At 32.4% G+C, this 56,969-nt stretch overlaps 1 protein-coding gene across 1 annotated transcript; it reads left to right on the top strand.

Moving 5' to 3' along the window:
* The first annotated feature begins 11,183 nt into the window (after positions 1–11,183).
* Positions 11,184–56,433, top strand: LOC124362411 (phosphatidylinositol 3,4,5-trisphosphate 3-phosphatase and dual-specificity protein phosphatase PTEN). The gene is given in 11 exon segments (XM_046816882.1): positions 11,184–11,338; positions 15,325–15,537; positions 17,305–17,345; positions 17,347–17,435; positions 19,222–19,504; positions 24,301–24,445; positions 27,317–27,492; positions 28,254–28,420; positions 30,561–30,681; positions 33,857–34,016; positions 55,576–56,433. Coding segments are annotated over 10 exon segments (1,377 nt in total). The 5' UTR covers positions 11,184–11,338; positions 15,325–15,431; the 3' UTR covers positions 55,665–56,433.
* Positions 56,434–56,969: the final 536 nt, after the last annotated feature.

Below are 56,969 nucleotides of genomic sequence, written 5' to 3'. Positions count from 1 at the left end.
AACAAACTGTTAAAAGTATAGAACGGTTTAAAAAATGCACAAGTGGGTCAACCTTAGTTCCTGTCTTTGAAATTTCTACAAAACTTGGCAGTAAAAAAGTAGTTTCAAAACTTAAGCAAACAAAATTGTTCAACTATTCAGGTTTATTTTTTAATGTTTTAAATCATATCTAAGTCACTAAACCAAAAATAATATGTACTAATGTGCAATCCCTACATTATATGTGTAGTATTATACAGTATACATGCAGTACTAGTGTACTACATTGTAATTAAAAAGCATTGTAGTATGTATTTCTAGTCCAAATGTGTTTCATCTGCGTCACACACATCTCACTACCTTCCACAAAAACTAGACTTTTTCATAAATATTCATTTATCTGACACTCCCTGCACCAAATGTTTCGATTAATCGGCGCTCTAAGGTATTAAAGATGATAAAATTATTCCTGTAACAAGTGCGCTACCTCATGTGTTGGATTATAATTCTCTTGTAAACAGCTACAATATCACTTTAATGGCAGAGTGTTAACATTATATTCTACAATTATTTAAATAATGAAATTAACACATTTACTACCAAATGTTACCACAATTTACATCGTCAGATTACTTTCACCATATGACCACCACGCCCATGCCCTGCATGATATTTACTCCACTTAGGAAAAATGGTGACTATTACTTTAGTATTGTACCACAGTAAGTTAATTAGTAATTATTTTTTTAATATGACTAATATTAGTTGTTATTAGATTTATTGTGATCTGTCTTAATTTAAATTTTATTACTAATGTTGTTCAGAACATCATGATGTTAATATACAAAGGTAAATAATCAAGGAAATTTATTTCACAGTTTATACAAGTTAATACTTGACTTTATTTTGGTTGGTTTTGACATTGTAATTACATTCTTAAATCAGAAAATTAAAAAAAATTGTAGTTGAGAAATAATTTAAATGTTTAAGAGTAAAATATATTTTATTTCTCATGATGCTACATCAAGTTTATTTATTCAACCCTCACACTTCCAGCAGCACAATTCATTGGATATAGGGATATACCTCATATAAGTGTTTCCAGTTGTACTATTCACTCTAAGTAGCAATAATAGTCTTAAAACTACTGGACCTTACTGGTACAGTCTTCTTTGTTTTTTATTCAACCATTCCACTTCCAGTGGCACAATTCTCTTCATGCAACAGTAATAGTGATGAGTCCGTATAGAGAGAAGACGGCTGTGCTCGAGTTTTAAAGTTGCACACATATACCTAAAATTCAATCTACATGCCATTTTTACGGAGTTTTGATTTGAAAGCATATTTGCTTTTCTTTACATTTTTATTATCTTTTGTGCTAATGGGGAGTTGAGATGCATTTGTGAAGCTTATTAGGGTGAATATAGTGAGATTATCATGTGTTGTGTATCACGTAGATTGTCGATCAACTGAACTGTGTTTCATGGTACCCCAGAGGATCAGCATGAGGACGCTGTCAATGTTGTGAAGGAGGTTGGGAGGTCATTGAATATGAACTTCTCAGATTCCATGGTTAATGCCTGTTATTGACTTGGTGGGGGAATTGCATACAAAAATCAAACAGCAGGAATTTTTTAATCTATTTATAATAACCCTGACTCAAGATCTAGGTTATACCGGTTTATTATTTTTTAAATTTCATAATTCAGATTGATTATTTAGAAAATGGCTATATAATTTGAAGAAAAATGTTCAGCCAATTGAAAGTGTTCAATTTTGAAGCTATTTACTGAGTCTGGGTTGAAACCATGTTCTGAGACAACCAATACATCAGTTTCCAGATCTTCAAACATGACTGTTAGCTCATTCACCTTAATGGCAATTGAGCATTCTGATGAACTAGTTTCAGTACTTTTTTTTTAAAGTAGATTTGATTATTTTTGAATTTTGCAAATTTTGATTCATTGCTCTCAGAGCTGGGTTTGATGTTTTCCCTGGTTAGCATTTATAATATCTTGTAAAGTGCAGTTTTTTTGTAAGAGCAAAACGTCTATTTGTAAACTGTGCTGGACATATCTTCAGAACCTCCTCATAGTTCTCACTGCAATACTCGACAAGATAGAGGTACAGGTGAGAGCGAGGGTTGCGACTATTGTGGAGGGTGTCTTGGAACAGCCACGGTCTCGCCTACTTCTGATTTTCATTATAAGGTCAGCAAGTAATTGTTTGCAGGGCATATGCTGGTGCATTCAGTGTCTGCCAAATGATCGCGTTCTGATTTCATTTAAATCAAGTAGGAATTTATTCCCTTATGCCTGACGTGTTAAGCTCTTCTACATAGATGTTAACCGCTGTGGTCTGTTGATTTACAGGATAATCTGCTGGGGTAGAGTGGCAATGATGATCTTAGGCGAATAACAATTTTGTGGTCTAGATAGTAGATATTTTGCTGTTCACCGGCTGCGATGACACAGATTATTAGGTCACAGCTTCCATCAAAAGGTAACTTGTCTCCTGTAGCCAAGTCGAGTAGCTTGCCGACATACACACCTGTTTGACGAGTCCGGCTTTATGGTGTGCATGACTGTCGCTTTTACTGTAAGTTAACTGAATTTAAGATTATCAGTTCCCGGGTCTTGCAATCCCCCAGCAGTGTAAGACGTCATTTTTTCGTAATGTTCTCTGAAGCAAATTTTTGTTTTCTTATTTCTTCTCCTGGAATTTCTATTCATGTTGATCTAGGTTTTACTCAGGTTTTCATTGCTTTTAATGTCTTTACTGCATTCAAATTAAATTACTTAGGTTTAAATATTTCAAGTTAACGATTTTTTGGATGACATCAATAATACCTAATAAACCTTCTGTCCGTCTCATAATGAAAGAGGAAGTCCAGAATATTAGAGATTTATTAGGATATGGATATATACTACAATATAGCAATGTCCTTATTACTAAAGTTTTTCGTAAAAAACACACACACATAAAAATATTAAACCATCAGAAATCTGTTAAAGAAAGAGGTGTTGGCTGGTCATTTTATAAAGCTAAGATTTTATGCTCAGGTAAAAATGAATGAAAATAGGAAATTAATAAATCAATCATAATCAAGTGTGTAAACAAAACAAAATAAAATTCTTCCCCTAAGTCATGAAATAATAATAGAAATAATTATGCCTTAAAATCAATATCAGGGATTATTGAAAAAGCAGGTAAAAATTCACAACTGGTATTCTATTTTGATCTGGTTCTGAGATTGTTCATACAAGTCTTATATCATGTACTTAATATAAGAAAAAACAAATTGTTCACATATTCAAAGTCTCATAAAATAAAACAAAAATGGCACATAGGATCCCAAAAACTGTGTTTACAGTATAAAATATACCTGTAATATACAGGGTGATTCATGAAGTTCTCCCCCCACTTCTACAGCACATTGTACTAGTAAAAATAATGAAAAAATGTTATATAAACATAGGTTCGAAAACGCTTCGTTAGCGAGTTACAGCAAGCGAAAGATTTCGCCTGAATTCCTGGGTAAAGAGTAAAATAAAGCCATACTGAACTTTTGGAAAGGTTAATTAAGTAAGAAATATCGTGGATTCTTATGTATTTTTACCTGATAAAGCTAATAAAATAGGTTTCAGAACTGTACCTGTAGTAGTTTTTGAGGGATTCAGGGTTAAATGCAAAAAATTGGGGCACGAAACAATGTTTTTTTAAGTTTGATGTACAATAACTTTGTTAAATTGGTAATAAATACATAAAATCAACAAACATTAATTGTAGAGAATTTAATTCTGAGAAAATTGATATAATCAAAGACTAAAATAAAACAGAAATAAGTACCAAAAAATCGATTTTATTCAGTATAATACATTACTAGCTGTAAAGAAATACCGTACGGTATTTAGTTAAAATAAAACAAAAACAAAATGTTTGTTACTTAATGATGAGATAAATTGAGAAAACAAGATTAACTGTTAAATAAATTTGTTTGTAAATAAAAATATCATGTTTTATTACATTGTATTTTTTTTTAATAAAAATTTATATCAAATGTTCGAAAATAAATGAAGCAAACATTTTCCCATTATTGTTTACTAATCATCGAAATGCAGTTTTTTCTTTTATTAATTTCTAAGTTGGTAACGCACGAATAACAGCTGATCAACAATGGTATTCTGTACTGTTACGTTAGAACTGTGTATTAGTGGTGTTTTGCAAGCTACAGCAGGAGATCGGGTTCTGTGAATCGTGTTATTAAATGCAATTTTTCTGTGACTTATAATTCGATTGTTTATTCAGCGAAAAAATGCCTTACTTATTTACATCAGAGGAATACGCTAATATGGTTTTTATTTTGGGTTACTGTAATGGTAATGCTAGAGCTGCTGTAGAAGAATATGAACTACGTTACCCTAATAGGAGGATTCCAGATACCAAAACAATTTCAGGAACTTTTCGTACTCTTCGGGAAACAGGATCACTACCAGGTACTAGAACCAATTATGAACGGGCTGTCCAACTTGATGATGATATTGTTATTAATGCTGTTCATCGCAGTCCAGGTGTAAGTACACGACGTATTTCTAGGCGGATAGGAGTTTCGCAGTCAACGGTGTGGAGGTCACTTAATCGAAACAAATTTTATCTGTTTCATAAATAAAAGGTTCAACATCTACAGCTAGGGGATGGTCCGCTTCGCTTGGAGTTTTGCAACTTTTTGAATATTAATAATCAACTCTACAAGCGTATTTTGTTTACGGATGAGGCACAATTCACTCGGGATGGTGTCAATAACTTGCACAATGAACACTCATGGGCAGAAGAAAATCCACATGAGGTAGTGGAACAGAACTTTCAACACCGATTTAGCGTCAATGTCTGGTGTGGCCTTTTGCACAATCGGCTGATTGGACCTTTCATATTACCTGGATGCCTAAATGCTGACTTCTATTTGCATTTCCTTCAAGAAGAGTTGCCGCAGCTGTTAGAGAATGTTCCTTTACATCTCAGACAAAATTTGTACTTCCAGCATGACGGAGCACCTCCCCACTTTTCACGTGCCGTTTCTGCTTACTTAAATCATCAATTTCCTGGACACTGGATTGGTCGTGGAGGGCCTCACCCTTGGCCACCAAGATCACCAGATCTATCTCCATTGGATTATTGCATCTGGGGATGGATGAAAGACATTGTATACAAGACAAAAGTGAATTCTCGTGATGAATTAATTGCCCGTATTATGGATTCGGCTGTGTAGATACAGGGAAGTCCTGAAAAATTAAGAAACGCAACAAAAGCAATACACAAACGTGCTGCAAAATGTATTGATAATGATGGCCTCATTTTCGAACATCTATTATAAAAAGGTGCGTACGGTTGGCCCAACCTGATTAATTTTGCTTAAAACTAGTAATGTATTATACTGAATAAAATCGATTTTTTGGTACTTATTTCTGTTTTATTTTAGACTTTGATTATATCAATTTTCTCAGAATTAAATTCTCTACAATTAATGTTTGTTGATTTTATGTATTTATTACCAATTTAACAAAGTTATTGTACATCAAACTTAAAAAAACATTGATTCGTGCCCTAATTTTTTGCATTTAACCCTGAATCCCTCAAAAACTACTACAGGTACAGTTCTGAAACCTATTTTATTAGCTTTATCAGGTAAAAATACATAAGAATCCACGATATTTCTTACTTAATTAACCTTTCCAAAAGTTCAGTATGGCTTTATTTTACTCTTTACCCAGGAATTCAGGCGAAATCTTTCGCTAGCTGTAACTCGCTAACGAAGCGTTTTCGGACCTATGTTTATATAACATTTTTTTCATTATTTTTACTAGTACAATGTGCTGTAGAAGTGGGGGGAGAACTTCATGAATCACCCTCCTATGACAAGGCAGGGCGAGTACTCCTTGAACATTCATGAAAAATAAATTTAAAATAATTAATTACAAAATGTATTGGAAGTTTTGTGCTCAGATTACAAAATGGAATATTTTAATTCATTACTTTTAGCTGTGGCTACTAAGTAGTACGATTAGTACCCAAGGGAAAAATTAAAATGTTTAAGCAAAAACCTGATGTTCTTTTAAAAGTACAAATATTTCTACTTCGGTAAGACCCAGGGATTTTTAGACATTTTTCAAGTTAAAACCTAATGTCCTTTTAGAAGGACAGAGTTTTAGGGATTTGTTTTACCAAGAAGGAAATATTTGTATGTTACGGTTGGCAACTTTGCTGACGTTGTTTTTTTAGGATGTCAGTCATCACATGTGTGTTCAGTTAGCTGGCTAGTTTAGCCATAAACATAACCTCCAGAAAGATGGCTTCACCAAGGAAGCGGAGGCTTGATTTTCAACATCATTGTAAGTATTTAAAAATATTGATTGTTAATACTTTCTCATTAGAAACTTGCAGTATAATATATATAGCTAGTATATACAAGTTGAAACCCATTGAAAATCTACTGTAAAAGACTGGTTTTTATCATTAAAAAGAAGTGTCCTTATAAAAGTACATTGGGTTTTAAACTCTTTTTTTATCTCAAAAATGGATTGTCCTAATATATGGACACCAGGCTTAAGTGACTACACATTTCATAAAGATGTGTTTCCTGTAATTCTTGACACTTTTTAGGAAAATAGACAATTTTTAATAAATTTACCTGTTTTACACATTAATTTAACTTCAAAAAAGGATGAACATTTAGGCCTATGAAGTTTTTGCTCTTATTTAAAGTTACAAAAAACTGTTTTACAGCCATGGATAACATAATTTAATTGTTCCAGTAAATGCAGAAATTATGAACACCATCAACCAGCTTGATGACTCCGACATGGATGTTTCGGAAGATGATGACCAAGATACTGATTTGGTGAGGGACATTCTAAACCAACCAGTAATAGATCTTGGAAATGTCAGTGACGACACAGATGAAGATCCCGATTATGTCCCTGATTCACACAATATTGACGACAGTGATGACAACATGGACCAACCATCGACTTCCAATCATGACAATACCAAGGTAATAACTGAGAGGGGGTTTAAAAACACTAATTGCTAAGCTATGAATAACAGTAGCCTAGTTTTGTTCCAAAATAAACTTCAAACTAAAATTAATATAACTGTTTTCCAAGAAAAGAATTATTTATATACAGTGTAAATTTTAGTCTATCATAAAATATATAAACAGTCTAGAACAATTTGTGGTTTTATTGTTCCAGATGAGCCAAAAATCTTGCGGTGCGAGGAAGACGAAAAGGACCTCAGACCAACCGCCACCTAGAAAGAAGTCGAAAATTGCGACTTTTAATTGGAAAGAAGATCATTTTCTTCCAGAACCTCTGAATTTGTTGTCACCAAATTATGTTCCAGTAGAGTCTATTGGATGAGATGCTTGCAAGTATATCGAACAGTATTTGGATGATGAAATTCTTCAATTAATGGTTGATAAAACAAATCAAACTTTTGTAAAACATTCAGGTAAATCTCTGTCAACATTACAAGACTTTAAGAAATGGCTTGGGATGTCTTTTGTTATGGCTGCAGTGCAATATCCATAACTAATAATGTACTGGATGAAAAAATGGAAAGTTCCTCTTGTGGCTAATGCTATGCCAAGGGAGAAATATTTGATAATTAGAAGGTCTTTAAAAGTTGTATACGATGATGATATTTCAGAGGAAACTAAAAAAGCAGACCGTTTGTGGAAAATACAGCCTTTGGTAGATCAAATTCAGAAAGGATGTTTAAAACAGGAACGTGCGGAACACATCTGCATTAATGAAATGATGATGCCATTCAGTGGCGTTACCCCAAATTTAAAACAGTATGTTCCTAATAAACCAAATCCTGTAGGTTTAAAAGCGTTTGTGCTTGCTAACCCAAATGGTGTGGTTTGCGACTTTGGAATTTGGTAAACTTCAAACTCTTTTCAAGAGGAAAAGGCTGCAGGGTTTTCTAGTATGGAGGGTGCTGTTCTATGTTTGACACGCTCATTAGTTCCTGGACGCTCATAAAATTTACTTTGACAGGCTTTTCAGCACAGTCAAGTTGGCTGATGAACTTTTGGCTCATGGTTTAAGATCCACAGGAACTCTAGACAAAAGATACTTGCCTAACAATTCCTTAAAGTCTGATAAAGAAATGAAAAAAGAGGGCAGAGGTGATGGATGTTAGAGTGAGAGAAGATAAGAAGTTATGTGTAGTAAAGTGGCAGGATAATAAGTCAGTTATGATGCTATCTAGCAATGAAGGAAAAGAACCAGTCAATATGGTTCGTAGGTGGTCAAAGACAGAAAAAAGTACATTACAGTGCCTCAGCCTCAAGTGATAAAGGCGTACAATACACATATGGGAGGTGTTGATATGGCAGACCGTATGCTATCATATTGTTCTTCCAGACAATGGACAAGGAAGTGGACCACTAGAACAATAATGCACCTGTTTGATTTAGCCATATCCAATTCCTGGCTTTGCTACCGAGAAGACAAGATCAAGTCAAACATACCATTAAAAAAAGTGGCACAACTAAGAAAGTACAAGATGGATTACGGAGATTATTTAATTGAATCAAACTCTATTCTTAGTGACAGTGAAGATTCAGAGTACCTCACAGATGAAGAGGTTACACCTGGAAGAAATCCCAAGGAACTTCCAAGTGTGAGATTTAGGACACATGGGAACCACTTACCTGAAATTACGCCAGGAGTACAGCAGAGATACAAAAACTCCAAATATTCAAAGAAAACATTGATAATGTGTACCAAATGTAAGGTCCATTTATGTTTAGTAGCACAAAGGAACTGTTTTTTTTTTTTAACTTTCATCAATGTTAAGCCCTTTTTAACTTATAAACAACTAGTGTAACTATGTGTTTAAAGAAAACATCAGAGAATTGTACAAGTGTAAGGTCCATTATTTTTAATAGCACAAAGAAACAGGGACCATATTTTAATTTAAAAAATATTAAGCCTTTTTTTAACTAAATTGAATTTTTAACTGTTTCATTAAACTAAAATGAAATAAAGGTAAGTTTAAAAAAATAATGTCTCTTGATTTCACTACCCTGTATTTTACCCAATGAAAACCTGGTGTACTTTTAAAAGGACTATACAAAAATGTATAAATATATCAAATATACTGTTAAATTTTGTTTTTATAGTGTCTAAGTAGGTTATTGAATAAGAAATTATTAAAAAAAAACTTATTCCAAAGTGCAAAATTTCCCTGGGTTTTACTTGAGTACAAAATGTTGTCCTTCTTGCAGGACATTGGGTCTTAGTGACTTAAAGGTGTACATTAAACTTGGGTTTTACTTAAGTACAAATTAATGTCCTTTTAAAAGTACGCCAGGCCTTCAAATCTCAAATTGTAATCCAAGTAAAATAGAAGTACATAAAGAAATCATGAGAAATGGACAAACAATAAAGTCAAATTTGCTTGTATAATCATGATCATATAATGATCATCGTATGGATTGGAATGAAGGTAAAATCCGGAAACCGTATTTCTCAAAGAAAATTAATCGAGGCTTCTACATTAAATGAATGGATCAAATTTAAGAGGGTGCTTACTTAATCCGACAAAGCTCATGCAATATCAGTCTGTCGGTTGGGCAACACCGAGGCTGTATTACCTTCTAAATGCCTTGGTTTTTCAGCACTCCGTCTACATATTATACAGAGACACTGTTTCAAGCCTGTATGTCAGAGGCAACTTCCCGAATCGAACAATAGTGTTCAGAGGCGTGGCTTATGGTAGTTTTGAGCCCCATTTTTACGTTTTCCAACCGTTTGCAAAAGAAGAAACTGAGTTGGTGTCGTCGTGCTCCACGTCTCTTTAGGGACTCCGAGCTTTCAAACTTGTCTATCATGAACGGGAACGTTCAACGAACGAGAAACTTGGTTATATAGAAATTTTCCTCACCGTGTTTCCGTTAACCGTTAGTCTCCGATTAGCCTGGCCGTCCACCGTTCCTACAAGTCCTTCATGATACTTACTCGTCTTGTCTCGGTCCTTGTTATCGCTCCATTTCCCTCGTATACCCGCTTCCTTTCTAAAGCGAGCAGGTCAAATGGAATAGCCTCAATGATCACTAGGATATTGTTATAAGTTATAATGTACTTACTATTAAACGAATTTCCTCATAGAGTGCAAATCTTATACCATTGAAAATGTTCGATAGTTTCAGAACCCTGATATATTGTAATTTTTATTATCACCATAGGCATAGGCATGGCAACTGCTAAGTTTTAAGGACAGGACTAAAGTCCTCTTAGTTATAGTTCGCAAAAATATATCCGACACAAGTCATATTGTCGTCGGCGGATTTGTGAAAAATTAAAATAATTTCAATCTATTCTATATTGAAATTTACTCACCCCTAGATTAAAAACTATAGCATCCAAAGAAAATGAAGATTGATCCCCTTCTAAAACCTGAGTATCATGCTACACATCTGTAAAGCTAAGGATGTAAAGATCATGTGTTACTGTTCAGTATAGAATTTTCTAAGCATGTTTTATTGCCGCTCAACAAGTAGTTTTGACATAGCTTACCAATAGCTAAGTTATTAAATAATCTTTTCTCTTGAATGTTTGATACTGTTGGAAGAATTGAATCCCGATAGTAGCTCATTATAGTTTTATTTTCTCTATTACAAGATGAAAATTTATTGTTCTTTTTGAAGCGGCAGGTAGAAAGGCAGACAAGCTTAATCATCAGTGAAAATATAACGTGCAGTAAATTTAATATAGAAAAACATTAGATGTATAATTGATATCTTGTTGACATATGTTTTTTGAGTTTTGTTCTTGAAAAAGGTTTTTGATTTCCCGTTTGAAATCAGGGATAAAATTATTAATAGTTTGTAAGATGACAGAAAATAAGGAAAATATTTTCTAGTTGTTATGGATCATTTGTGCAAACAAATAAACAAGTATTACTAGTCTGCTTGGAAGATTCTATTTTGTCCAATTTCATATTTCATATTATAATATACTAACATGAATCTATATTTATTCTTTTGAATGAAATTGTATTCCTAACAAAGAACAGATTATTATACTATATCAGGGGATCGTGGTTACACGTAGGTTATATTATCTAAGTGGTGTTGGTGAAGTATACACAAACACACACGCGCCGACGCGCGCACGCACACAAACACATCCCGTACTACTTTACTGAGTGTGTAGGGTCTGTATGGTAGGTAGGCATTCAATATGGCTGACAGAAGCTAGCTGAGAGAGGACAAAGAAGATGGTTATTGTCTGTAAATTGTGGGTGAAAACATAATCTAAGTGGTTCAGTGTTTCAAATAATGTTACCTGAGGTAAGCTCCAAGGCTTACACATAAATAAAATACGGGTAAAGAGTGAAACTGGTGCAGTTTTTAAACATTCAAAATTGTTACTTCTCTTTCAAAAAGAGTTTCCCTTGTTTCAGGTCTAAGTTTTACTGCATTATTCTGTATGTCATTAATTTATAAATCATAAGATACTTAGTTATTTATTACAAATAAATATGGCTTTACTTGCACTTAGTTTCTAAGTATTCCAAAGGTATAAAATATTGGAAATTAGGCCTAACTGGGCAAATAGGGCTCAGAAGGATTTACCTAGGTTAGAAGTTAATTTGTAACTAGGCCTACTGATGGTCAAACTCAAGATTTATGACCATAATCATGTTATAGGTAATTTATTTGAAATATTGCACCCATTTTGATACTAGGATGGAGAGACTTCATATCAGACTTTTTAAGTATTAACAGCACTAAATTCATTTTCTGAAATTACATCAATAAGACTATATATAGCTTATGGCTCTATAAATGTACCCATTATCACTGATTACTCAGTAGTTAGAGGAAATTTATCTGAATTGAGAATCAATTTCATTGTATTAGAATCATATTCATGATTTACTTTATGGATCAACCAAACTAGAACCAGTTTTGTTTGTTTCTGGTAAAATTATATCTAAGTTAGCCCCAGTTGACTTTCAAAACGCCCAACTCTATGTGGTTTTACAAAACCCACTCTATCAAAACTTACAATATTTTAGAAGTTGCTAGTTAGCCTAATGAGTATGGTAAACTACTGATATATTACAGTAGGTGGTTTATATTTATTTTAAAACATATTTTTAGAATAATATTTATTTTAGACACGTTAGATACCAGAAACAATATAAAACAACTATCATTTCTTAAAATGGTATAGGTTTTTCAGAAAGAATTATTAGGCGCTGACAAACCATACATATATTTATTAATGTCAGTGCCACCCCGCACACCTAACGAAGAGAGTGAAACTTTGCTTGAGGCAGTACCTAAATTCAACCTCAGATCATGTGAGCGCCCGTTAACTTTTTATATTTATAATACATATTTGTTTATTTATATAGCCTAATAAAATGTAGCAAGGTACACAGTACCCTTCTTCTCGCCGACATCTCTTCCTTTTGGGAGGCAGAAGACAAGAACAGATCTAAAACTATGTCATTTTCACAGTAGGCCTAAGTCAAATAAAGTATATCTCTGGTAAGAAAAACTCTTCAAAAAAAAGTTAGAATACAACCTCCGGATAATACCAAAGTACCATATTATCCTATTTAAAAATACTTAAACCATCATTCCTTATGGATGATATATTTATTTAAAACTACACAAATAAAAGTATAAACAAAATTTAGTAATCATTTGTTAACTGCTGAGTAGTGATGTCTGCACGTACAAAAAAAACGTGGCAATGCACATAGAAAATACAAAATTAGAATAATGAAATATTATTTACAAACCCAATATATATTCCTTCTATATTTTATTGTTTTTGTTATATATATAGTTTTTCATACAAAGTATGGAAAATACAATTTGTTTGTGTACTGGCAATTAGCTGTCATCCACACATAGATGTATGGTATGTTTGAATATAGACATAGAGGGTACAGACTTCAGTAAATATTTACTTTAATTTTTTGACAAAAATATTTGTTTTCAAAAGGAAAATGGTTAAAGAGTACTGTAATTGAAAAAAGCAGCAAAAAACAAATTATATTTTATTTACAACCTTTCTATCTTCTCCTCTCGTAGATATTAATGGACTATATGAGACAACCTAAATTTCAAATATGTTACATATGTTTTATACATATGTATGGTTTTTCAACACCTAAAAATTCTTTCTGAAAATGATAGACTACCTATACCATTTTAAGGAATTGTTAAAGTGGTTTCACATAGTTTCTCTTAACATGGCTAAAGTAAATAATATCCTAAAAGTACAAGATGTGGCTATTAAATAATGAAATAGGCTGATGTCAACTGCCTTTAATGTTTAGTGTGATGTCAGCTGTTTAGTGTACGAACTTTTCTCTTCAGTATGCAACTAGTCTTGCCTCTGTAAACAATATAGTTTTTTCAGGGCCTAAATTTGCATATTGTTGTTTTTTTGTTTTGCGAGATAAAATGGTTAGTATAATAGTAGAGCATTGTATTATTTCACTTTAACCCTGCAACTGGCTTTAAGCTATTATCGATGCATTAACATTTTCAAATGGCACTAAGCTATTTTCTACGCATTAAATATGTTGTAATATGGTCTTTCACAGTGTCTATTTTTACTTTTTTTTAACTAAAACATTCATAAATTTATATATAAAGATCCAGGGTTTCATATCATACCATAATACATTCTATAATTACATTAAAGTTCCCAGTGACTACCCTGCGGTTTTGCAACTGGAGAAGCATCTAGAAGAACAATTATGACAATAATAGTGTCAAAATGATAATTAGGTGACAAACCTCTATAATAACTGCATACTAAAGATTTTTGTTCAACATGATAAATTACTTATATTTAGTGGAAATTATATGCACAAGTAGATTAAAATCTTGTATATTTGATGTAGTAATGTGTTTTGTAAATCATTAAGGTCTGCAATTTCCCCTTGCCAGTTTATTTTTTACATTAACTTGACTGATACTTCAAAATTGGCTTGGGATGGCTTTTTAAGTGCATTCAAGAACGGATTGATACTGATTGAAGACATCGAAACGCCCTTTAATGAGTGGTTTCAGGAAACATGTGGTCAAAATAAAAATGTTCTGGATTCCAACAGTTTACAGTAATAGGTGAACATTTTAATATGTGTAGGAATTACAAAATTAATCCTAAAAATTTCAACATGAAAGTTTATGCTAAAAGTATTAAGTTATGAAAAAATATGAGTTAACGTTTCTTATGAGCTGTTTGAGCAGGTAGAAAGTGAACCAGCATTTTTGTGTAATACAATAAGAACGATCTCTTAGTATAACCCAGGAACAAAGTGCCAAACTGACAATGTCAATTGTCTTTTTTTTACAAACAGCAATAGGTCCACAAACAATTTGTATGTCTGGAATGCCACTTTTGACAAACAAGTCTTGATTCCTATATAAGCAGAGCTATTATACGTAAGTAACTGGAGATTGCTAATCACTGAGAGCTTAACTATGACAATGGTTCAGGCCACACCTTTTTTTGAACACCTCTCTAACCTGGATAGAGATTGCAAAATTAATCATAACCACTGTAGAGCCTTTTTGTGATGAGCCCGATAGGTTTTTTCCTGTTCCCAAAGTTTAAGAGAAGCCAGAAAAACTACCATTTTAAAGAAGTTCTTGCCAGTAGACTGTAACAGGCTCTTAAAGTGTGACAAGTGACTTCCAGGGGATCTGCAGTGTGAGAAGTTGTATATCCAATATCCATGGGGACTGAACAAAATATATCGATGGGATCAATTAATTCTTTTTTACCTTTAATCATTACTTTACAGAATAAATCCTTCAGACTGTCTTGTAAAAATACTGTACTATGAAAACACTTCAAAACGTTTTCCTTAAAACTCTTTAATACTAAAGCATAGGTAAAGTTAAAAAAAAACAATGAGTAGAGCTATTAGTACAGAGTTATCTATAAACTAATTTCTGTTATCATTCACATACTTTCATCTTAAAAATTATAAGGCTCTTGAATATTTGCATTAAAAGAAAGTATTTGAAATATAGAATCACTATTATAAATATAGTAATAAAGATGGAGTTTAAGTGGGTAAAAAATCATGGGAGTTTCAACAATTAAGTCAATTACGTTACAGTTTAAGTAATACTCTTCACAAGAAAATAATGAAGAAGGAACAGAACTTATTTCTAACACTTAAAAATACTACATATATGAATGTTTGTAAAATAAATCAAGTTTATACCTATTATTTTCAATTCAGATTGTTAAGAAAGTCTTAGAATTAATCAGTTAATGGTTTTTCTTTGTCCAGGAAGGTACAGAGTAAATACAAACAGTTCACTCCATGTTCGTGTGGAAGAATTGGGAAAACCAGAACTGGCTGAGGAAAGAAGCCAGTGCCTCCAAAAGTACAGAAAAATGGCAAATACCATTTCTAATATGAAGATGACTAACCCTCTAAAGGGGTTGGTGAGCAAGAGGCGAAAGCGTTATACGCAAGATGGGTTCAATTTGGACCTATCCTGTATCCTTTTACCAAACACAAATTACATTTAGTGTAGTTCAATGTGGATAGTGTTTATTATTGCCTCTGGAATTCTTCCATAAACTTACAACAATAACTGGACTGTTACGGGTAAAGTTATTTTATGTGATAATGATAGGTGCAGGATAATTTGACATATCTCTTTGCCTATTCCTGATACATACATTAAGGGCAGTCACAGTATTCATATTAAATAAAAATAATTAACAGTTGTTACTTCATATAATTTAGGTATCTTCAAGTTTAGAAAATTTTGGTTACACATTGTAACACTAACAGTGGTCCATGGGGACGGACAGAATGGGGTTTAAAATGGGATCAGCCTCACCTTTTAGGAAATATTAAACATGAAGCCTTGGCACCAGCTATTGGAACAAAGAATTCTGCCACCTGACTAACCAAGTTAAGAACATTTTCCTATAGCTTGTCATCATTTTCATCAAATTACTTTCCATAAAAAAATTTGTTAATATGTTTGCTAGTAACTCATTTTGGGAGATATACGTGCTGATTACGTACTGAGTGGTCCCGGACTGAATGCCGAGCTAAAGGCTGGTTACGTAGTCTATGTTTAGCCACACTATTTATGGGCCTTCCTAGTTCAGAAAATATCTGACAGATATCATTGTCATGGTCTTTTACTGGTTCCTTTAGTAATTTAGTAAAGGAACATTTCGTTTCATTACTGGCAGCCCTGAATTTACCACGTGTGCTGGAACGTTTCGTCATGATTATGAGTGCAATTATGATATCAGTGATAGTGATGGAAGTGTATGATAATTATTTCTCATGCTCAAAAACCGTTAACCGTTTCACGGTTTGTAGGAGGATGAATAACTTGAAAGTCAAGATGAAGGTTATTTGGATTATTTTACAGTTGCACAGTATGTTTTTATTATTTGTAAATAATTTTGTGAACAGTTAATAATAAAAAAAGGAAACAAGAAGTTTTAAGTATATGTCTGGCAAAATTTTAAAAATACGTTACTCATAATATTTTCCTTTATTTTGTTTGTCAGCTGATTATTTTAGATATATGCATAAACATTTTTATTTAGGTTAAACATTTGTCATATTTTAGGTAAAGTTAGTAAGTACCTAAAAAATTATAAAGATGTTTGTTTTCAAGAATTAAAAAATGTATATAAAAATATTTACCAAACTATTAAATTTTTTAAATTATTAACTTTATTTAAAAACTTATTAATATATAGTAAGTAAAATCTTCATTTAATATACTACTATTTAGTATATTAAATAAAGATTTTACTGTAAAGACAAAGGTAAAACATTATTGCTTTAGTTTATGGATTTTGTTTATAAAAGCTTTAATTAAAGTCTTACATTTTTGCCCAATTTAATTGCTGCTACTGGTCGTGTAGAGGCCTCAAGAAATACCTTCTCAATGGATTAAAGATGAATGATGTTGGAACTACATCATTTGGTAACCAAAGTGTTAACATTGTGTACTATAGCTAGAAAAATCTTAACGTTACCTTTGCTTGAAGGCGCAGTGAGATTAGTAGTATGTGACATGTCAACAATAAATAATATATTAATCTGTAGACAAACTCTTAAGTTTTGGAAAAAGATGAAAGAAAGCTCGATGGACCCATGTAAGGGATGTATTGTTGTCAGTGGCCCAGTAATTTCCTATCTGAATTGAATGACTTCTACATTGTTTACATATGCAGATTACTAAGTTTTATTCATTTGCACCTGTATTCCCTTAACATAAAGCTATAGATATCCAGGAAAACCTGATAGCGATGGGATTTCCTGCGGAAAAAGCTGGAAGGAGTTTACCGTAACCACATAGATGATGTTGTAAAGTTCCTGGAGTCCAAACACAAGGACCATTACAAGATTTACAATCTGTAAGTAACACTTGGTTAGGTAGATAAGAGGATGAGCTAATTAGCAGTATATACCAGCCACAGAGACATGGGAATGGTGGCCTGCATGTCTAACATGAGCATTCCTGTATGTACTCTGTATACTCATAGGTCCCCCAGGTTCACTTCTGGCTGGTTTATACCCTCTAGTTGAACCCACACTGGGTACAGCAAAAACCGATATGTCACCTAAATCTAAGCAACCTTATGGATGTCCAGGAGTGGCACATCACTAACCGCATATGTCGAGATTCTGGGGCACAAGCGTAATTCGATAGGTCTAGTCTACTGCTGGAGATGACTGTTGGAGTTGATAGGGTTTGTTCCCTAAGAATCAAAGGTTCTTGCAAGCCTAGAGATAAGGGTGTCCCACCCTGTGCTTGCTTTAACCGAAGAGGCTGGTTCAGAGCTGCCTTCTTCTTCTTCTTCTAAGGGACATGACTTTAGAGTAGTGCCCTAAACTTCTCCCATGAATCTCGACAGGAGGTTTGACAGACTTCCAACCTTTCCATCCAAAATATCTTGTCACTCCGGAAGCAGCACAAAGGTCCTTATAGGACTAGGTGCAATTTTTTAAGCTTCTTTTCCTAAGATAGCAAGAAAAGTGTCAAGGTCTGTCACATTTACTAAATCCACAGAGACTGGTGGGGGCATATTGAAAATATCAATTATTGTGCTTGAGGGTTCTCAACACCAAATAAGTAAGACCCATTTTTAAAGAATCAATTTTATTGTGACACATCTTTTTATAGATATTTATAGTTTTTAAATTATAAATACACCTCAATTATAACACCATCATCTAAGTTTTCTGGATCGTACTGCATTAAAATATTGCTTACAAAATTAAATTCTGAAAATATGTTGGCCTTTGTACCAACATCTGATGACTGAAGATGACTATCCACTGCGAGGTTGAAATATGTCAAGAATTTAATTTTGTAAGTGATGTTTTGATGACGTGTGAACAGGAAAACTTAGAGGATAGGACACCAGTGGCAGCATAGCCCTAAGAACTAAAAATAAAGGGGGTGTGTCTCAATCCCCTTCTAAATACTGTGCCCAACACTGACATCAATTTTATGTGAACGTCTCCCTAGAGCAGCCCGCACAAAAATATTCTGATGGTGGCTGGTCTGTCTGAATCCCCCCTCAAATACTGTGCCCAACACTGTTACCTGTTTTATTTGAACGTCTCCCTAGAGCAGCCCGCACAACAATATTTTGATGGTGGCTGGTCTGTCTGAATCCCCCCTCAAATGCTGTGCCCAACACTGTCACCAATTTTATGTGAACGTCTCCCTAGAGCAGCCCACACAAAAATATTCTGATGATGGCTGGTCTGTCTGAATCCCCCCTTCAAATACTGTGCCCAACGCTGTTACCTGTTTTATGTACCTCACTAGAGCAGCCTGCATGAAAATATTCCGATAGTGGCTGGTGTGTCTGAATCTCCCTTCTAAATACTGTGCTTAACACTTAACAGTGTTATGTGTATGGAAAATTACTGATCTGTCTCAATATCTGTTAAGAGTAAAACAACATCATCAACTGTTACCGTAAACAAATATATATACGCCTGTTTTCATTCATCTGTTTTGTCAACATCACGTACATACAGTAGCAGACACATATAGTATGTGAGCATTTTAATGTTAACCTCAAATTATCTACAATGTTTATCTAAATCCAAATTCAATTATGATGAAATTCAAGTACCCCATTTTGTAATATTCTACTAATAATCGTTTTCATTACATTCTTATAGATGCTCAGAGCGTTCGTATGATGTGAACAAATTTCAGCAAAGAGTTGCGAATTATCCTTTCGATGACCACAACCCACCACGTATAGAAGTGATCCGTCCGTTTTGTGATGATGTGCACAAGTGGCTGACCAAGGATAAGCGGAATGTTGCCGCAGTCCACTGCAAGGCAGGCAAGGGCCGGACTGGAGTTATGGTCTGTTGTTACATGCTGCACAGTCGTCAGTTCCAATCAGCTAATGAGGCTCTCAGCTTCTACGGCCAAAAGCGAACCACAGACAGAAAGGTAATATGTTCAATATTTCAACACTGAACATATTTTTTTAAAGAATATTTTAATAAATAAGTGGTTTTTAACTCTTGTCAACAGGAGTATTCAGTTGTACCGGATTTCATTTGAGGAAAAGGTATTTAAGAACATTTTATCTCTATAAAATAAGAATCGAAGAAATATTTCAGTTATTAAAAAAGATTCAAGAGAAAATGAAAGTAGACTCAAGAGGTTGAATCCTAAAAGATTTTAATGTCAAGGTTGTGTATATTATCAATTAGAAGCCACATTTTTATTTGGCAGGCATTTTTAAAATGATAATTTGGCAAATTTAATGAAAGAATGGGGTTTGCTGAAAATTTAATTGCTAAGTCATTTTTAAAGATATCAGAATAATTTACATCTGAAGTGTGTTCAGCATGAAATGGCCTTCAACAATAATTATTATTTTAATTTTACTGTCTTGTAAGAAAGCCAAAGTCTTTCTCTAAAAACTCTAAAAAAAATGTAACAACTGTAATTTTTAAGACCATAATTTTTATGAAGGAAAAGATTCTCTGTAAAAAATGTTATTCCGAATAATACCCAAGTACCAAAGTGTCTTTGTATGTCGTGTTGTTACTAAATGAAAATGCATGTCTTGTTTAGTATAGCCAGTCTATTAACCACCTTAAAGAATTGAAAAAAATAAAATGATCTGATTCAGCATCAGTCAAGCCATTCATACTTTAAGAGCTCTGGACTCTTATTCAATGAATCTCTTCAGTTCTCTTATATTTTCCCAAAAACTTCAGTATTGTCTACATCATTTAATACATATGCATATGTTTCAATATATCTGTAACTACATAATAACCTTCATAAAGCAAGAAATATTTCTTATCTTTTATCCAGTGCATTTGACAATTTGTGGTTTTTTTATCAATACTTTATCACCTACTTTGTATTAAATTGGATTTATTTTATCATGATTTTTATTTCTTTTTTCTACTTTGCTTATTAAAGTTTCTCATGCAAGTTAATTTTATTCAATTGGTCAAAATTTAATTTATTCGAGAAGTTGTCAGTTTTGCATACCAAACATCATTTCATGTGGTATAGCTTCAGTAGTATCTTGTACTGAGTTATGTATTTAAATACATGTTCAGTGAATGATAAAATGTTTGTCAATTGTATATGTTTTTTATGATAATAATGTATTCCACAAATTTTATCTACTTCTTTATTTGTTTTCAACTATTGAGTTATTTGAGTGATAATATACTATAATATATTTTAACGTTCAAATTATTAAGTGTTGTGTCACAAAATTTAGAATTGAAACAAAGTCCATTTATCGCTGACTATAGCTTTCATTTTTTTATCTGGGGTACAGATTCTTTAATTAAATCTTATTTCCATAGACTTCTACTATTTGGTTTTTTGATAGCATATAATTAAAAAAAAATTTAAAACATCATCCATTGTCAATATCTATTATACATTTCCTCTTTCCCTAATTAATGGACCTATCAAACCTATTGATACCAAATTTAACACATTATGAGAGATAACATTCACTTGTCAAAATATATCATTTACATCATATATTAAATTATTATTCTATATTATACTTTATAATTTTTTTAAATAATTTAATTCTGCAAAATTATAAATTTATTGAAGATTGACCTTGTTCAAAGGTTTTATTTAAGTGTTAGGCTGTGGTCACTTAATCTTCATTTCACAAGGGAATGTTATTATTCGTCATCAGTTTATTCAGCCTACATCAAGGTTATTTGTCACTAGCAGTTTCCCGCGGCTTCGCACGCAATTTCCCGTTGAAAACAGTACACTATATTCACTTATTCTTTTTCTATCACATTCTAAACATTGCTGAGATAATTGACAGTCGTTCTTTCGTGAGCCTCTTGGGCGCATTATGAAGGTATGTATCATATTCCTGCCTCTATCTTTCGTGGTTTTTGCTAGGTGTTGATAAGTTATTCAGAACAGTTACTGTATACGGATGAATCTCGGTAAACTAATTAGGTTATAAAGAATCACATTCGGTCTGTTAAAATTAATTTTCTGTCTAAGATATTTCCAGTATTATTTTAGGAGTGTGCCTTCAAGAAAATGTATCAAAGAAACCAAGTTTCGATCATAAAGTGTCTTCTTTCGGCTCTTTTCATTTACCTTCGATGTAACCAAATTCGATTACCTTATGTGCAAACATTCACGGATTTGTATAATGAGGTTGTTTTCATAATAGCGTTTAATAGTATTTTCTTTGAATTAAATAGTTTATTGATCATTGGTGCAATCTGAATTTAAAAACACTACTGATCAAGTACTTTACAATAATAATGTTTTAAATTTTAAATGTAAACAAATGTTTCTGCCTCTTTGATGAACTTCAGCTGAAAGTGTTATCAGCTGTTAAGTATCAGTTCGCTTTGTATTACGTGTCGTAGCGCAGTCTGTCGGATCCAATATAAAACACACCAACAATTTATAATTAAAAAATTAATGAAATAAACTGTTAAAATTGGACCAAATACCTCTCTAAAAGTATGCCTATGTTACTTCCAGGAACGTGTAGAATCACTGTACAAAATTTCACGATGTTTCGTGCATTGGTTCCAGAGTTATAACGGAACATACAAACAAACATTCGCATTTATATATATAGATAGATAAAAACCAATTCAATTATTTTACACTGCTTTCAATCAAATTAGCTTGAATTAAAATCCATTTAGTTTTGTGCTAACATTGTTCTATTATTACTTAGGCTGCATAAACAATATTTAGATGAGGCAATTAAAAGATTGATTTCTGCCCAATAACAATTCTCTAGGGTGATACAACAAAGATTTCTATCTGCAATGGTTTCCCATTAACCTTCAATTAATTTTTCAAATATTATTCCTAATACTACTGATCTGTTACAATCTCAAGATCTTGAAAATAATTATAGTTTTTTTAACATTTTAAAGCATTGGAGTTTCATTATTACTATTGTTAAATACTCCACTACTTATCTTCAATGATTTTTAAATATTATTAAAATTTATCAGTAAACAAACCAATTTAGTAAGGAGCTAAATATTGTTTTCTTACCTTTTTAAATTGTTGATTAAATACTTGGGTAGGTACTGTTGACAATAAATTTTATAATGGTAGGTAATTAAAAATACTTGTCCCTGTCTGAAATTATGTACCGTTAAAATATCAGATAGAATGAATTATGTAGCTTTTTATTTATAAAAATTAATAGCTGCATTTGATTAATAAATCACTTATAATTTACAAGATCAAAAAATTCATGAATTTTTAACCTAATCACATTGTGTTGTCCTATACAAATTTTAAAATAATTTTTAAAGAAAATGTTCACTATCAATCGTGTTCATGACCCTTAACTCAAAGATTTTACTTAAATCTTGTTAGCTCAGTACAAAAACAATGACACGAAAATAGTAAACAATCTTAAGAGTAAATAAATAAATTATATCTTGCTTTATAAAGTTAAAATGTGAAAGTCACAAGGTAACAAGTCTGAGCTATAGAGTGTTACAGTTGTTTCTATCCTAATGCAACCAATTTTTGTCTTGCATTACAAAACAAAAAAGTAGATATACCTACCTACCTTATTTTTATTCTTGATGTGACCTGGCATCATGCAGAAAAAATACACTTCTTGTCTATTGCTGCTCCCTTTTCCTTTGAAATGATAATTTTGTGGCATTCACAATAATACTGTGTATTGGTCTTGGAGAAAAAAATCTTGCCAATAAAGTAAAAATTGTTGCCATTACCTTACCAGCAGAAAAAGTGTGTCTTTGCCTTCACCAGTGCCTTTTCACCCCTCTTTTTCCACTCCATACTCCTATTTTTTTTATTGAACTGTGTAATGATACACCCTACTTTCATCACAAACAACAATGTGATTAGAAAAAGTATCACCTTTTTGTCAGAATCAATTGAAGAACCACTGCGATTCTCCAATCGATGTCACTTGTGATCTTCCGATAACAGACGTGGAAGCCACCTAGCAGACACTTTGTGATAACCCAAATCTTCTGTCATGATCCGTTGACACTTCCTTTTAACTGGTATTAAGTTCCTTAACAATTTCAAAGAGAGTTATGTGCTGATTTTCCTCAATGAGATTTTGGAATGCCTCACTGTTTACACACTCATCCGTGAGCAACATTTACATGACCTTCAGTAAATTCTTTATGCCAAGCAAACACACTGGTTCTTGACAGGGTATTTTCCTCATATTGTGCCAATAGTCCAATAGCACCATAAGATTTCGGTTGGGCTCCTCTTACTACCTCTTACTTGGCCAAAAACTTGATTATAATCCTCTGCTCCACAGAGACATGCACTTTCCCTTTTATATTTGACACACCCTTATATACATGAAAATTATTAGTACATTATAATATCACTTACATAATACTCATTATGAAATTGGATTTTAATTTAAAAAATTCGAGTTGTATTCAAATTGGTATTAAGGACAAAAAAGTATTGTAGAAAAAAAACAACTTGCCACAGTTGATAAATGTTCTGAGCTAAGAAACTACCATTATACAATAAATCTTTCAGTCCAGTTCTTTTTAGAAGAACTAATGGAATCGTGAATTATAAAATTTACACAACACTAATAATATTGTACTCCGTACAATTGTAAGAAAATTGTAAGAATATACTGGTAACTTATCATGTCTAATTATTGGTAGCTTTGCCTTTGAAAATAAACTGTACTCATAGAAGTCTGTTACTAGATTTATTTAACTTGTGAATGTTCTGTGTAGGGTGTAACCATTCCCAGCCAGCGCAGGTATGTGGACTACTATGCCACCCTAGTGCAGGAGAATCTAGATTACCACCAAGTGGTGGTCTCCATCCGCGATGTCTTCCTGGAACCTGTGCCCAGCCAGTTCAGCGGGGGTCAGGGAAGTGAGTAATATTACTCAACTACAAGTCTGACTATTTATTAGACTAGCTTGAGCTGCTCTTATCAAATTTTAGGATGTGGGCAAAAGGAATAAACAGTGTGCCAAAATATGTTACTAACTACACACACAATCAATATCAGAAGATTCTGGAAGATTGAGATTGAGACATTATTTAACCCTTACCGAGCCAATGACGTTACTAGACGTCATGCCTAAACTAGCGCTAAAAGCCAACGACGTCCACTGACACAAAATTAATTTTTTATTTTAATATTATTTAAAAGCATTTCTGGGTAACAAACTTAGTAAAAACTGTCAAACAATGTTTATCTAAACAAGAGACAATCGTTCGTGTCTATTTTGAAGGTCACGGCTCTTGTTCGATCGACAAAATAGTGGGTGGCCGGATGTTCATAGTCTCCCGCAGAGCCAACGACGTCTACTGATGCGCGCTCAGTCCGCCTGTAGCCTTCCGTGAGATTAGATGTTTATTCGCCCTTCCATTTTCGATCCGTGTATTTATCTTTTCAATTTTGATATTAATCAATATTTTTAATCAATTTGCAGTGTAGTTTATGTATTATTATCGTGATGTAGGGCTTTATTATCAAGTTTTTTTTTAGTTCATTGATTTTATTTAATTTGTATATATATAAATTTTTACTATATTCTTTATATTTTCTCTAAATACAAATTACTATATGCTTGCTTTTTGTAAAATATAACAATAATTGTGTTCAACTATTGTTAATTTTATATATGAACACATAGAATGTCAAAATTAAAAATTTTCAGTGAAATTATGATTTTACCATTTTTTGGCTGTAAATTAACAATAAAGAGTGAACAAAAATATTTTGTCGTTTTTTTTACCTGATATGTTATAAGAATTATAAAAAAAAAATTGGTTTTGGTATGTGGGAATTTTTTTATTTTTAAGGTGTATGGCTCTTAGGAGTAGTTTTGGTTATTTATTTGTGGCTCGCTAAGAGTTAAGTGTCCATGATTCAATTATATTTTTATTCAAAAACAAGATTAAATCTGTTTGAAGTTATTTTTTCATGCTGTTGAGGTTTATGTTATTTTTAATGAAATTGTAATAACAATGTTCGGTTTTCTAAAATTAAGAACGGCTTTATTCATCTATGTAACAAAACATAGAATCTAATATCTAGACTTAGCATTGACTGTTGTTTAGGTTTATCTGATAATTCTAAATAGTAGTCACTTATCCAGTCCGGAATAAAAGTAGCCACAGGGTAGTTGGTACTACTAAAAGCTACGTAGAAATTAAATCTTAAGCTTGAGATGAGATATAACTAACTTTTGCTTTGATAAAATATCAGATCTGCCGATAGCACAAAATGGGAATAAAATACATTTTTTATTTGCCGCTACAAACTATTTATTATTCATTCCTTTTGTGGAGAGTAAAATTTCATTATCCTTGGGATAGTAGTTTTCAGACCTGTTGCAATTTAAAGTTTGAAGGGTTAAATGAATAGTTTATCTCAAATATTGCAAATTTGAATTGTACTTGTTGTTTTTCAATAGTTTTATTCACTTTAAGTAGCTAATAATTATTACTTTTGGTCAGAAAAATGTTAAACATTAGTGTGTAAGAAAAATGTATTCTAAGTTCAATTACTATATTAATGGCCTTTTCATTGTATGTATGAGCAACGGCAATACAAATCTTATGTCTTATAAACACATTGTTTCTAAATTCCTTCATTCTGGTCTCAAATTTAAAAACAACTCTTATTGTATTAATATTTATAAAAAAATAATATGTAGTATTGTTATAAAAATTATTACATAAATCTCAAAAAATTTTATCTATGCTATATTAAACAATAATTTTATTATATGTTTCATCAATGTACTCTAAAAGCATATTTTTAGTGTACATATAGAAATTATAAGCCTTGGTCTGCTTCATGTAACATTGAAAGACCTATGTTTTTTATAATACTATTTTATAACGTATTTTGTATCACAAATATTTTTTTACTTTTGTTCTATTCTCCAAGAATATGTTCAATAAAGAATCTGAATCTACCTTACTTTTCTTGGCCTCTTAAAGACTCTCGTTTTGGTTTATTATTACATTTGCAGACCATTGTGTGCTAATGCTGCAAATTATTAAGATGTGTATTATTAAATATAACAGTAGATTACACTCTCTCAAATACTGTACAAATGTTCTTCTCTGACTTGCAGAACAGTTTTAAGATACCGTTTTAACTTAAAAGTAGTGATGCATTAGTAACTATTAGATTTTATAGTTTATTAGTTCACTTCACCCAGCATATTGTCGTTATCTGGAATATATTAAATATATTGAAAAAATAATAAATACAATCTGTGAAGGGCAATTAAGATTAATTTTTGTAGGCATTACAAAAACATTAAATATATTTTTAATCGATAAGTATATTTTTGTATATTTTATACTGTGACAATTCAATGTGATCAAAGTAGGGATTATATTTTACAATTATTTTCAAGCACGCAGAGTGCTGACAGAGTGGACATTTTGTACTTTTAACATAACACCAAGTCTAGGGTTAATTTGTTCTTAGTTTAACAACATACTTTTAATTATTTTCTAATTGTTGAGTTTACTATTGACATAAAATAAATATATTTATATATTAGGTCAGTTAAATTTGAATGATGAGTTGGTTATTTTCATAGTAAAGATATATATATATATATAAAGCTTGACGAAGCCATGGATTTCTTTAATAATCATGGTTACGACTGTATGGTAAAATAAACTGTCATGCTACCTCATGTGACCTAAAGACTATATAAAACCTGTGAAATTTAATAAAAGAATAACAAAATATATCATCTTTTCTTACAGACATCCAACTTGTGATTTATAACAAAGTAGAAGAAGGGACCAACAAAGTATTTTCTTCTCCACCACAGGAAGTTAAGAGGGGTGAAACTCGTATAAGCATACACCTGGGAGATAATGTTATAGTTCAAGGGGATGTAAAGCTGGAGTTCTTCAGCAAACCCAAAATGATGCGGAAGGTATTTCTTACTTTGTAAATGTTTTTGCAATCTTTAAAAAAATCACTGTGCTTTTAATGTGTAATTTTATTTGTGAATACATGTGCTTATGAATTGTTTGCTTTTGGTACTCTAATTCATGTTTGTTATTATTTATGGATTGAGTCTTCATTTACTAGATTTAAGGAGAGATAAGAAAAGAATAAACACATTTACATAAGTATGATTTAACTTGACTAGTAGATGGGCGATGCAGTGGTTTTAGCTACCATGTTACTTCACTTATTAGACTTGGTAATAATTTTCATTGATTACTCTCTGTTTGATGCTGTAGCTAATCTGTATTAGAATTGTTGCTATTGGGAGTACAAACAATTCATTATCAGTTATGTTTATCATTAATTGCTCTATGGTGAGGGTTGGCTAAAACCATCACAAGGTGATGGTTCCATTTCAAGGTGATGTTTCTGGCCAAAACGTTTGGGATTATAAGTTTTTCCCACCATGAATTACATTTCCTTTTATGTAATAAATAAATAATCAGTTATTTATTCATCTCACAATGAATACCTGATTTATTTGATGAAAGTCAAATTCTTAAACCCCTATTTATTCTGCTTGTAATCTATTTTCACATGAATGATTTTTTAATTTTGCCGGTAAAAACAAAATTGCACTCACAAGGGGTTCTGTTCAAAATATTGTTGTTCAATAGAACAAAATATGATACAATAGTGATGTGGTTTTATTGTGTTCAAGAACGGTCAATTTCCTTTTGTTAGGAAAAGATGTTCCATTTTTGGTTCAACACATTTTTCGTGCGGGACCAAGCACCAGTACCTGAGCCGACGGAAAACGGCAACTCTGATCTGATCCCTGACCGGTCTAGCCGATCCCTCAGCTATGAGGAACAATCACACCATTCTACATTTAATGAAACAAAACCAAGGTGAGTTAAGCATTCATTTTCCAAAAATGTTTTTGTTATATCTATGAAGTAAATTAATTTTTTATAAGGAATATCTATGTTAATGTATACAATTCTATGGCAATTTCTAATTTTCTTAACTGTTATTTGATAAGAGATTTTTGACATCTTAGATAATGGATTAAACTCCACTTCTGTACATATAATTTAGCCTTATAATATTTTACTAACCACAAGTTTATGGTTAACATTTAGTCTTTTCCATACTTATGAATAAGGATGAGTCAACTCCGATGCTCAATATCTGAATACCTTGACATTTAGTCCAATGTTAAAGTGGGAACATTTGGATTTAATGTATGATAACTCTTGGTACTTCTTTAGAGTTGGTAGAGATAAGTAGTGCCAAGAGCCATTGCAGGTGAAAGGCATAGCGTGTCTGTTATACCGCTCAGTGGACCTTCTTCTTTCAATTTTCTGAATAAATTGTCAAGGTTTTAAACTCCTCTTTTACATGAGAACTGTGACCATTTTTACAAAATTAGTAAATTAATTTCAACTAATAAATTGTTTGAAAAGTTTTTAAACATTTGTTTAATGAATTTTAACACGTAAATTCCTAAGAAAAAGTGTAACGTTAGACCTATTTCTAAACTTTATCAATATAAGTACAATTTTGCTAGTAGAAATTCCCAATAGAATATTTATATATTTGTTATTTAGCTAAATTGAAAAATAAATTAATGGCACACTTAGATAAAGATATGCTATACGAATAGATTGAACGTGATTACTTTAGATTAAGGCCAAGAAAGAATATCTCTATACCATCAACAAGTCAAAATATTCACATAATGTAGAAAAGATAGAAAATCAAGCAATAAATGCAAAGGTGCTTGGAAAATCATAAATTCTGTTGCAAAAAATACTTTGAAAGACTCTGTTGGCGTATCTTCATATGAATTTAACAATTATTGTGTTCAGTCTATAGAAGAAATAACCAGCAATATCTGCAAGCGTAATGAAACTGCATCTTATATATATCTAAGATAATGTTCTTAGTAAAATACTAAGATAAGTGTATTCTAAAACTGTTAAGTTTTTGGGTATCTGTATTGATCAAAAACTTTCTTTCAGCTAAATTGTCTCGAGTTATATTTTTACTCAGAAGTCTTAAAAACTGTGTACCTAATAACTACGTACGATCTGCTTATTTTGTTTTTTTTTTTTTTCAAAGCATAATCACTTATGATATCTTACTCTGGGATAACAGTAATCAAATTAATAGAACATTGCTACTTCAAAAAAACCTTGCTAGATCAATCACAGATTCTCACAAATTAGTTCATTGCAAACCTCTTTTTAAAAAATAGCATTTTTTAACTGTCATAAATCTTTATATTTTTACGTACTACTATTTACAAAGAATAACTTATTCACCCATCAATTAAGACAATTTAATACAAGGAATAATAAATGTATTGATACAATTTTTTTGTAGACTGTCCATATCTCAAAAAAGTTACAGTGTACTACGTGTGAAAATGTTCAACAAACTCCCTTCAGAAATATCAGAACTGTCTATAGCTTTATTCAAGTTGGGCTTTTGGTTAATTTACCATTTTATTCTATTCAGAAATTCTTTGAATCCAAAGAGCTGTCATTGTGATATTTTATAAGATGTTTGTTACGTTAGATTAAGTTATAGATTGACCTTTTGCTATAGTTACCACAGTTGGTCTAAATTATTTTATCTGTTTTTTAGAGTCTTTTTACATTTTCTGGATTGTATTGTATGCTGCCATTATCCTAAGTTATTAATATAATTTAATATAGCGGATTTGACTTTACCTATTCCTTACATGTAAAGCTTTAATAATATTAGAATTCTTAATTATTTATTTAAAAGTTTTCTTCTTTGGTTTTAATCATAACGTTTAAGTTTTTGCACATTTTTTCCTCTTGTTTACTTTGGCTTGTTGAGAGATGACATTACTTTTGAATAGTTAAAAAAGTGTCAAATATATTGTGATATTAAACATAAATTTCTAATTCTGTACAAAAATTATAAGTATTGCCAATAATGTAGTTGTAGTGATGTTAGATAATTATATTACAGAAGTCATGTTTTTATATATTGTGCTATATGATGGTGTTACAGGGGGGGCTCCCTGAGCCTAGACAGTGCGGACTCTAGGCCTCTCATCCTCAGGATAGGAAAGTGGGACTTGGATGATGCTCATAAAGATAAAACAAATAAACTGTACAGTTCAGATTTTAAAGTGAGTATTCTTTTATTGTTGCTACAAGTCAATTTAGTAATTTGTTTTTCAAATAATAACATTTAATACGTTTTTACTATCAAACTTTACTTTGGAAAATGGTTCAAAATAAACAAATAAGAAATTGCTTGCTACAGAAACAACCTTGTTAACTTTTATATTACATTTGAACAAACAGTGAACTATTATTGGGTTCTTACATTTGCTGATTAGTTTGTCTTCTTTCCTTTTTAACCTATTGCGGATCACTGACGAGCTGGGCGCGTCACGCAGCGGCCGGGCCTAACGGCACGATGACGAGCTCAGGTCGCAAAAGCGATCTGCTTTTAAGTTTCCCTCCAAATAGTTCTATTAGTGTCTGATAGATCGGGCGATCGTCTCCACTTGTCAACTAAGAGTGTTTAACAACGGTCTATGTTTAGAGTTTTCAAAAGTTTTATAAATATCCTACAGATCGCAGTTGTATGTCGAAGTTGAAAAATCATTCATATGAGTGTACTCTCTGCTTTTTAGCACTTCTGATTGGGTGTTTTCCTCAGTTGTTATTATAATACTTTTGAGGTTAGTGACACAGCTAATCGATGCAGACGTACATGTTGGCGGGTTTAGTCTAGACAATGGCCCGGATGTTGTAATCGCTTCGCCCGAGCCGCTTTATTTAGACTATGATTCAGACATCATCCCTGCCACACCGGAACCTTGCTCGCGTGTTATCGTTCCTACATCATGAATACCCCAGTAGGCCCATGTTCCCCCTCTGATTACAAGGGGTTCCTTATTCAGTGCTTGGGCATGGTCAAGATTCTGAATTAGCATCCCCCAAAATGTTTCAAGAGATAGCAGGTTTTAGGGTATTTTTCATTGCTAAAATTACAAAAAAAATTTTAAATAAACTATTGGATTGGAATGTCAATAATAAACTTAAAAAAAGAACCAGTGTTTCATCCACATAGTACGAGAAAGAAACGTTTTGAAGAACTTTGTATACAATGTTTAAATCATTCTGGAATCGGATGCATGTACCATTAATAAACCATGAAATCCATAACCATAAACCATAAAAAATAAACTATATATTCACAAACATTGTTCAATTAACTAAGTCCACTATATTTATATTTTTGTATTTTAATTTCAGTTATTTATTTATGTTTAATAATTTTACAAGGTTATTGAAAATATTACATTTTATATGTAACAATGTTAAAAAACCGAATTAATTGACACAATAATATTTAGCTGCATACACAGAGTGATGCTGACTACCCATCTGCAATGTATAGCGGCTGAACTGAGGAATCTAGCTTCTTCGTTTTATGATAACCTCTATATTTTGACCCCAAAGAATTCCAGAAAATAATTTTGAACACTCGGAAATACCCCAAATTAGCATTTTTGGAAGGGAGGTAAAGTAATTCAAAGAAATTTTCAAATGTAAAGGTAGGTCTAGCCTTTACATTTATTATATATTTTTCCCTGGGTTGGAACGGGTTGACTCATCAGATCCAATAAATTTTGAGTAAATATGTCTATATTTCAATATTCATTATTTACATGTTACTTTAAACCAATAAATTCTAATAAACTCTTGGTTTTTCAAGGATGATCCTCATACCATTGTTGTAAAATGTTAAGTAATACAAAATAAAATTTGTATTAATTTTTTTTTTAGAGTTAAAATACATTTTTGTTTCTTTACCAACTTGATTTCTTGCTGAGTCAAAACTGTTAGGAAGTACCCATCACAAGTATTAGTCATGTTCTAAATATATACATAATTAAGTTCATGGCTTAAGAAACATTTAATTTGAAAATAAAAATGTATATATTACTATACATACAATGCATTTGATTCAGTAAAATGCCCACACTTTAGCTAATGAAAGTATGTAGTACTAATTACATTGGTAAACTGTAGAAGTTGGTTAATTAGTGTGCTCTTTTGAACAAAGTAGGCTACTTGAAACATAATTAGGCCTACATAAATTACTTTGGTTCTTTTTCACTTCAAAACCTAATATTATATCAGTACGATAGTAAAAGAAGAACTAAAATTAAATAAGTCATTACTATAAAAATAGCTTATATTAATTTATATGGATGAATCTCGATAAACTAATTAGGTTATAAAAAATCAAATTCGATCTGTTAAAATTAATTTTTTATCTAAGATATTTCCAGTATTATTGTGGTGCTCTGATCAAGAAAATGTATGAACGAAAACCAATTTAGATCATAAAGCGTCTTCTTTTGGCTCTTTTCACTTACCTTCGATCTAATCAAATTCGATTACCTTATGTGCAAACAAGCACGGCTTTGTACAATGATTGGTGCAATCTAAATTTAAAATTAGACAATAACTTCTTCTATGCAATCTGCATTACACTACTGATCAAGGACTTTACAATAGTAATTTTCTAAATTTTAAATGTAATTAACAAATGTTTCTGCGTCTTTGATGGACTTCAGCTGAAAGTATTAACAGCTGTTAAGTATCAGTATTACGTGTTGTAGCGCAGTCTGCCGGATCGAAGTTAAAACATTCCTAAATCAACAACAATTTATAAATGAAATATTTATTAAATAAACAATTTAAATTAGACAGAGTTGTAAATCTAAACCATTCTCAAATCCCCTGCTACACACACACAAAATTTCATCAAAATCGGTCCAGTTGTTTAGGAGGAGTTCAGTCACTTACACACGAACACAAGAAATATATATATATATATATATATATATATATATATATATATATAAAGATGTTCAAACATTGTGTTTAAAAACTATAAACAGAAAATATAATTATCAAGGTATCAAGCTTTTGTGAACAATACTTCGCTTACAGTGTGTATTCTTTATGTTTACATTTGTGGCATGCCACGCATCTGCTGCATCTATGTGCGAATTTCAGCTGCTCGACAGCAAGCAAACAGACGATTGCTAATTTTTGTTTCTTCAAAAGTTTTGTAGTTGTATAAATATATCATCTATAAAATATATTATGCTATTATTTTAATAGTTTTGAAATTTTTCCAGTATTTTTAGGAAATATTCCTTTTTCTTTCTTGAAAGTCATTTCTTCAACAAATTGGTGAACACCAACTGTAAAGCTCTAGTTAAATTTATAAAATATGTGTGGTTGATAAAGGAGTAATGTGTATTATGTTTGCAGGTTAGTTTAGTTCTGGAGAGGGTGCCGGGGGAGTCTGGGGCCAGTTCGTGGATACGCACAAAGGGTTCCCCACAATTGCATGAAACCCCGAGCGAATCGTCCGAAGCTGATTCCAGCGATGCCTCCACGGGTGAAGATGATGAAGAGGGGTGGGAGTCAGGTCAGTTTTTAATGACTTTTATCTCTATTAATTTTTCTTACATACTCAGTTGTACAATTTTTCCAATGGCTGTTTTCCTAAAACAATTTTACTTGAGAGTTTGATTATTTTATTTAACATAATATTATGAACATAGTAAACATGGTGTTTTGTAATGGAATGCGAAAACAATCGGTTCTAAATTACATATATTTATTATACTATTTACAAATTGAGTATGCATTCTAACCATGATTCAGTTATGTGTGTCAACATAACTTTACTTCATAAATAGCCTTTTTTCGTCTATACACACAAAACGTACATACACTAATTAATGGCTTCTCCATGTTGGAGAAATAGACTATAAGCATTAGGTGTATAATGCCAGGTGTGTCGGGACCATTTTGTTCTGGTGTCTGATGGTGATCTAAAAGCTACTATGGGTGGGCTGACATGCACAAAGGGATTAAATTATGTGTCTGTCATTGAACTAATTATAACAGCTTACTGGGTTGGAGCTTTCTTCATTGTAATAAATTAACAATAATCTTAAGATGTCAGTGACGTTTTGCCATATTTAGAAAACTAAACTATAGCAAATTATATGAAATGAAATGATTGTTATGTTTTGAAAAGGGGTCTAACAAGAATCCGTAGTAAAAATCACCCAAATGACTACTGAAAAATTACTATTAATTAATATTATTGATGGTTAATTATTCCACTATTTAATTGACACTTTAAAAGATGAGTAAGATTGAGAGAGAAAGTTTACAATCCAAGGTAAATTATACACTCTGGCTTATGTTAATTGGTTTTGAGTTATTTTGATGGAATAATTTAAACATCCACCATTTCGAAACAGGATTTGGTTAATATTTTATTTTTAAAAAGGTCTACTAAAGGTTAATACAATTCTCAAGTTTCATAACTTTATCTTAACTGGTTCAAAATATATAATTTTTTTTAATCAAACATACAGACAGATAGACGGAAAACTAAAGGTTTTAGGACTTACCTTCATATGAACTTTTTTGTCCATTTTTATGTGTAGAACAAAATTCCAAAGTATTGGAACACTCTACTGAACACCCTGTATACATCATACATGTGTCGTCGTACTTAAATAGATTCTCTGTAAATATAAACATATATAAATATGTATCAATATACCAATATGTAAATGGAATATATCCTGGAAGCTCGGTTTTTAAGCTACCATTTTTATTATTTAAAAGGAGAAGGTAGAGGTTAACCCTTTTAGCCCCGGCGTCCGATATATCAGACAGAGGTGGTCTAGCTAAAATGCCCAACGTCCGATATACCGGACGTCTCGTGAATTTAATGTAGCTGGCTAATAATATGTCCAAATGCCATCAGTTTCGGTATAGTAGTTGGTGAAGAAACAGGCTACATGCAAAAACAATAAACCTTCCAATTGGCATCGTATTTCGTCGTCGTTGAGCGTAGTTTATTTGTCAATGTCAGCTGTCAGACGACTTCAGCAGTTGCATTGTTGTTGTATGCTGACTTATAACCTCAATTAGTTTGCGTGATTGAAAGCGGTTGTTTTTCGTGTGATTTATTGTATTATTAGTAAAAAAACATGAATAAACGTCGTAGAGAAAAGTTACCAGTGAGTGAAAACACTTTGATAATCACTATTATTGGTACTTTGGGATTATACCGACAACACCCAGACATGAATCGTTATTTGACATTTTGCTTCTACTGATTACTAGATTAGCGTAGAACAATATTTCGTCAATATAAAACAGGAATTGTCTTATCGCAAACCCCTCCCCATCCTCAGACAGAGGTCAAAGTCGAGCGTCTAGTAGATAACGTGATTGCAGAGTCTCGCCGCCCGTTCAGCTGGTACGTCGCTTTGTTGTACTTCCGTGTTTTACCTCTACATTTCTCAAAAACACAAAAATTCAATAAAAACAAATATGATCAAACTAAAACTAAACTCTTTATTGCAAAAACACTCAAAACTTGTTTTTATTCTTGATCACACTCCGCCACCCAAAATGCGAGTGCCATGCCTTCGCGCTGATGTCAACGAAAGAAAAACATCCCTCGAGATAGTACCTATCAGTAAAATATCAAATTCTAGAGGATCTGATCAGAAATATAAATTGAATTGTAATGGAAAGGTAATTATATATCGTGCAAATCATGTGATGCCGCTTGGCCTGTCGTAATCGGGATTCTCGAGAAAGATAAGATAACAGGGACAACAATACCGATAACAATGCCTGGAAATGCTTGTAAGTTTGTAATTTTGTAATTAAAGAGTTGTTTTTTCGTTCTATCATGTTTGTTTCTATAAATTTATAATTTTGTGTTCTTCATACTGGTGTGGTCGGTATAATCCCAAAGTGCCCTATTATTAGTGGTGAATGTGCTATTTTTGAAGACAATGAATTGAGTTGTTTATATCAAATGTATATATTGTAAATATTATTTCTTTTACTTTTTTGAAAAATTAAACAAGTTTTAGTCTTACAAACCACTACAATTATTTTGTGTTATTTTACAATTATTGTTATTATTTCAAAAGTACAAAAACAAGTATACATATCTGTATACTTCTACTGACGTGTATTTGGAAATATATGAAGAAGTGCTTATGCAGCAATACAATTAATTGGATATATCTCCTGCATTTATCAAGGAAAGTTCTTCAAATTTTGTCTGTGTAGTAAGAAATATGTGTACAACAAAATTGCTTCATTTTTCAGGGGCTACAATTTTTTTTTCTACCCTTTATGTATGTCCAAACTATAAAAAATAAAAAAAATAAAAAATGTTTTATGTATAAATACGCTAAAAAAAACAAATAATTATGTAAAAGTACTTTTTAACTATTACATCTAAGAGTACACTTATTTGTGAACAATTTAAAATAAAAACCTAAAAATTATCTTCAAAAATAAGAAAACTATATGTATTTTCCCTCAATTCTGCACTACGGTCCCTTATCGCCATGGGCTTTCTGGCAAGTCCATGGAAAAATGGCTGGGGTTAAAAGGGTTAAGACTTTAAAGTTGTAGATTGAATCTCTGTCAATTCCTTTGAGATACATTAATTAAGCAGAGTTCATATGAAAGTATTTGGTTTTTTTGTTGATTGTACTGAACCAACCTTGTGTGCTGGTGAAATCATTGTCTTGTACTGAAAGTTCATCCACCGCAGACCTCTGATCCACAATGCTGGACTGCAGTCTGCCCCACGGTAGTGCTGTTGGTACTTATTTGTTCTCTTTGTTTTTTCTGAATTGGATAAATGTATTTTCCAAACATCACAGAAAGGAAAGTTATATTAAGTATATACAATGTTATGTTGACACATCGAAAGATACAGAGATAAAAACTAAGGAGCCTAAAATAGGTGATAGCGATAAATTGTCTCTGAATTTGTCGCATATCGCTAGCGACGAAATTTGCTAGCTGCAGCTTCATGGCATTTCTTGCAAATACAGCTGATGGCGATAAACCGTTACTTTTGCTCTCAGCGTAAGGGTTAAATACAGTATTACAGTTCTTTATTTGGTTTGAAAATATACTAGAGAATCAGACATTTTCGACCAGGAAAACCAGGAAAAACCAAGAAATAGGTTTTGAGTGGCCACCCTGCATGACTACTAGGTACAATATATTGATCATGACATGTCCTCAGCATTTTCCACAGCCAAAACGTAGATAATTGTTTCACTACTGAAATAGTCAGGTTTTCCTCCTCACATGCTGACAGCTCATAACTTTAACTTAAAAAAATGTGCCCATCAGTGGATCACTAAATCCTGTACCTTTCCAACTTTACCATACCTTAGATACACCATACCTGCTATTTTCTCGGAGATTATAAATAATTAGCATTAGTGCTAATACTGTTAATTTTACTTGTGTGGTTTTACAACAGTTAGAAACAATTTTACTCCTCTCATCTGTTTTGAGAAGCAATTGGTACTGGTGTCATGATATCAGTATTTGTTGCATTTATCCTGTTTTTGATTGTCTCTGCTTCTTGCTACTCTTTTTATTGTTTTGTCTTATCATTGATTGCAAGATTATATTATATATATTTTTTTATGATATACATCTAAGCTGTATTAGGTAGAACTCTTAAGAATAAATGAAAATGTCATCATTATTGCTTATTGAGGTGTTTGAAATCCTTACACTATGTTTGATGTTTCTTTTACAGATACACCACTAAAATAAAATAGAATTTTGTTAAAATCTATGCTGAATATAAATGATAAACAATTAATATTAACAGATATAATAATTCCTTAGCAATGGGACATGAAAATCTATGTTTCTAAAGTGAAACATTATGGATTTGAGATGATTTTTTATGTATAATGCTGTTTACTTCCATGTTAAAAGTGGATGCATGGCCGGTAGCTGTCAAGTTTACCTTCTTGAGACCTACATTATAACTCATCTGTGCTAAAATTCTTACATACATTTATAACTGTTCGTTCACCAGTGCTACTATTTTAGATTAAAATATCCAAGGTTTTATTTTTATATTTGAAAAATCTTTTAATATTGGGTTTTTGAACACTGTATTAAAAGTAATACAGTGAATAGTTATGAAATTTAATATTCTTGGAGGTGGAAGTCAATTTGTGCTTTATAAAAAAAATCATCCTTGTTTTTCTTAAAATAGATAAACATTTTTCCCTAAGAAAAGAATCAATTGTTGTGAGCCATGCTAAATTTTGGTAAGGTTGAAAATTCAGGGTAATAAAAGGGTTAAAAATACTAAGTGATAATTTTTTAATAGATCACATTTCTATCTTTTGATACAGTTAAACCAACTGTTGGGCAGATCCAGAATTTGCCAATCATGAATCTGATTCTAAATCGATTCTTGAATTTCAAAACCCAATAGTCTTATTTAGCCTAATTTAAAAGAATTATAATTTAATTTTAAAAAATAAAGGCATATATTTATCTATTAAATTTATTTCAAACTAAAAATTAATAAATTAATAAAACAAAAATATTTATAAAACAAGAGGACATATTTATAGTTTTTTTATTTACTGTCGATCAGTGAATGGTGCTCAGCAATACACAAACATAGATAAGGATAGGAAATAGGAACTATGAACGAAATATTATTTACGAAAGTACATTAATTTGGTTATATACCAATGGTTTTTCAAATACGAGGTAGGAATATGCCACCTCAGGTGTCATATAACAGGCTTTGCTCAGTTTGCATGTAAAATTTAAAATTTATTGCTCAATTCATTGTTGAGATTTTCTGTGGACAGTTAAACAAACAGACAAATGTCTGGGGATGTAAAGAAATTTTATCACTTTGGTGATAGGCTTTAATGATGCTCAGCCGAATTCCATAGTTGGACATCCACCATCATATAATTAATTCTTGTCTATGTAGAAATAGAGTTTCATGCAAAATTTAAAGTCTACAGATGAGATCTTTCTCAAGATATCTTGCCATATGATACATTTATATTTTTGTTAATTGAGTTAAGTTTTAAAGCAGTGTTTAAATAATAAAAGTTCCAGTGAGCTAGGGAAGGTACTACAACATAAGAGTGCACTGAAATCAAATCTTGTTACTGAATTTTAACATTGCCTTTCTATTGTATTTTTTTTTTAATTTTTGCTCTGTGATTAAAAATGTCACATGATGAAATCTCATATGATTGTACTCTGTGTGTTTAAAAATTTATTCTATTAGTTTCTTGTTGCCATCATAGTTACCCATATGACCAATGTAAAAATATTCACTAATGCTCAGCCAAATCCCATGGAGAATCATGCAATATCATCAAACTCAGTGTTACTTATACAGAGATTAAGTTTTATGCTAACTTTGAAGTCTATGGGTCAGTCAGTTCGTTTTCAAAATGTCATGCAGACAGTTAAACAGAAATTAAGTTTTTCCAGTTTATCACTCCGCTAATGCTCAGCCAAGAAAGTAGGATAAAATCATGTTTTAACACTTGTACCTTTTTTTACTTCTGATCAGGTGTTATCCACAAATTAAAGCAATGGAGTGGTATTGGAATTAAATGTAAGATCAGCGATGTTGAGAATCATTGATACCCCTAAGTAATGAGATTTTCAGATATGGTATCTGTGGCAAAGTAAGAGGAATCGAATATTAGAATAACCCATCCCTAATTTTTACACGTCTTTGGCGGGCTCATTATATCCACTGAGTCTCGTCATAACAGGATATAAGTTTTGACTGCTAGGAGAATTTTATAATTATGTAATTATACACATTAATTTTTACCTTCTAGTTCATAAGTTATTTTATAATTTTCAAACTAATATTAATGTGACTCTAAAATAAAACTTAAACCATAGTTATGAATTTGTAAAAGTTAGTTTTAACCCCTACCCCTACATCTGTCTATATAGTAACTTCTTTACTAGCAAGGGATTGTTTTTAACTATATTATAAAATTTACATGCTTTATGCAAACATACACTTATATATATATATATTCAACTTCTGCATACTTTGGCAAAAGAATATATATATATATATATATATATATATATATATATATATATATATATATTCTTTTGCCAAAGTATGCAGAAGTTGAATATTGAAATGGAATAATAATAGCACTCATTAGAAAATACCTTACAAAAATTAGCTGAGCTGTTTAGTGCAAAAATGACTATAAAGTCCTTGGTTCTATACCAAAATAATAATAGCAAAAAAAACCATTAGCCAAAATGTTGCAAAAGTTTTTACTTAATAATAAAATATGAAACACTGTTTAAATTATAAGATGTACATAAAACGCAATAACTTTTTGATAAATCAATATAAAATATTGCTTTACACACAAATACAACCATATGTGTTTTATCAGAATAATCTCAAAATTGTTTTAGTAGCCAATGTAAAGTTATAAGTTTTAGTATAAAAAATGTTTTATTGGAAAAATATAAACTATTAGATAAAACTTTGCTATATTGATGTTGTTAATTTTTTGTAAAAGTTATATTGTCAAACCAATAAGTTCTTCACATAGTGTATGATCTACTTTTTGCATTGTTATATAGTACATGTTGTAAATGTTTATTCTTATCTGAATAAAGGTCGAAACACTGAGTAAAACATCACAGCGTAAAAATATAAATATTTTATAATTACAAATTAGATGAATATAAAAACAAGTATAAGATTAAATATTATATAAAAACAAACACAATATATAGATTATTTTCTGAGAACACTTTTCTACTAACAAAATATGTTAGTGTCTCTGTAGATATATATTTAAACCGTTTTTATTTGTAGAAATACCAATGAGATATGAGTCACTGGCAATTCTAGGGGACATGCATGCATCAAATTAATTTTTTATGTGTGTGCGAAGGAAACCTCTAAACTTGTAAAAAAGGCAATTTAAAAAGAGCTTTCATTGGTGATACTTTAAAATTCAGGTAGATATTTACTCCTGTAGCAACTTTGCTGCTGGCGTTAACTATGCAACTTGAAACATGTGGACCTTGGCTATCATATTTGTCAGGATTAAAGCCCTGTTTGATGATTAAATATGTCCCACCATTCCTCGTGTTTTGTCTGGCTACCATACTTATTCCACCCGTAGCTGATAATTTTCTGTAACTCTAGTCAGGATTAAAGCCCTGTTTGATGATTAAATATGTCCCACCATTCCTCGTGTTTTGTCTGGCTACCATACTTATTCCACCCGTAGCTGATAATTTTCTGTAACTCTAGTCAGGATTAAAGCCCTGTTTGATGATTAAATATGTCCCACCATTCCTTGTGTTTTGTCTGGCTACCATACTTATTCCACCCGTAGCTGATAATTTTCTGTAACTCTAGTCAGGATTAAAGCCCTGTTTGATGATTAAATATGTCCCACCATTCCTCGTGTTTTGTCTGGCTACCATACTTATTCCACCCGTAGCTGATAATTTTCTGTAACTCTAGTCAGGATTAAAGCCCTGTTTGATGATTAAATATGTCCCACCATTCCTCGTGTTTTGTCTGGCTACCATACTTATTCCACCCGTAGCTGATAATTTTCTCTACCCATACTTATTCCACCCGTAGCTGATAATTTTCTGTAACTCTAGTCAGGATTAAAGCCCTGTTTGATGATTAAATATGTCCCACCATTCCTCGTGTTTTGTCTGGCTACCATACTTATTCCACCCGTAGCTGATAATTTTCTGTAACTCTAGTCAGGATTAAAGCCCTGTTTGATGATTAAATATGTCCCACCATTCCTTGTGTTTTGTCTGGCTACCATACTTATTCCACCCGTAGCTGATAATTTTCTGTAACTCTAGTCAGGATTAAAGCCCTGTTTGATGATTAAATATGTCCCACCATTCCTCGTGTTTTGTCTGGCTACCATACTTATTCCACCCGTAGCTGATAATTTTCTGTAACTCTAGTCAGGATTAAAGCCCTGTTTGATGATTAAATATGTCCCACCATTCCTCGTGTTTTGTCTGGCTACCATACTTATTCCACCCGTAGCTGATAATTTTCTGTAACTCTAGTCAGAATTTCCGTTACATTTTCTTTTACTGCTTCAACAGTCTCAAATGTCATTTCTTTCAAAGCTGACTTGACTTTAGGGAACAGGGAGGACCAAGACAGGTAGTAGAGTGGATGATCTAAGAGAGGGATGTTGTGTTGAATGTTAGCATTCAGTTTTTGATGACGATGGTCTGCCAATGTTTGGTGTTGTCACTCGGGTCTTCGCGGCCATCTTTAAATTGTTCAACCAGTTAAACACTCGGGTTCGTAATGAAGATCATCACCGTACACTTGTTGTAACATTACAAATGTTTAAATTGTTTAACCAGTTAAACACTCGGGTTCGTAATGAAGATCATCACCATACACTTGTTGTAACATTACAAATGTTTCACTTGTATTTAAATTTGATGTTTACACACTGTTCTTTCTGAGTATTAAACATGTTTCCAACATAGAGATAAAAGATTAACTGTTTAGAAATGGAGCTATGGGCCGAATAGGAACAGAAACCAGATTAAGCACGTTTAGGGGTGGGAGGGGAGTCACGTAGCCAGCTGTACAATATACAGCGTTATTGCGTTCGTTCTGTGGCTCTGCCAATACTAATCTAGTTATTTTCTAGCCACACCTCATATTATCTAATACTCTTTGTTACACTATGTGCGATAAAAGAATCAGTTTTTATTTTTGTATGAAATATTGATCGTTGGTTTCGGTTTTAGAGTTGGAGGTGAACTGGTAACACCAATATACAATATTGGTAACTTAAAGCTCAAAACAAAATAAAGAAAACTATAATGACATTTTAAACAATATAACTCAGTGGCATTTGTTGATAACAATTCCACAACTCCATTAAAACACCAGGAATTGATCCCAATATATCTTTAGAAATATGCTATACAACTCATTCCTTCAAGTTATTTGTCCATCTAAACAGAAATTAGTCTTTATCTCTCTAGGTAAAAAGGAAAATCCAATTCTTTTATGACTGTAACAACAGTCCAATCTCCTTTTATTCTCCAAGCGATAAATCAATTAGAAAGTTGGAGTCTTACATCTCTCTTTGAAAAAAACCTGCTCTCTGAGAACTGACATGGCTTTTTAGGAGAAAAAGAAAAAATGTTCTTAACAAGAATTATTGAATATCCAAATTAGAGCATTAGATAAATGGAACACATCAACTGCAATCTTCTTTCCTTAAGTATTTGCTTTTGTGTGTGACAGTTTATCAGCCGCACACTCTCTGGTGGTGGAATATGTGATGGAAGGTCTAAGCTAAGCAATGTGTTGAGTTGTGTGGCAGTTGTGTGAGAGCTCTTGCACAGTATGGATCACATATGTTACAAAAGTTTTTGTCATGCTGAACAGCTCAGAAATGGAATGTTTGTTTGAGCAGCACTACATGATTAAATTTTTATTTCACCTGATCAAAACACTTCAGAGAAGCTTGCCTTACAGAGCTGACAAGGCCTGCCAAATACTTCTTTTGGTGGTACAGGAGCTTTTTAGCAGGAAGAACAACAATTGTAATAAAGACTACAAACCTATAAGTAATAATAGGTAGTACCTACAAACCATTGCCACAATTAACAGTAACTATTTAAAACGACGTTGGGTGTGTTTTCAGTCATTCTTATTCATTCATTAGTTAGTACCAAAAAAAGTTATTTGTCTTATTAGCAATGTCTATGACTAGGTAGCAATAAATCAGAATTGATCTTTAGTTATTGTTATGCTGGCTTACATTTATCGTAGTGTCAGTCTGGTTCAATTCAAGATAAATCGAGTTTTTGAATAGCATTAAGATCTGTGTAATATCAGTATCTTAGTTTGTGATATTCTACTTTAATGTATTTAGTTCATATTATTTTAGACCACCGTTGTTATTGACAAGTCAGTCTGTATCTTTAGTCTTCATAATGTCAGGCGGCATTTTAGTTAAATCAACTTGATTTTGTATCTTCAGTCACATATTATGCAGTATTTATCTACACACCAAGGTTTTCGTTGACTTTGCAATTGCAAATATAAAGTTAAACCGATATCAACCACTGAAGTATTAATGTTAGACTTCTGAGAATAAAATTCCTAATGAGATCTTTGAGTTGAAATTTTGAGTTACTGGTAGGTATTACATAAGTACCATAACGAAGTACTTAAGAAAACTCAAGTTTTGAGATCCTGTCTCACTTTTTTTATTGTTGACCGCAATGGGGAATATGCTTTATTATGACATTCAGGAGGCAGAATTCAATCTGGTAATGACTGATATGTGCTGATGGCTTCAATCCAGAAATGGTGTGTAGGTTTCTACATGAATAATCTTGAGCAGACTTATCAGTTGTTCACCAAAACTCCAAAAAGTCATTTCAAAATGGACATTTTCTGATCATAGTAAACTTAACGTATTGAGAACACGCTACTTTTTAGGCTTTGTCCTAATTCTAAATGAATAATATTTAATTTTGTGGGAATTTAATGTTTGACACTAATGATAGCAATGTGGTAATTTGTGTATGATGTATAATGTAAGGCGATGCTGTATGTCTAGGCTAGGAGTGCAGGTGTGGTGTAGGTGAGTCAAGTCAGTCAGTCCATGACTGTTGATCTTGCAGCATGCTTTCGATGTGCTGGCTCATAGAAAAATGTAGACAGCTCTCGCTGGCTTTCTTGCTGGTTCTTTTCTTTTTTTTTTAATAAAATAATTAATTTTTTATAAGATGATGTATTTTAGTCTGGTCTTATTGTATTGACAGTTATTTTAGGAGTAACATCAGAATATTCTGTCTTTAGTAATGTAGTTATTCAATTAATAGCTGTATAACTTAATTCAGGCTCTTTAAAAAAACCAATTATTGTCTAGTCATAATAATTTTTGTCTTGTAGAGTTTTGTTTGCGTAATACCTTTTCCTCTCATGTTATGTTTAAAGCTCTTACACAACTAAAATGTCTGCTAGTGTTTTAAGCTTAAATTTGATAGAATCATCGTTATTACATTTTGAGACTCTGCTGTGTGTTTATTGTCTTTAGAAAGTGCAGTTTCCCAATTGTAGTTACATTTTATTACTATCTTTGACACTTGATGCCCATGTTAGTTTACAATGCGTTGAATTTCCTACTAGTTATTATGGGCTCATTCCTGCATTTGTTTTAGGTTGAAATATTTGTTTATGAACATGATTCAGCTGTCATAGGGGAAAGAAACTTTTAAGTTTTCTTTAAAGTGATGTTTTTTTCTTGTCAACGATGTTGTTAACCTTGGAAGTGATGTGAGTGTATATTATGACTCATTTACTTAACTGATACAGTAATAACAAAAAATTCATATTTTTGAACCCAACTGCTTATTGTGCTTCTATGAAACATATATAAATCAGTTCTTGAAGTCATTCTCTCGAATTCCATATAATTTACGTCATGTAGCTAACCCATGGCATTTCAGATATTACAGTTATTTTGCAAGAAGAAAGACTTTTATAGGTCTTGATGAAGAAATACAGTATAGTGTTTTTTCTGATGATTATTATTCTTCATTTATAATGTTTTGAAATTTTGTGTATAATTTTTTCATTTTTAATAATTTTACGAAAAATATGTACCTGAAATTTATTTATTGAGTAAAGTGATAAACATTCTCATTCATTCATTTGACGTTCGTTACTAACTTTTATGACATTAAATCTACATGCAAGCCGATTATCATATCTTTAGTATGGTTCTACGTGCAATGAATTTTATTTTTGCTAGGAATTACTAATTTTTGGCAATATATCAATTTCCATTTTTTTCAAATTTAATTTGAAGTATTATTTTTTTCCTGTTTATGGTGTTTCTGAATCACAATTATTTGCAAGGTGTGGCTCAACACAATACAAGGTGTGTGCGCTAGGAAATAACTGTATTAGCAATTGGGGAGCCACAGAATTAATTCAATAAGGCTGAATACCGTACAACAGGTCACGTGAATCCCCCTTCCACACCCTCATGTTTTGTCTGCTTCCCATACTTATTGCGCCCATAGCGCCTGTTTTAAACAGTTGTCCTTTTGTCTCTGTGTCAGAAAAAAACATTGAGTATCCAGAAAGAACAGCCTATGAACATCAAATATCTTTTTGAACTTGGAAAAATCTGCATGTAAAACATTTGTAATGTTACAAGTGTATGGTGACGGCTGTTTATCACAAGCACACATATTTGAGTGGTTTAAATGAACATTGTCATCAAAAACTGATGCTAACATTGATAAGATTGGTAACATTGTGTGATTAGCATTTTCACAGATAGCCAGGCAGCATTGTAGGCATTGGACTCTTGTGTATTCAACTCCAAACTTGTCTGGGATTGCTATCAAGTCGTTTCTTTCCCTGCCACAACAATATTACTGTTTGTTGGGTTCCTGGTCATGAGGATCTCTGGGAACGAAGGGGCTAATGTCCTGGCTAACTTGGGCTCAGCGTCCAATATGATGGGACCTCTGCCGTTTTGTGGCATTTCTAGGTGTGAATCCTTTGAGGCTGTCTTGGAATGGGTCCACACTGAGCATGAGAGAAGGTGGAGGCTGCATCCGGTTTTGAGAATAAGCAGAATGGTTCTACAGTCACCTTCCCCTAGGGTGGCGTCTGACCTCTCACTAAGTAGATCAGTGTCTTCTTGGGTTGTGGGTCTGATTATTGGACAAGGTCACCTGAGGAAGCATCTTCACAGAGTCGGTATCCTTCAGGAGGATCTGCTCTGTAGAATGTATGACGAGCAAGAGGAAACTGCTGAACACCACCTGCTCTTTGAGTGCCCTGCAATAGCAAGGGAGTGGTACGCCATATTTGCTAGTTTGGCAAAGGTGGCGAATTTTCCCAGGAGGTCCTGATCGGTTGTTTTCGGCGGTTTGTAGAACTTCTGAAATCATAGACTAGTCGGCCTCATGGTGTGCTTCCCGAGTGTACAAAAGGCCCTTGAGGCTTAAGTGTATGGCGATAGGCTGCCTCATAGTAGAAGAAGAAGAACCTTGTTCAACTATATGACTGATAATTAGTCAAAATTACTACATAGGCTACCTGACTACCCTATGTGAGTGTGTATGGAGAACGGAACGATTTGTGGAAAAATAAGTAACGGATTCTCCACTAGAACAATGGATCAGCTCATAAAGCTTTGTCAATGAAGACTTTTTTGGCTAAACACAACATCCTCGTCTTAGATCATCCATCCTACTCACCAAAATTGGTCCTCTGTAACTTAGTTTGTTCCCTAAAGTCAAGTCAGATTTGAAAAGAATGAGATTTTGAGACTGTTAAAGCAGTAAAAGAAAAAAGCATCGGAATTCATGAACAGGGTTAAGGAAAATGATTAGCTACGAGCGGAATAAGTAAGGGAGCTAGACGAAACATGAGGAGGGTTGGGAGAGGGAGTCAATTGACCAGCCATGCGTTATTCAGCCTTATTGTGTTGGTTCTGTGGCTCCGCTAATCCTGATCTGGTTAGTTTCTAGCCACACCTATTTATAGTTCTTTTGTGTTTGTTATGTTCTAGGCAAGTGGGCGAGGGTGTTTACGATGCCTAGCTAAAAAATTACCGGGTTAGGGCTCTAACAATTTTTATTTTTATTACTTTATAAATTTAACCCTTATCCCTTCCATGACCCTTATCAATCTATACAAGTTTTCTTCTAGTCAAAGAAATGTTAAAAGTGACCATGTTCTCATGATCTCCATTTGCCTTCCACAGCTTCAATCATCTCAAATCTGTTTCAGTGTAGATTTCACTGTTGGTAAGAGAAAAAGTCTCAGCAAGTTTTGGTGACTAGAATGGACGTTTGCTTGATAAGCATAAAACAATGATAAACAATGCAATATGGGTCCCAGAGCATTGTCTTGTTTTGAAACCATTTCTTGTTCTCAACAATACATATTGTTAAAGTGGTTTCTTCTTACTTGTTCACATTTCTTTGTCAATTCTTACTATCTCAACAACCACATAGATACTCGAATAACATTCTTTTCAGATCAAACCTCTTATTCTTTCAATGGTAAAGGTGTTGACGGAAAGGTGTTGGTATGTCAGGTTTAGTTAAAGTCATTAAAACATTTTCATTGTCAGAATCTCGTAATTTCACAATCAGATTTATATTCCACCCACTCACTCAGATCACTGGGGTTTTATTCTCTTAGGTTTGAAATATTGGTAACAATTATCACGATACACATCTACTTGAAAGCAATTTTACACTTAAATGTTGGGGCATAATGGTGTACCTTAACTGAATTTTCATAGTTGATGTCACAGTAAGAAAGCCAATGAAGTTTACCTAACAATAGCCTAAAATTTAATTTTTTCAGTTGTTCTTCCATTATATTGATCCATCACAAATGCAAGAATGAGCACAAGTTCATTTACCATTAATTTTTAGGTATTGTTGGATAAAAATTAAACTTACTGGTATTCCAATGCAGCAGTAAGATTATCTAAAAAATATTATTAGTTTTGAGATTGTATTGCACATTGTGTTTTAATTTATCATGTATTATAATATCAGATGGAAAACAAAGCATTTCCAAACATATGTTCTATTGGGGTTTTTTTAAATGTTGATGCTCTAAACCAATTTTTGAAATATTGGTCACCTCTTGGGGTATCCTGTATGTATTTCAAAAATTATATTCTTCCTCTGTGTTTTTATGTAAATGAATATTGTTTTTATACTATAGAAAAAGCTATTGTCGTTAAAATACAATTATGCCAGTATTTTTAATCTGAGTTAAAATTTTGTCAATAAAACAAAACACAATTGCCATTAATAACTTAGCTTTAATAAAAACTATGTTTGGTACTTGAGGTGTGTTCAGAAAGTATCAAACTTCTTATAAGTGATCACCTTCAAAATAGTCTCTCAGATACTCCAAAAACTCATTCAACATCTCCTGCCTCTTTCTATTACTAAAAGGACATGAGTTGAGCCACAATTTGCATTATAGCATTTCTGGTTCTACAGTGATTGTCTGTCTGAGTCTCAGGTGTGTACTTATGAACGACTCCATTGCAGCCATAAAACACAGTCAGCATGACTTTGATGTTATTTGTACCTTAATGTGTTTTTTTTTTGGACAGCAATGTTTGTGTGTTGATTATTTGTATGGGACTGTTTTGAGAAAATTAGGGTTATTCTGTGCAATTCAAGCAACTGCTTTAGCTCTGCTGACAGTTCTTCAGAATTAATTTTGCAGCAACTTCTTGCATGGTCCTAATCTTCTGTTAAAAAAATGAAATACACTGAACTACTACTGATGCTTTCTTCGCTAGCTTGATCATGGACAATAATACATAATTGATCTTCCATTATTAAACATAAACTTGATCGAAAATTTGTCATTTTGACTTCTTGCTGGTCTTTTAAACAAGGTTCATTGTCCACTCACTAAAGTGCTGTTGTCACACTCAGTGTCTTTTCCAAAGGCTCGTTGAATTTTTTTAAATGGTTTCTTGCTTGGGTTTTTGACCATATCTGATGCATTATATCTGTTCCATACATTTTGTCTACTTCAAAATGTGATAAGCACTTAAAACAGAGTTTGACGTTTCACTGTCCCAGCCAACTAACATGATGTTGAGGTCTCATGATTGGCCTTCACATGTTCAGTGTAGGAAAGATAATTTTTGAAAATACCTTGTATTAGGAAAAACTTTTATTGAGACACCATTGATGTTCAAAATGCATACAGAAACACACCATCTATAAACAAAACATTGTACTAAGTTAGCTCAAACAAAATTGCAAAATGAAAAAGAATTGGTAAAATGTTTGTGTCTGCTTATGCCATCAATTCTCCACATTAGTGCCACAAAGAGTTAGTGTGGGTGGGAATGTCTATGCTGGCTTGGCTATACTTGTATATTAATTAAAGCAGATTGAATTGAGATTCTGAAAAATAATCAGTGTGAATCAAACCCTATTAACAGTTATGTTAGAAAGCTACTTGATATATCTAATCGTCACCAGGTAATATAAGTATTCATCACTCAGTAGATATTCGATATCATCCATGAGTGTGCATGTACATTTTGGATTAGGAACAATGAATTTTGTGTTAAATTGTTTCATAAGGTTGTATAGGTTTCTGAAAATACCATTCTACGGTTCCCAGTCTGACACTAGTATGAATTCCAATACAACAGACAGTTAATTTAATTTAAGAAATACAAATAACACCCACAATAGAAGGTAAGAAAATGGTTTCATTATGTGCAGTGGACCCTCCTGAGAGCAGAGTCGGGAGGTATCGCCTGCTTTCTGACCCTGACTTCAGACATGAGGAAATCTTTCATTCGTGATAAATCTAACCATTTACACAATAAACCTAGTGGTAAGCATTGCCGCCTTTTATTTTTTTCATACGCCAGCCCATACCATTCCATCCGCATTGGTTTTTTGCTGTTTTTCGTTTGCATAAGATTTACTGCTTTTTCATTACCATTCACCCTCATTTGTGTGGTTTGCTGCGTGCGTTACACTAACAATAGCAATAGTAGCATGCCCCACCATCTGTGTATTACATTTTATTTGTGGCTTTAATAGCGTTATGTATATTTAGCGTTTTAATTGTATAGCTATTGTTCCAAGTTGTTATTATCTAGTGGTTCTCAGTTATTGCATGCATGTGGATTGCACTCTTGTGATAGATTATTATAGAGTTTGATTTTCAAACGACTGTTAGTCATGGAAGTGAGTTAAAGAGTATGCTTGATAAAAATATAATTTTTCAGTGAAATTGGCCTGGATTAGCATATATTACTTATTAAAGTAAAACTGTGTTCTGAATATATGCCATATATAATACATGTAATATTGATCTATTACTTAATTGAATGTAACTTTAAACAAGCTACTTAAGTCTGAAATAATGATTAAATTATTTAATCAAAGATGATATGGTTCGATGTGTAAAAATATCAAATGTTTAGCAGTTTCTTGTGGATTACATTTTCTATCTGCAGACAGAATTATTGCTTAAAATGCACTTCCTCTGATCCAATCATTCTAATCAGACCTCACTGTCTACTTCAACAGACATGGTCAGAAAGTTAGATTGTTATATTAAATTTGAATAAGAAAAATTTTAAATCTTGTTTTTTATGAAAAATTGTTTCATTTTAATGGAGCATTTTTCAAATATTTCTTCAGGCACGAACATAATAACCTGTAATAGTCTGTGTGTGGTTCTCTTTTCGAAATTTCAGATTGAATATGCATTAAAATTTAAAGGATTTTAAGTGATTTGAATGAATATTTTAATGTTTTGGTGATATTTTATGTGCTATTGAAATAATATTGTTTGCGATTTTTTAAATCATTTAAGGCTTCTAATTTTGCTCTACTCTGTGTCACATTGATGAGATATAAATTTCAGTGTCGAACTCATTATAAAGGCATACCAAGTTTCATTAGAAATTTGGTAAGAAAGAGTTTATACTCAAAATATAGGATTCTTTATTTATATCAAGTGTTTTGTCTGTTTTGTCAGCAATGAGAAAATACTGACAAGAGATATTACTATAAAATAAAACCAAACTCTATAGCTAGAGATATGAAATTCTTAACATGGGCAGCTCTTGAGGTGATAAAATTAATAAGTCTTAGTTGTGGGAAGAAGTAACCTTAAATCCCTTTCAGAATGTGTGAAAGTAAATTTACAATTCACACAAAATTAATATTAGATCTTATAATACAAAGAACAACTGTTTACAGATATAACATATTCTATCATTAAACTGTATGAACCAACTGCAAACTTGATGAAAATTTAAACAACTATGAAAGTGTGCTTTTAAAATCTAAAACATTCATAAAATTAAGCATTATAATTACTGTATTTTAAATTTCTTATTAATTAAAAAATTAAAAAATCCCAAATTATAACAATAATTCAGTGATGAATAATAATTCCAGAGATATGCAGTTAGTACCATTTTTTTGACTATCTAGTTGGCTAAAAGTAATTAAACAAAATTCACTTCAAAATTAATTGTTAGCTTTTCCTAAAAACTCGTTTTGGACAAAAACAATTCAAACCTAAAAGTTAAATCTGTTGTTTTAAAACCAAAAGTCTAGAAAATCCAAACAAATGTTCTGATATTCATCACGCATATCTGGAACTCTTGTTTTATCTAAAAATTTTATAGATTGAGGAAAGGTCACATAAATTATTTTTATTAGACTGAAAGCACCAATTTCAAGTACAGTGACACGAACCCTGTATTAAACTGTAGGTTTTCTGCAATGTTAAAATCAAACTATTTCAGACTTCATCTGTATATCTTGTTTCTATAGTGTCACTTGTTCACTTAATACAGATTGTCTCAACACCATTAAAGATTATAGATGGTCGTGGTCTTATTGCTAAATACAATGACTAGTACACAATGATCATGTAAGTTCATTATTATTTTAATAAAAGACCATTTTATTTGCAATCCATAATTAACAAAGTGAACTTGGACTAAGCAATGGTTATCTAGCTCACATTGGATGAAAAGATTTTTTACATCTATTTTATTGATGAAAGATGATATTGGCCATGTTATTAATATTCTACCGCTTTGTGTTATGTTTATTTACCTGTTTTCTTTCTTATGAGGGTTATTCCAAAAGTAAGATCCGATTCACTGTAACTATTTGAATTTGGCACCAAGGACAAAACATGCATCCGTGCCGACTCCTGGCATGCCTTGCACGTCAAGTGCCGCCATTAGTCTTGTGGCTGTTGTTATGTGCTGTTTATAGTGTCTGTTCACAATATTTAAGTCAATTGATCAGACTGCGGATTGTGGAATTAAGGCAGTGATACGGTTTTTGTCTGCAAGTAACATATCAGCGGCAGAAATTCACTATTAGTAACACTAAAATACGCAAGTGATGCAAGCTTTTAATGAAGGGGAAATGTACAAAATTATGAACCACGCTCTGGTTGACCATTAGTAATTTCAGACGATTTGGTCAATGTGGTTGACAAAAAAATTTGTGAAGATCAATGATTCACTATTTCAGACTTATAAATGGATTTCCCGAATGTGATTAGAAAAACTTTGTACAGAATTTTGTCTGAACATTCAAATTTTCGAAAACTGAGTGCTCATTGGGTTTCCAGGCTGCTTACTCAGTTGCAACAAATGAAAAAAATTGCTTCTGCTCTTGCTTTTTTGGAGTGATATAAGGAAGGTGATAGACTTTTAGACCATATTGTCACAGGGGATGAGACATGGGTTTCTCACATAACCTACGAGCCTAAACGTCAGTCAATGGAATGGTGTCACACGTCATCGTTGACTAACGACCTTGACTAAGGTCAAGGCAAAACAGACAATCTCAATGTGCAATGTTATGGCGACCGTGTTTTGGTATAGTTTGGGATATTGTGAGTCGAATTTATGTAAAGAGGGACGACACTCAATAAAGCTACCTACTGTGCTACCCTGACTAAACTTCGACGTGCAGTCCAGAATAAGTGACAAAAGTCTTTTGTTATCTGCAGGGTTGTTGTATGACATCAGACCTCATACTTCAAAAGAAACGCAACCTCTAAACAAGAAATTTTTATAGTACAGTCCGTTCTTAGCACCAAGTGATTTCCACTTGTTCCGCTACATAAAGGAGTTTCTTGGCGACAAGCACTTCGACACAAATGATGAAGTGAAAGGAACAGTTAAAGACTGGTTATATTTGCAGGCGGCAGATTTCTACAATTTAGGCATTCAAAAACTTGTTGAATGATGTGAAAAATGTTTAAATAAGTATGGAAACTATGTAGAAAAATGGAGAATATAAGGAATGTAAATAAAATTATTGTTTTGGAAAAGATTTGAATTAATTTCTTAACCGGACTTTACTTTTGGAATAACCCTTGTAGCTTTGTAATTTACATCAACGGACATTATACAATAATTTACGCTTGTAATAACGCCTGAAAAATTGAAGTCGTACAGGTTGATATTATTTCTGCATAGTGTTATTTAGTGTTTTATAGGTTAGAAAAAATAACTGACAGGTTGGGAAAGCTTTTTGATGGTTGTGACAGAGGATATAAGCATTATTGTTAAATAACTGTTGTCTCCAGCTCGTGTTTACAACGGGTATCTCTCATCTCTGACTGTTGTTACTTCCCTATATGCAGTTCAGTAGAACATTAGTCTGCTCATTTTAGGAAAAGTAATTCAATACGACCTCCTGGATGATGATGGTTAGAGCTTCCCAAGTGCCAAAGGCAATTTGCAAATCTAAACTTGAAGAAGACACTTTCCTGTCATCTTATACTGGTCAACACTAGCCTTCCCTCGTCAAAGATGGCGGACTAAGGCTGCAAGTGTGTATATCCTCCCTCTCTCGTACTGGCTATTCCATGGGTTCTTATATGGAGGCAATCCCAATCCCCCTTTTAATTCTGAATGCCATTGGTAAAGCTACTTAAAACAGCTATTAAGTAAAGGTCAATTGAGGTTCCCTCCATTTTTCAAAATAAAAAAAAACAGTGATTACTGAATGGCTACTATTTGAACTACCTCTGAGCAATATTATACATGCAAAGCAGTCCACCTCTTGGTCCACCATTTATTGGCAATATTTTTAAAATTGACTGAGCATCAGTGTCCAGTTCAAATAAGTCACTTTTTACCTTGAAATTTTCCATGCATGTATGATCATTAGAAAATGCACGTTGCTCAGGCTTCATAACAGTACTACAGTTTTCTATCAAGCACATTTCAAATTTGACTTAAAATGTAACTTTGTTGTGTGGTTCTGACCTCATTGGTATAACACATTGTTGTTACTTGGTGTTTACTCAACTTTATCTTGAGATGAGTATGAATCTCCTGTAATTAGTTCAGCTCGTGAGAGGCCCTTGTAAGTTTTGACATTTATAAGTTTCTTCGTCTGTGTTTTAGCCGCATGTACTTGGACTAATACCTTGCTTATGCCTAACAACACTGACATGGTACCGGTTCTTGTGTTGTTTTATACTGTTGGGGAGTACAGTCACTTGTTGTACACAGGTGCCGGAGGGCTCGATCCCAACCACAACCAAGGGTATAGCAGCCGCCAGCCACGCCTCACCCTCAATACTCTTAGCCCTAGGCTGTAGCGCCCTCTTCGTTTGCCACATAATATTGTTGTATAAAACTTTTCTGTGTTATTTTTTTACATTTTTTTTCACAAGTGTTGATCTTTAGTTGTATCGATTGGCTTCGACGGGTGATATATTTAAAAAATGGATGTACTTTGAACTTCACAAATTAAATGTAAATGTGTAAAGAAATGTCAAACATAGTGTACAGTTAAAAATTATGAAACCACCTTTTGTCTTCTTGGGTATGAGCTCCACTCTTGGTCTCGATAACTGCTGAACTATTGATATTGTGATTTGCACTATAATTGTCCGTTAATTGTAAGTATATATAAAATTACATAGCCTGTTATTTGTAGGTTCTAACTTGGTTATATTTACTGTTTTAATAGTTTAAGTACAAATATTTTGTTAAAAGTAAATCAGAAATATTAAAAGTTCAATTTTTATTGAAGTCAGGTGGGTGGTATTAGCGCTGTGGGACAAAAGGTGTCACTCCTCATTTGATCTCATTACAGAACTAAGAACATGCTTGAATGTGAATGGGATTGCGTCTCAGGGACTTGAAGGATTGTCATGTACAAACAGTGTAAAATATACATGTAGTTTAGTTAGACATATGTGTGGCTAGGACATACTAAAATATTCACCTTTTACAATAATTATCTTGTACCTATTATTCTATTGTCAATGTCTTTCTTAATTGATACTACAGTTTTAATAACAATGTGTAAAATTAATGTGTTTGCATTACAAATTAAATGCATTGACAATTTTCAAGACCAAATCTATTATAGTTTATTTCTTCCTCTGTCCTATTCTATGTCTATTATTTATTTTGAATTGTACAGATTTTAACTTTTATTTATTGAATTCACTTCTAATAAACACACATAGGTGGATCAACAAAGGTGAGGGTTAGTTGTGGTGGGGCTATAAATTAAAAAAAGTAATTAAAATCCAGAGAATTGCACATGGAAAGTGAGATGACATTAAGTTGTTATGACATTATGAGCTTTTGATCTAAATAGTATCAGATAGATTTAGAAACAAGTAATTATTTTTTTAACCTTGGAAGCATCTTTACAGAAATTTTTAAAGTGTGCATTGATTTTGTACGTTTTACAGGATCCTTTTGTAAATTTATTAAAAATTGTATTTAACCCTTAGCACACCGTAGACGGAATAATCCGCGATGTTGTTTGGTCTTATAACGCCAAAGACGAAATAATCCGCCGATCGATAAAAATATATTTTATTATTACTGTTTTTGACGTTTATAAGTTCAATACATAGGCCACAATACAAAGTAATGTACTGGCT

Source organism: Homalodisca vitripennis, chromosome 5, assembly GCF_021130785.1.
Source record: "Homalodisca vitripennis isolate AUS2020 chromosome 5, UT_GWSS_2.1, whole genome shotgun sequence".
NCBI lineage: Eukaryota > Metazoa > Arthropoda > Insecta > Hemiptera > Cicadellidae > Homalodisca > Homalodisca vitripennis.
Note: the sequence above shows the minus strand (reverse complement) of the source record. Positions and strands in the feature narration are given on the sequence as shown.